This window comes from Chenopodium album, chromosome 1 (assembly GCF_948465745.1).
Source record: "Chenopodium album chromosome 1, dcCheAlbu1.1, whole genome shotgun sequence".
NCBI lineage: Eukaryota > Viridiplantae > Streptophyta > Magnoliopsida > Caryophyllales > Amaranthaceae > Chenopodium > Chenopodium album.
Window position 1 is genome coordinate 58,590,377 of NC_137834.1, and position 72,089 is coordinate 58,662,465.

The window sequence follows — 72,089 nt, forward strand, 5'->3', positions numbered from 1 at the left end:
AAGTTAGTATTGCTGTAAATTTGATTGATTGGGTATTGATTGAGACGTTATTGTTTGGTTTAGGAGAGGAGTTTATTGAAGGTGATTTCTAGATAGTAAAGTGGCATACCAATTCGTTTGCTCAAGGTACGTACAAGTTACGAAACCTTTCTTTTAGGTGCATGTTTAAGGACGGATCGAGAACTTAGTATCATGTGTGGGAATGACTGAATTAAATTGTTTGGTTATACATTGTGAATTTCATATGACGTGCACTATTTTATATTGCAAGTATTATTTGTGCTCTAATTATGCAAGGTGCGCTTAGAGGCAAAGGTATATGATTGGTGTAATGATTAATTTATTACTCATTCATGATTATGCAAGCAGAATGAGTAAAGGAAGAATTTAAGTCTTATAAGATGAGGTTAAGGTTTTGGGGTGCCTTATGCACTCAAGGTGTTTATACACCGAGGTAGTTAAAGGAATTAATAATAAATGTTGCTTGTCACTAATAAATTAAGAATTGAAATTGGAAAGTTGTTTTACTTGATTGAATTGATGTTGGATTGATTGTATTGTTTGCATATGAGTCATCAACAAGTCTAAACCTGTAAATCATGTAAAGTGCAAGATGGATGAGCAATAAAACTCTGGATTGGTGCACTTCTGGAGTAATGACAATCAGGGGTTGGGGTACACGGGGTATTAGCCGTGTACTTTTATCAAGGTCGTCTGATATACGAGTCTCCTATTTCAAATATTTTTCAAAACTAGGAGTTAGGTGAGATCTCATACTAACTACGGTCACGGAGTCGCGCCCGTGGTCATTGGATGTTTATTGATGTTTCCGAAAGGAGGCATGGGGTTTTTCTTTTATTGATGTTCCAAATGGAGCATGGGTTGGACAACCTTGTCTATTGCGTAATCCAATGAATAAAAATAATTATTTACCTATTATTAATTAATGGAGTCTTAGTAAAATAAATAGTTGAGTCATGTTTCGAGTCTATAAACTAATGATGCGTAATGGTTGATTATTAGTAGCATGTTAGGGATTTCTTTTATGTTTTGCAGCTTGTATGTACTCAGCTTTGCAGATTGCGTGCTTTTGTGTGTGTCTTTCTTTGGTCATGGCCTTCGCCTTTCAATGACTCTATGACGATCCAATTTTTACACTTGTAATATTGGGGAGCAGATTAACCACAGGTTCTTACATATATACGCAGCATTCGCATCAGGGTTGTGGGATTTTGAGTAGAGAGTTGGTTATTATTCGCAGTTTATTTCTTTTCATAAGTTTGAATTTATTTAAAATCTGGTTTTATTTATTTACTACTTTTGTGGGGTTTTGAATAAGGGCCTTAATGGTTCCAAGTTGTATGATTTAATTTGGTTTTGGTTATTGGTTTTGAAACTTATTTATAACTGAATTAGTTTTTCCGCTGCTAATTTTTGATATAGCCTTAACGTTTGAACACGTGGCGGTAGCACGCCAGTAATTCTCTTGGATTTTGTTCAGGGTATTTACAGGTTTTAAGAGAGAATTATTGGGGTGTTACAATAGGTCCAATGGGAGTAATGAGTTCGTCCCTTAGTATGGAGTCGATCGAAGGCAGCATTGTAGCTCATCCCAATGGGGGTGAAGTATTTCCTTAGTTGCTTCTTAGATCCTTGGTTATCCATGGCCAATACTTCACTGAGATAAAAGGTACTAACACTGTTACTAGAGTGCGCGTTTTCAGAAGAAGAAGGATTGTCGTTCTTCTTTCCTTTCTAGCCACCGTTGTTGCTATTGTTAGTAGATTTTTGCTTTGCGAGGTCATCTTCAATCTCGATGTCTATGTCATAGACGACCTTGAAAGTATTCAAATTATGTTGATATTTTAAATTCTTCGAATACTTTTCTTTTAAGTTTTTGATGAACATCCTCACGGATTCTTTTTCAGTAGGGACTTCGATCATGTTAGCAGAAGTTTCCCTCCATTTGTTGAAGAAGGAGGTGAACCCTTCGTTTTCTTTTTGTTTTAGCATCTCAAGTTGCCTATGATCGGTTTCAATTTGAAAATTACACTTATATCTATCAATGAAAGCATTTTTTATTCCATCCCAAGTAGAGGTCTTTTCTTTATCAAGAGAAAAGAACCAATGTTGACAAATGGTTTCAAGAGATAGTGAGAATAAAGAGTGAAAAATATTCTTATCAATCCCTTTAATGTTCATTACAGTTTCAAAGGACCTTAAATGAAAGTAAGGATTGTCAGTTGGCTTAAACTTAGGGATGTCATTGGCATTGAACTTATGCGGAAGAAGTTCCTTGTCCACTGAGACCCCTTGTGAGCTAATGCCCTGGAATCTATAGTCATTGGATATTTTGCTCAAGCTCTCTTGCATGAGCTCCATTTGTTGTTGCTTCACAGGGTCATTAATTTGGAGGGTTAAATTCTTCAACACCTCAGTCACGTCAGCCATTTGCTTCTTAAGCTCATTGACTTCTTCTTGACTTGCCATTATCTTCTTAGCTTTTCTCTTTTGACAAATCGGTTCATCAAAAAGTTGAACTTGAACGAAGGTGTTGTCCTTGATTAATAGCCCTTTTCTCCTTGACCAAGTACTATAGAAAGGGAAATTAAGGATATTCACTGTTAATCATTTAACTCAAACTCTATTCAACCTGCAATAGATGGAAGGAGGTTGGAAGAATGAATATTGTGATATGGGGAAAGCATGTAGAGAAGGGAAAGATGATGTAGATGGAGACATATGAAAAAATTAGGAATAGAATGTACCCCCAACTCAAATGATGGAAAAAACCGACTCATGCATGAACCTAAGACATGGTCTTGGTGACATATATATAACGTGTGTACTAAGAATAGTGAGTGTCTGTTTCATGTTAAGACTCGTGTCATGACCATGTGGCTAGACTATGTGACTAGACTCAAGCAAAGACTAAGTTAAGACTTCATGTCTATGCATTAAACTGGACAGGCTGTGGTATTCTAGTCATAACTTTCGGTCTGTGACTCTGATTGGGATGAAACCAACGCCAAATTAAAGATAAAACTCGGGGCTACAGATCTATAGGTGTACAACTCGTAACTCTTTCTAGAACTTTGGCTATGACCAAAACAAGTTGACTTTTGTGCAGTATGCGAAAATAAAAATCCGGGTTGACTCAAAGGAACTATGACTCGATTTTAAGTTTATTTTTTTAGCTCAAATTAATTAATCAATTAATTAAACAATGTCCTTTAGTCATTGGTTAGTTTATTAAGATTTATCTACAAACACAAGTAAAACCAAACAGTTAGTTTAAAACACATAGAGTATGCACGGAAAATAATGCACAAGTAGTCAAAGAGTCACAACATGATGCAATGAGTTTGCAACCTAACCATGGCTCTAGTTCTCTAAAGTTCGGGATATGGGTTAGTCAAAGAGGGTCCATGGTTATGAGTCCGGATGCACCGCGGGGAAGCCTTACCTTCGGAAGGGTTGGCGCGTGTGGATGGGACCCCGCGAGTTAAACTCGCTTCCATGGTTTGGTGAATTCAACATTCTCGGATGTATCCTTTGTTGCTCAGAGCGTTCAATCAGGTAGATGGAGCATGAATTCCCAAAGGGTTATGTCCATATGTAGAACACATATGGGTTTCAGAAAAGTGAGAAAAACTCAATCAGGAAGTAGAATCGAGCCAATAGTGCTAGAACTGGTCAAAATTAGAACTCATATTTCTGGCTCGGTATTGGAAGAACGCAGCGCCAGCCAACAGAGACCGTTGCCGCAATATAGCCCTGTCGCCTGGCGACAGAATTGTCGCTCGGCGACAGAGCCATAACATCGGCGACAGGCTCTGTTTGCTAGACACCAGTTCCTACATGCCTCAGCAGCTTTCTGTGTTCGATAAAATTTTCCAGTTTTTCGCAGCATTATTTCAGTTCTAGTTGTGAAAGATATTCCTCAAATTTCCTACGTGTAAAAAATCCTATGTTTTTAACTCATTACAGATGGTCTTTCCAATGAGATCTTTTTTATGCACATGACAATAATGTTAATCAAAATTACGCACATGAATTACTTAGAACTTTTTGAGTCTCATCCACTCATTCTAAATCATTGCAGAAAAAAATTCCAGGAATTAAAATAGAAATCCTCCCCAATGGAGTCGCCAAAAACTGTAGGGAATATTTCAAGCATTACCCCAAACTTGAACCCCACTGTGATCATACACTTAAGCATGGTGGCATCCAAAGGGAAAGAAGCTAGAGCAAAAGAGTCACCAACAAGTTTTAGGAACTTGTAAACCGTTGACAGGGTGAAGGTTACACCCCTTAACGATCCATGAGATCGTTAACTCCATTAGGTCTGGAACCATGACTGGAAGTTCGTGGATAAAGGTACAAATCCAACCTAAAAGAGACTGAACTAATAATAGGCCTCTACTTTATTCTTCTCATATTCATGTGTGCTTTCTGACTAACATGCAATCATTAGGTTTACCCTAAACCTGTTTATCTATGTTGGTTGAATATTAATGCATAAATAAATCTATTATTGGTGATCACTTGAATTATAATTAAATTATCCCTAAACAATATTATTAATATCTTATTAAGCGTGATTACAAGTACAAATTCCCTTTAAACATGCATAAAAGGTGATCAAGCAATAGCAATAAATATAATATAATATAATATAATATAATATAATATAATAATAATAATAATAATAATAATAATAATAATAATAATAATAATAATAATAATAATGATAATAATAATAATAATAATAATAATAATAATAATAATAATCACGATGCAAGACATTGGGGCTCGTGTTGCAGCTCATATCTTCACTGGGGTAGGATTTGCAATAGCTAGAGGAGTGGGGGCCCAGATTGTATCTCGGCTTCCCACTAATTTATTGTAGGTTGTATGACTTTTGTTTTTGAGATAATAATAATAATCATAATAATCATTGTAATCAAAATAACAATCACAATAAAAATAATCATATCAACGCTAAAGCATAATAATAGCAAGATCCTAGGCATGATACTAACAAGATTAATAACAAAACCTAGCATGTCACTAAACATTAAAGATCAAATATATAGCCCTAACATGATACCAACATGAATATTAGGAAAGAAAATAGGAAGCATCACAAAAATCATAATTGACATTATATTCTTTACCCTAAACACGATACTAGGAACTTATTGTTGTCATTCTAAACATCAAATTAAGAAAAGCATCCTAACATGATACTAGGAATCAAAATAACAACCTAGACATGATTTCTATATCATAATATCAATTAAACAAATCAAGCACTTACTTGGATGTCTCGTATCTCTTTCTAATAACAAAATACACACGTTAGTAACTTCAAGAAAAATAATAAAATCAAACAATCAAATTACATAATAGGGATTTAAGAAAGTTTAGACTAGATTTGGGACCAAACCTTCAGAAATATCAAACCTTTCACATCTAGGGCGAAGGCAACTTCGAATTTGGCTAGGTGTGTCTTGATCTTGTGAATGCGGAATTTTGTATTTGAGAGGGCTAGTTTAGAAAAAGAGAGAGAGTATCAAGTATTTCTTGATGAGAGTTGGTCATTATAATTGATGAGAAGAATTGATAAAATTGATTAAAAACGGAGGTTTTAGGAGGCTATTTATAACGAAAATCAGCTGGATTATGATAAAAAAGAATCAGAGTTTCGAAAAGAATAAAACACGACTGCAACGTCAAACACGCCCCTGTCGCCAAACGAAAGACCCTGTCGCCAGGCGACAGTCTGTGTTGCGGCGCTGCAGATAGTTTTTTCCACGCGTTTTCTTATTTTGATAAAATTTAAACGTAAAAAGCGGTAAAACTGTAATTTCCTTAAAACACTTCTTTTATTCTAAATAAAACTCTTCAAACTCATTTATCAATGCTAATCAAATTAGGATTCATTAGAACCTTCTAGAAGATTCTAGAAGACTATAATCAATCCTAATTGCATTAAAAATGATAAATCATAACAGGCCCTCCTCTAGATCATTGGGCCGTATATCAAACCGGGCCCAGTTTAGTAATTTGGCCATAACTTCCTCATTATTCATCGTAATTGGGCTTATAGTATATCGTTGGAAAGCTCGTTTCGAGACCGATCTAACTACACTATTATTGGACCCATTCCATGGACCAAACTAAACTAGATTGGATATTATCATAAAATAGGTTTTCAAAAACAAAGAGAAAGAAGAGAATTAAAAACTAACCGCAACACTAGACCTTCCACACTTCCACTTCATTCGATTATGATTTTACGTAAAAGGTATTCATCACTGGGTTTGGTTTTTGGGAGACACATTTGGGTGTCTACAGTAACTCTTTCTAATAACAAAATACACACGTTAGTAACTTCAAGGAAAATATAAAATCAAACAATTAGATTAAATAATTAAAATAGAGATTAGGGACCAAACCCTCAGAAATATCAAACCTTTCACGTCTAGGGAGAAAGCAACTTCAAAATTGGCTAGGTGTGTCTAGATCTTGTGAATGCGGAATTTTGTTTGTAAAAAGGGTTGGTTTAGAAAGAGAGAGAGAAAGAATCAAGAAATTCTTGATGAGAGTTGGTGAGAATTAGATGGAGAATTGATGATTAAAAACGAAGGTCTAAGTACGCTATTTATAATGAAAACAGTCCTGATATGATAAAAAGAATCAGAGTTTGAAAACGAATAAAACACGACGTTGTCACCGCAATTGCCCTTGTCACAGCGCGACAGGGCTTGTCGTCGCGCGACAAGCCTGTCGTCTGACTCTGTAGGACATTTTTGCGGATTTTGTTTTTATCTTATCTTTTGATACAGAAGTCCAAATAAGGCATATAATATGTCGTTGGAAAGCTTTTTAAGTCTTCTTTCCATCCAAATTTAAATCAGATTAAAATATTTTGTAGATAAAAATATATGACCGAAATAGTGGAAGGGTGTCAGTTTTGGATAGAGTTTTGTATCTCATTCATATCTTTTTCGTTATAGCTTAGATTTAATATTATATTCTATCATTGGAAATATAATATAAATATCTATCCAACCATATAAGATTTGGATAAAGATTATGAATCACGAAAATAATATCTGAATATATTCCATTTCGCACAGAACAAGGATTCTCAAAAGGAGTAGTTTTATTCAATTTCAAACTCTTTGAAACATAATTATCAATCCCAACTCCATTAGGATTCAAAAGAACCTTATAGAGTATTCTAGAAAACTATAATCAATCCTAATAGCTTTAGGAATGATAATTAATAATAGGCCCTCATCTAGATCAGTGAGCCGTATGTAAGAACCAAACCGGGCCCAGTTTAGTATTTTGGCCATAACTTCCTCATTATTAATCGGAATTGGGCTTATAATATATCGTTGGAAAGGTCTTTTCAAGCCCCATCCAACTACACCATTATTGGACCCTTGTCATGGACCAAACTAAACTGTATTTGCTATTTTCATAAAATAGGTTTTCGAAAACAGAAAGAAAAGATTTTTTTATAAAACTAACCGCAACACTAGACTTTCCACACTTTCACTTCATTCGATTATGATTCAACGCGAAAGGTATTCATCACTGGGTTTGGTTTTGGGGAGACACATTTGGGTGTCTACAGAAGCCCCCACTTTGACTAAGTTAGGAGAAACGCAAGTTTCGAAAAACAAAAGTCAAAGTAGCGATAGGGACGGAGAATGATTTAGAACGTTCTGCGATCCTAAATCATTCTTGTAACATTGATACCTGCAAACTAGCGTTAGTTAAAACAGATAAGAGAGTTAAGAAACGCGTATCTTGCACTGTCGAGCACACGTCTCTAGGGGTAACCGATTTGTGTTACATTTGCTGTTGTGACAACCTTCCACAAGCTAGGGAACGTTATCTTGCTGTTTTGATGTTCACTCGTCTTTAAACAATGGAGCTTTTTTGGATATGTTCACGCGTCTCTAAAAAAAAGAGCTTTTTAATGATATGTCCACGCTTCTTTGAGCAAAGAGCTTCTTTTTTTGTTTGACGATCCTCCTCAAGCTAGGGGATACCGCCTGAAGACTGCTACACCTGTAACCGCCTCCAATTTCCGCTATGATAGTCTTCTGCAAGCCAGAGAACACTATCGAAGACTGTTTCGCCTGAAACCATCTTCAGTTGTTGCGATAATATTCCGAAGAAAATTTCCGAAGATCAACGCCTGTCGATCCTTAATACTGCTTGAACTTTGCTATCGATGCTTTGGGTGATGACAATCCTCTTTTCTTCAGGAACAGTTGCTAACACAACTCTTGTATGACGTATGACAATCCGATTTAGGGAAAGTTGTCAATGCCACGTAACAATCCATCCTTGGAAATGTTGCTATAATGAAGCGACAATCTGTATCTCGAAAAATTTGCCAAAATCCATTTTTGGGAAAAGTTGCCAACGTTTCGTAACAATATGTTATAAGAACCTTGCACGATCGACAATCCACATCTTGGAATATAACTCTTGAAAGCAATCCACCTTGGAAATTTGCCAATGCTATGCAACAAGCCTTTTAGGAAAATATTGCCACAATTGACAATCCACGTCTTGGAACATTTGCAAAAAAGAGTCGACCAACAATACACTTCGGAAAAATTTGCCACTTACTGAAATGAATGACAATCCACGTTTGAGGAACCTTTGCCAAATTTTATGGTGAATAGAAACCTACGACAATCCTTTGGGAAATTTTTCCATAGGGAACTATGTGTATGACAATCCAATCTTGGAAAACTTGCCAGCGATGATAATCCGAACTTGGAAAAAATTGCCAAACAGAGAAGGAGCACGACAATCCACGCTTGGAAACTTTGCCAGAGATGACAATCCAATCTTGGAAAAATTGTCGTTTAAGAAGAATGCGCGACAATCCATATTTTGGAAATATTGTCAGTTGGGGATGATATTGTCAGTTGGGGATGACAATCCAATCTTGGAAAAATTGTCGTATAAGTGCTTGCTTTTGAACCGATGGTTTGGTGCTTGTAATGAGCCAATGCTTAGGCGCTTAAGCTAAGTGAGACGATCGTCGTCAGGTCAATCACTTACTGCGATTGTAATCGAGCCGAATACTAATCATGTCAATTTGCTTATAGGGGCTAACTGGCGTGCCAAGGAACCCAAAATTGTCGTATGAGGTCCGCATAATCCAATATGGGACCACGCATCTCGTCAATGCACCGACGCTTGCCAGAACATATTGTCACCGCGTTCTCGCTCTGTCGCCAGGCGACAGCCTTGCCGTCTGACGTTGGAGTCAGATTTTCATTCACGGTTTTTCGAAAAAATCCGGGAATGTTCTTGCTTGCTGGAATGTACCTGAATTTATATTTTGGACTATAGGACTTTACTTATCTTTCTTTAGGGTTGACCTAAGACTTAGTGTTTCTTGACTCATTGACTTGAGGTTAGCTCAACGTGACTGACTGACTGACTTGAGGTTGACCCAAGGTGAGTTGACACGTGTGACTCATGACTCGTGTGTGAAATGTATTGTGATGTGCTTGACTCAAAATGCAAAAAAGAAAAATTTCCGTCATTTTTTTTTTGTGGAGGGTACCGACTTTCTCCCGAAAAAGAAAGACGCAAAAAGGAAGAAGTTTTTTATAGTGCATGTTGAATGAGCTTAGTCAAATGTTGTTTGATACTATCTCTCAAGGTTCAAGGATTAATTCATCCTAGGCTATCTCAATTGTTGACTCAATGATGAAAGTATTTGGGTAACTTAGGCACGGAGACTAAGCACTTCATACTTTGTTATGCAATGATGATTGATGATGATATGACAAGGCATGCTTCAGTGTTGTGTTTAAGATTTCATGACAAAGGGTTCCTAAGAGAAGTATATTTGGTCATGTATCTGTGCAGTGTGTGAAAGTGACACTAAGGTTAGGCCTCAAAGGCTAAGTGTGTAGAAAAGTATATTGAAAAAGAGTCAAATGGTGGTGACTCTTAGGCTGGGTAGGCTAATGATGTACGGATCAAGCCCCTAAGTCTAGCTCTAAGTGAATAAGGATGAGCATAGGAAATTCCTTGATATGATCAATTATGAATGCATTTTTTATTACGGTTGCACCTCTATGTGAGGTTGCCTACGTATCCGTTAGGAATCAGGCCGAACGTAGCTCTAGCCGAACCTCGCACAATTATGTGTATACCTCAAAGAAGTCATTTAAGGGTTATAACGTGGTTAGGCTAAAGGTTATAGAAGAAAGGGATAAAGGCTCAAGACCCTAGATAAGCCCCCCAAGGTGTGCAACCTTGCTTTTGAATCTTTATATTTTTATGCTTGAGACTTTCTACTCTTTTTTAGCTCTCTCTTAGCTTTTGCTTTAGCATTTATTTTATTTTTATAAGTGTGGGCAATCCCGATCATGCAGTCTATCACTCACTTGGCATTCATGTTTCTCAGGCACGATACCGAGCACTCGATAAAAGACGCAATCTGAGACGTGTTCATATCAAAGACATGTTCATGTCAAAGACATTGGAACACTTGCCCTTTTGTACACTTTTATTTATTTTATTTATTGCTTTTTTATTTTTAAAATCACTCAACCTTTTGTATATTTGAAGGGTGAAAGGTAATATAATGTGGCTAGAAGGGGTGCCTCAAATCATTGGTATACATTGTGCTTAGTTTGACATATTTTTTTTTAGCGATGTAATGAAAGGATCATATGCAAGAAAATAAATGCTCATTTTATTAAAAGGGAAAAAGAAAAAATCTACAAAGTAAATCTAAGGGAAAAAAAGGGGCCTATGCTAGACTCATTGAGGAAAGGAAGAATGAAAAAGAAATAGAAAAAGAGGTCATGAAATCTTATTGTCAAGCTCGCCTTGTGTCTTGTTCTCATCATCACCCGGTCTTCTTGCTAGCCAGAGGCAATGGGATCTTGTTTGCTTCTATGAGATCTTGAATGAGATTTTTGAATCTGTAACATTCATTGGTAGTATGACCATTTCCTTGATGGTACTTGCAATAAGATCGAATTGGGATCCCATCTTGAATATCGTTTTTCTGGTGTTGGGTCCTCGGTAGGGCCAATAGGTTTGATTAATCCTCGATCATAGAGACGATCGAAAGCAACATCATAGATCATTCCAATGGGTGTGAACTCTCTTTTGGGCTTCTTTTTAGATCCTTGATTATCCTTGGCTAAGACACCGTTATGATCAAAGGTACTAACATTGTTACTAGAGTGGGCGATTTTAGAAGAAGAAGGATTTTCGTTCTTCTTTCCTTTCCAGCCACTGTGGTTACTATTGTTAGTATCTTTTTGCTTTGCGAGGTCATCTTCGATCTCGATGCCTGTGTAATAGAAGGCCTTGAAAGTATTCAAGTTGTGTTGACATTTTAAGTGCTTTGAATACTTTTCTTGTTAATTTTTTTGAACATCCTCACGGATTCTTTTTCAGTAGGGACTTCGATCATGTTAACGGAAGTTTCCCTCCACTTGTTGAAGAAGGAGGTGAACCCTTTGTTTTCTTTTTGTTTTAGATCTCAAGTTGTCTATGGTCAGTTTTGATTTGAATATTACACTTATATCTGTCAATGAAAGCGTTTTATATTCTGATATGTCTATTTTATATAGTATTTTACCCCCGTCCCTTGGTCATAATTAGTAGTGTTTTTGGCCCTTTAGGGCCACTTTTATTACTAATATGTGTTTTCTAGTGTTTTCGTAGTTTTGGTTAAGTTTTGCAGGGAATTGCACCTTTGGAGCACTTTCCCGGGATTTTTATGAAGCGACTACGAGCATTGGAGGAACACGACCACTTTTGGAGCCCAAGGCCGGCTAGAGCCATCGAGCCGGTGATTAAGGGCTCGGTTATTTGGATCACGAGGCAATTGGACCATGTATTCGAGACCCGAGAGGAAATATGGATTGGGCCGAGAAATCTAGCCCAATCGAAGTCCAAGCCTTGAAGATGAAGACCGGGCCCGATCGGGCAAGCATACGCCTGATCGGGCGGCTGCGCGCATGAAGGCTATCAAGGAAAGGCTCGCCCGATCGGGTGAGCGTAGGCTCGATCGGGCGCGGCACTTTAGATTGGGCGTAGAAAAAAAGGCGGGCCCGATTGGTTCCAATACCCCCAAGGAGGGTATTCTCACCCAGGTGCTTATGGTACTTATGTGGACTACTCTTCGGTCCACGGATATGGGGGTATAGGTGGGAATGTGGACCCTAACTACTATGCCGGTGGTTCGGGGTATGGTGGTGGTGGCTCTAGCCATGGAGGAGCCGGCTCTAGCCACGGTGGGGGGTACTCTAGGATGGATGAGGATGAATTTGTTCTTGGTCTTTATTTCTGTGAATCTGCGGTGTCTGGCGCTCAGGCCCTTAGCTGCTTTGTTCATTGAGTACCTGCATCATGAGGGTTAGAGGTGGCCGTTGGCATAGCTAACGGCCCTCCGATGCTTAAGTTAGTACGAGTTATGGAAACTAGATGGACAAAGGATTGTGAAATTACTTTTGCTTCTTGTGTCATACTGCTGCTTTTCAGATTGTCTCTGGTTATCTTCTCTTGTTCCTTTGATTCTGCAAAATAACAGGTTAGAGTTGGCCGTTGGTGTTGCCACCAACGGCCCTCCGAAGCTTAAGTTAGCACTGGCGATTTATATATATATATATATATATATATATATATATATATATATATATATATATATATATATATATATATATATATATATATATATATATATATATATATATATATATATATATATTATTTTATTTTATTTGAACGAAAACTCTAGAAGTGATAAAGTTTCAGATGTGCTGCGTTCCAGCTTCTGGGTACCAGCTTACCATTTGTTGTAGCTAACCTATAGGCCCCTTTGCCGATGACTTCTACAATCTGGTATGGGCCTTCCCAGGTTGCCCCAGCTTACCTGCGTTGAGCTCTTGGGTATTTTGGAAAACTTTCCTTATAACCCAATCTCCCACTTTGAACATCCTAGCTTTGACGTTTTTATTGAAGCTTCTAGCTACCATTTGCTGATAGGTGGCCATCCTTATGCGAGCTAGGTCTCTTCGTTCTTCTATGGTATCTAGGTCATTTGACAGCTCTTTGGTATTGCGCTCTGGTGTCATCAAGCCGTATCTAGCTGTTGGAGTGGTGACTTCTGTAGGTAGTACAGCTTCGCATCCGTAGACCAATGAGAAAGGTGTTTGACCTGTAGCGGTTCTTGGTGTGGTTCTATTGGCCCAAAGGATTCTTGGGAGTTCTTCTGCCCACTTACCTTTCTTGTCCTTTAGCTTCTTTTTTAAAGACCCAATGATAACTTTGTTGCTGGATTCGGCTTGTCCGTTTTCTTGAGGATATCTGGGTGTAGAGGTGACTAACGTGATGTTCCATTTGTCGCAGAAGTTTCTGGTTGGGGCACTTAGAGTAGGCTACTCTCCCAAGTCAATGAGGGCATTGCTTGATTTGGCTTGGGGGGTGTTCTTTCACTTGGAAATTCTCTTCCTTTTCTCTCTTTATTTGCTTTCTAGTATAGTTTTTATTGCTCTCCTAGTGTAGTTTTTATTGCTTTCTTATATTTGAAAAATACAAAAAAAAATTGAAAAAATAAAAAATTCAAAAATACGTTCCAATGAATTGTAAATCATGCTTCCCTGTGCCCCATACTTGAGAAAATTGTTTTGATTTGATCCTTGGTATTTGATGATGAATATTGTGGATTTGTTGGTCATGATTTGAAGTCTAATTGTTTGGATTCCTTTACATGCGTCAATTTTGCCCAACTACTTGTGAATATAGTGCTTGACTAGTTGATTTGGTTAGGAAATGTGTGATAGTTCCATAATTCCTGGTATGTCAATGAATTTGAGTATTGATTTGCAACTATGAGTAGTGTTTCATGACTTATTATTATGCACACGAGGAGGACGAAGGCGTTCATTCTTTAGGTAGCCTTCAGAGTATTTAGATACATTTGTTCCCTTCTTGTCACCCATGTTGTTGCTTGTGCCCTTTTATTGTTTATAGCCACATTACAAGCCTTAATTGCCCCATTGGTTACTAGTCCCAAGCTTGGCTTGGGGGAGCTATTAGTGAGTGAGGTGAGGGAGTTTGTAGTGTGCACTTTATTTGCACAATTTGGGTGGGTTTTGAGAAGTAATTTGTTTTGATCATATTTTTGTTCTTTATGAGGTTGAAAGTTGTAGATATTCGAGAAAAATAAAAGTGTGATGAAAAAAAAAGAAGTTCAAAGAAAAAAAAGTGAGAAATTTGAAAAAAAAGAAAGTGAACTTCTAAGAAAAAAAAGAGGAAAAAATGCTTGATGTTCAAATGTTCTAAGTGAAGGTTAATCAAAAGAAAGAAAAAAAGTTGAGTTTCAATGTAAATATTTCAAGTTATGAGCTCAAAGTTTGTTATTCACTCTTGTTCTACATTATCATATTTTTATGAGTGAAATTGTGAGTGTTGGGATTGTTTTATTTTTTGGAGTATATTTGGTGGATTGTTGTTTGGAGTTGGTTATGTTGGAGATGTGTATGATCATTATTTTTTATCATGGATTTATTAGGATTTGGCTCCCTTAATGCATAGCTTTTCTCTCACATAATCCCAAATTTATCCTACCTTTACCCTAGCCTTACATTACAAGCTTAAAAGACCTTCCGACCTTGTGCATAGAAGTTATGTAAATGTGAAAGTGTTGTTTTTCAATGCAAGTTATGACTTGACATATTTCAAGTCGACTAGTAGGATGAGCGGTCAATGTTTTTATACACACGAGAGTGTGAGTTGGAAGGGCATTGTTCACATTAAAGGGGTTGGGTGGAGAGCGATCGAGTACATTCTTTACTCGCCACATAAATGAGAGTCGAGTGTGTGAGCACTAGTCTTGAATTCTATATGCTCTTGTGGTTTGCTTTACTTGACAATTGTTGGGGAGGAGGGGTGATTAGATGAATAAGATTGATTGATGTTGAAGCATGTTCATTTAATTTTACCTTGAATCGTTGGCTTTTGATTTGTTTATTGGGGTGAAATATGTTTTATATGTTCATTGATGAGCTCTTTGCTTAGGGACAAGTAAAGGTTTGGCTTGGGGGAGTTTGATATGTCTATTTTATATAGTATTTTACCCCCGTCCCTTGGTCATAATTAGTAGTGTTTTTGGCCCTTTAGGGCCACTTTTATTACTAATATGTGTTTTCTAGTGTTTTCGTAGTTTTGGTTAAGTTTTGCAGGGAATTGCACCTTTGGAGCACTTTCCCGAGATTTTTATGAAGCGACTACGAGCATTGGAGGAACACGACCACTTTTGGAGCCCAAGGCCGGCTAGAGCCATCGAGCCGGTGATTAAGGGCTCGGTTATTTGGATCACGAGGCAATTGGACCATGTATTCGAGACCCGAGAGGAAATATGGATTGGGCCGAGAAATCTAGCCCAATCGAAGTCCAAGCCTTGAAGATGAAGACCGGGCCCGATCGGGCAAGCATACGCCCGATCGGGCGGCTGTGCGCATGAAGGCTATCAAGGAAAGGCGCGCCCGATCGGGTGAGCGTAGGCTCGATCGGGCGCGGCACTTTAGATTGGGCGTAGAAAAAAAGGCGGGCCCGATTGGTTCCAATACCCCCAAGGAGGGTATTCTCACCCAGGTGCTTATGGTACTTATGTGGACTACTCTTCGGTCCACGGATATGGGGGTATAGGTGGGAATGTGGACCCTAACTACTATGCCGGTGGTTCGGGGTATGGTGGTGGTGGCTCTAGCCATGGAGGAGTCGGCTCTAGCCACGGTGGGGGGTACTCTAGGATGGATGAGGATGAATTTGTTCTTGGTCTTTATTTCTGTGAATCTGCTGTGTCTGGCGCTCAGGCCCTTAGCTGCTTTGTTCATTGAGTACCTGCATCATGAGGGTTAGAGGTGGTCGTTGGCATAGCCAACAGCCCTCCGATGCTTAAGTTAGTACGAGTTATGGAAACTAGATGGACAAAGGATTGTGAAATTACTTTTGCTTCTTGTGTCATACTGCTGCTTTTCAGATCGATAGGGTGCGGCACTTTAGATTGGGCGTAGAAAAAAAGGCGGGCCCGATCGGGCGCATGTTTTTCCTAGTGTCTGATTAAGTTTAGTTAATTCTTGTTTTAGGAGAAGTTTATATACGTTTTGTACGGATTAATTACGTACCTTCTTTCTCTTAGACTTTCTCTCTCTACTTAGTATTTTTCTCTCTCTTAAATTCTCTCTAACTCTTGTTCTTAATTCCTTCATTAATTCCAGATTTAGTTTGGTACAATTTCTTCCCTTTTTAATTTCAGCTATTTAATTGTCTTCTTGTTCATGTTCTTATTTATTTATTTGTTTGGTTTAATTATGATGATTAGTGAGTAGTTTAATTCTAGGGTTTATGGGGATCCATAATCAATATGAAGGGATAGTTTGTTGATATTGATTGTTGATATTGCATGATAATTTCTTATTGAATTGTTTTAATTCTTTGCAATTAGATTATGAATCGAGCAGATGTAATTTGATTGTGAATGTTTAGCAATATTGAATTGATGAATCGAGCAGATGTTGATTTAATATTAAAGGCTATTTTTAATAGGAACTTAGGTCTAATAAATTGCGAGAGCCTGTTAGATCTATGTTGGTTAATAAATTGCGAGAGCCTGTTAATCATATTATCAATGCATTGTTAATTGTTAATTACTTCGTTCTATCCCGGAATATTAATTATTGGTGAACCTGTGACCCTAGGTTTCCTTATTATTGATTCTTTTCTCCCTAAACTCACTCTTCGTAGTATAGAATTCACATCTAAAATATTGGTTACTTAGATAATTTAGATTATTTTAATTAATTAGAATTAAAAAGACCTGTTTCCTTGTGGAGTTCGACCCTACTTCCCTATCTACCTCAGTTAGTGATTTAGGTAATTACTTTTGATTAGGGGATACGACTTTACCCTGTCATATTCCATCCCAAGTAGAGGTTTTTTCTTTATCAAGAGAAAAGAACCAATGTTTACAAATGGTTTCTAAAGACATTGAGAATAAAGAGTTAAAAATATTCTTATCAATCCCCTTAATGTTCATTATAGTTTCAAAGGCCCTTAAGTGGAAGTAAGGATTATCTGTTCCCTTAAACTTAGGGATGTCATTGGCATTAAACTTCTGCGGAAAAAGCTCCTTGTCCATTGAGACCCCTTGTGAGCTAATGCCTTGGAATCTATAGTCATTGGATATTTTTCTCAAGATTTCTTGCATGAGCTTCATTTGTTGTTGTTTCACAGGGTCATTGATTTGGAGGGTTAAGGTCTTTAGCAACTCAGTAACACCAGCCATTTGCTTCTTGAGCTCATTGACTTCTTCTTGACTTGCCATTGTCTTCTTAGCTTTCCTTTTCCGACTGACTGGTTTATAAAAAAGTTGTACTTGAATAAAGGTGTTGTCCTTGATTAGTTGTCCTTCTCTCCTTGACCAAGTACTGTGGAAAAGGAAATTAGGGATATTTAATGTTAATTATTTGACTTAAACTCTATTTAACATGCATGGATGGAAGAAGGTAGGAAGAATGAAGGTTGTGATATGGAGAAAGCATGTAATGGAAAGATGATGTAGATGGGGATATATAGAAGAATTTAGGAATAAAGTGGACCCCAACTCAAATGACGGAAAAAACCGACTTATGCATGAACCTAAGACGTGGTCATGGTGTACATACATATTAGTGTGTGCTTTTATTTGTGAGTGCAAGTGACATGTTTTGACTGTTGTGTAAGACCATGGGACTAAGTGTTTAGACTAAAATAAGGACTAAATAAGATTACTTCCATTAACAAAATAACCAAACTGATTAATAAACTGTTCAATTAGACTCGTCGTGATGACGTACTCGAGCAAAAATTTGAATTGTCGCCACACACTGCAGTGCAATGCCAGACGACAGAGTTGTCGCTCGGCGTTGCACAGCAACGTTTGGCGCTGCAGCCCAAATCTTTGCGCCATTACTGGAACATTAATCTGGGACTGCTTTCAGTATTTTTACTCTACGGGACAGGCCTAAAGTCGTACTAAGTCAATTCTGATTAATTTATTAAACTTCAATTACTCAAATTAGTTATTTAATTAATTAGGAAAAGTCGTATTAGTCATTATTAGTTTATTTAAGGGGCTTAAACAAAAGTCAAACAAATGGTTAGGAAAAACACATAGAGTATGCACAATAAATAATGCACAAATAGTCAAGTAGGCACAATATGATGCAATGAGTTTGCAACCAAACCATGGCTCTAGTTATCTAAAGTTCAGGATATGGGTTAGTCAAAGAAGGTCCATGGTTATGAGTCCGGATGCACTGCACGGAAGCCTTACCTTTGGAAGGGTTGGCGCGAGTGGATGGGACCCCGCGAGTTAAAATCGCTTCCATGGTTTGGTGAATTCAACATTCTCGGATGTACCCTTTGTTTCTTAGAGCGTTCAATCAGGTAGATGGAGCATGAATTCGCAGAGGGTTATGTCCATATGTAGAACACATATGGGTTTCAGAAAAGTGAGAAAAACTCAATCAGGAAGTAGAATTAAGCCAACAGTGCTAGAACTGGTCGAAATTAGAACTCATATTTCTGGCTCAGTATAGGAATAACGCAGCGCCAGCCAATAGGGATTGTCTCCGCGATAAGAGCCCTGTCGCCTAGCGACAGAGCCATATCCTCAGCGACAGGCTCTGTTTTCTAAACGCCAGTTCCTACATGCCTCAGCAGCTTTCTATGTTCGAAATTTTTTTCAGTTTTTTGCAGCATTATTTCGATCCTAGTTGTGAAAGATATTCCTCAAATCTCCTACATGTAAAAATCCTATGTTTTTTACTCATTACGGATGGTCTTTCCAATGAGAACATTTTTTATGCATATGACAATAATGTTAATCAAAATTACACACATGAAATACTTAGAACTTTTCGAGTCTCATCCACTCATTCTAAATTATTGCCGAAATAAATTTCAGGAATTAAAATAGAAATCCTCCCCATTGGAGTCGCCAAAAACTATATGGAATATTTCAAGCATTACCCCAAACTTGAACCCCACTGTGATCATGCACTTAAGCATTGTGGCGTCCAAAGGGAAGGAAGCTAGAGCAAAAGAGTCGTTTACAAGTTTTAGGAACTTGTAAACCGTTCACAGGGTGAAGGTTACACCCCTTAACAATCCAAGAGATCGTTAAATGCAATAGGTCTGGAACCATGACTGGAAGTTCGGGGATGAAGGTACAAATCCAATCTAAAAGAGAAAGAACCTTCCCTAATAATAGGCCTCTACTTTATTCTTCTCGTATTCATGTGCGCTTTCTGACTAACATGCAATCATTAGGTTTACCCTAAACCTGTTTATCTATGTTGGTTGAATATTAATGCACAAAAAAATCTATTATTGGCGATCACTTAAATCATAATCAAATTAACCCTAAACAAGATTATTAATTATCTTATTAAGCATGATTACAAGTAAAAATTCCCTTTAAACATGCATAAAAGGCGTGATCAAGCAATAACAATAAAAATCATCAAGCAACATAATAATCATAAAAATAATAATAATAAATAAAATAACAATTATAAATAAAATTATCATGTCAACGCTAAAGCATAATAATAGCAAGATCCTAGGCATGATACTAACAAGATTAATAACAAACCCTAGCATGTCACTAAACAATAAAAATCAAAGCTTTAGCCCTAACATGATACTAACATGCTATTAGGAATGAAATAGGAAGCATCATAGACTTTACTCTAGATATGATACTAGGAAGCAATAAAAAATCCTAACATGATACTAGGAATCAAAATAACAATCTAATCATGACTTCTACATCAAAATATCAATTAAACAATTAAAGCACTTACTTGGATGCCTCATACCTCTTTCTAATAACAAAATACACACGTTAGTAACTTAAGGAAAATATAAAATTAAACAATTAAATTAAATAATTGAAATAGAGATTAGGGACCAAACCCTCAGAAATATCAAACCTTTCACGTCTAGGGAGAAAGCAACTTCGAACTTGGCTAGGTGTGTCTAGATCTTGTGAATGCGGAATTTTGTTTGTAAAAAGGGTTGGTTTAGAAAGAGAGAGAGAAAGAATCAAGAAATTCTTGATGAGAGTTGGTGAGAATTAGATGGAGAATTGATGATTAAAAACGGAGGTCTAAGGACGATATTTATAATGAAAACAGTCCGGATATGATAAAAAAGAATCGGAGTTTGCATAGGAATAAAACACGACGTTGTCGCTGCAACTGCCCTTGTCGCCGCGCGACAAGCCTGTCGTCTGGCACTGCAGGACATTTTTTGCGGATTTAGTTTTTATCATATCTTTTGATACAGAAGTCCAAATAAGGCATATAATATGTAGTTGGAAAGCTGTTAAAGTCTTCTTTCCAACCCAATTAAATTCAGATTAAAATATTTTGTAGATAAAAAGATATGGCCGAAATAGTGGAAGGGTGTCAGTTTTGGATAGAGCTTCGTATCTCATTCATATCTTTTTCGTTATAGCTTGGATTTAATATTATAATATAATATTGGAAAGATAATTTCAAGATCTATCCAACCATATAAGATTTGGATAAATATTATGAATCCCGAAAATAATATCTGAATATATTCCATTTCGCACAAAACAAGGATTCTCAAAATGAGTAGTTTTATTCAATTTCAAACTCTTTGAAACATAATTATCAATCCCAACTCCATTAGGATTCAAAATAACCTTCTAGAGTATTCTAGAAGATTATAATAAATCCCAATAGCTTTAGGAATGATAATTAATAATAAGCCCTCCTCTAGATCATTGGGTCGTATGTAAGAACCAAACCGGGCCCAGTTTAGTACTTTGGCCATAACTTCCTCATTATTCATCGGAATTGGACTTATAATATTTCGTTGGAAAGGTCTTTTCAAACCCCATCTTACTACACCATTATTGTACCCTTGCCATGGACCAAAATAAACTAGATTGGTTATTTTCATAAAATAGGTTTTCGAAAACAAAAAGAAGAGATGTTTTTATAAAAACTAATCGCAACACTAGACTTTCCACACTTTCACTTCATTTGATTTTGATTCAATGCAAAAGGTATTCATCACTGGGTTTGGTTTTGGGGAGACACATTTGGGTGTCTACACTATGGATATTGCCCTTTGTCACACAGAACCACAACAAGGCTTGTCCCTTTAGTGTGGTAGGGAAATACTTACACCAGGTGGCCTCGCAACTTGTTTTTACACTCATTTGCGCGGCATATGCGGCTAAATGCTCATCTAGATCAATAGTTCCAGTGAAAGGATTTATGGTTGGCATCTTAACCTTGTCCACTTTTGGGGTATTCATCAACTCCTGACTCAATGGAGTTAGTGGCGCAGATAAGTGTGATGGCAACCATGGTGGCTGCTCATCTTGGTCTCGATTTGTTTCTTCACCTCGAAATCTATGGCTTTTATGGCGTGACACGAGACCTTGCTCAGACCTGTCCTTCCTTGGTTGATCTTCTGAGTCCCCTACATCTTCCCTACGAGAAGGTGATCGATGATTAGGCGACCTAGGGCTTCAACTTTGCCTACGACTTCGCGCCCCATTCTAGTCATTTTCACGGGCCTGGCGTTGCTCTATTACGCCTGTTAATGAGCTCTCGGGCATCCATCTCTCACCGGTGTAGGCGCATCTCGTCAATGAGTTGCCTAGCATCCGGGTCTCTGACATGATTAGCTAGTTCACCGTCCCTCCGACGTTGACTTTCAGTAGAGTGTTGACTAGTCTCTATGCGGACATGTGATATGACGGGGCCGATCTTGGGGTGATTGACAACGATTTCCAGACCTACCATGGACGGATCTAACCACGCCGATAAGATGTGCCCTACGGCTATGTCCTCCACTTCGTCGGGGAGCATCGTGGGGTTGTGCCCTTTGATTGTTCCGCGACGCTTGGCGTCCATGGTCTTGCAGCAACCAGTGAGAAAGACCTGCCTGGATGTTTTTCATAGCTTCGGTAAATTGTTTAAGGGTGTCTTGGAGAGTTGTGTTGAACTGTTCCGTCAGCTTTTCCAGTTCTTGTCTGGTCACAGGCTGTTGATCTTCCTAATCAATGGGTTGTTCAACCTCCATGTTGTCACCTTGATCTTCACGATTGGATAGTTGGTTATTCCGCGGCTGACGAGGTGGGCGCGATTGCTCTTGGTTTTGAATTTGCCCACTAGCGTTTTGAGAAGGATCGGTTCGACGGGTGGTAACCATGACTTTTTGTTTGACGAATCCCCACAGACGGCGCCAATTGTTTCTGCAAAAGAATTACAGGATCTGAGTTGTGGGGGAGCCTGCTCACCTGGTTAAACCGACTCTTGCAAAACAATGAAAGTCAACTGCCTCAAGGGGGTGTTCTCGAGAAAGCCCCTCCGACGGTCAAGTCAGTCAACTGTGTTTAGAGAGAAAGTTTGTAGAGAGAGTGTGTGTGGAGAAAATTAATTACCTCGCTAATATATGAAGATTAGTATTTATAGGAGAGGATTAACTAACTTGATTGGGGTTATGATTAGGGTTTCTGGTCGTCTGGGCTGTACTAGGCCCTGTTGGGTTATGTTAGGGTTTTTTGGGATGCGTGATGTGCATGATTAGTTTCCGTTTAGGGTTTCATAAGGGCATTTTTATAATTTCTGTATTTTATGAATGTGGGCTCACAAGGGGGTCCAAACAACCCATTCCCCAAAATCAATTTTACCTCTTTCCAAATAATTTTCTCTCCCTAATTTTTTTCAATCTATCATTTTAATTTCCAAAAAACTCTATATCTTCCAAAATTAATTTCACATTTAATTTGGTTTCAAAAAAAAAAAAAAAATTTACATTTAAGTATTGAGTAGAGGGCCCTATTTTTGAGAAGTTGAACAAGCTAGCTTAGGCCCCATAAATAATTTGTAATTGTAGCCCTGGCACTACTCTAATCAATTCCTAAGCGTGCTAAAAAGATGTGTTACATTTAAAAGAAAATAAAGAAAGTATACAAGAGAAATTATAGTCATGTAAGTAATTGTTGGTTTTGTCATATATGTAAATTTTTCGAATATTAATTTTTTATAATTAATAATCATGGTTGCTAAATACAACCTTCATTTACTGAGCACACCCCCCTAAAAATCCAAATATACCCTCACTCTCAAACTCCCTCTGATTTCTTATGTTCTCCTCTCTTTCAACCTAAAACGCTAACCCCAAATTTTTCTATCAAAAAATTCATTCAATACTCAAATCAATTTGAGTACTTGTGCTATCATTATTCAAATGAAATTTGTCGCTTGATCTTCCCTACAAACTGTTCTTTGTGTTGCCAAGGTAATCTTCACAATCTCTCATAATATTTGTTGCTCCATTTTACAAATTAATTTAAGCTATGTTTGGATAGCAAAAAATGGAAGGGAAGGAAAAGGGAGGGAGACAAAGTTCCTTGTTTGGATAATATGTTGGGGGAGGGAAGGGAAGGGGGAGGGAGGAATCCATTTTTCCTCCTCCTTTAATAAAGACCATCCCTTCAAAATTGGAGAGATTTGGAGGGAAAATGGAGCTCATCATTTCCTCCACTTTCCCTTCCTTCCCCTTCCTCCTATTTCCCTCCCTTTCATTTCCCTTCTAATTTGTTATCCAAACATAGCATTAGGCTATGTTTGGATAACAAAAAATGGAAGGAAGGGAAGGGAAGGGAAAGGGAGGGATACAAAGTTCCTTGTTTGGATAATATGTTGGGGGAAGGAAGGGAAGGGGGAGGGAGAGATCCATTTTCCCTCCTTGTTAAGCCATAGTGTGTATATATAGCTATTGGGCCGTGTACATGTTCCGAGCCCTAACTTGATAGGTTGTATATATATGTGTCTATACACTTAATACAAAATCATACGATTCTATTCTCTCTAAAACTCTCTTAATTCTCTATTATTGACATGGTATCGGAGCTAATCTCAATCTAAACCCTAAAAACCCTATTTTTTTTTTCTCTAATCTCTATACACTAATCTCTTCTCTACTCTAATCTCTGATCTCTATACTCTACTCTTCTCTACTGCGTAATTGACAATGGGGGACGAAACAAAAATTGATCCTGCATCTCCTTTCTACCTTGGCTCGGGGGATCAACCCGGAAACCTAATTTCTCACGTTATCTTGAAGGGTGAGAACTATCTACCATGGTCTAGGGCTATGTCCTTGTCCTTGAAATCTAGGCGCAAATTTGGATTCGTTGATGGCACTATCTCCAAACCCACAGAGAAGCGGAAGTTGCTTGATTGGGAAGGGAAGAGGGAGGGAGGGATCCATTTTCCCTCCTCCTTTAATAAAGACCATCCCTTCAAAATTGGAGATATTTGGAGGGAAAATGAAGCTCATCATTTCCTCCACTTTCCCTTCCTTCCCCTTCCTCCTATTTCCCTCCCTTCCATTTCCCTCCCTTCCATTTCCCTTCTAATTTCTTATCCAAACATAGCATTAGGGTTTAATTTCGATTTGTTTAACGCTTGAGTATGATGAATTTTGGGGTTTTTGTATACTCTTTATTCTATTAGTGGTTTTTTAATCTTTGTTTGGATCAAATTTTCATTCAATTGACAATAATCGAATTGGGATTGGGTAGTATTATCGTATTAGAGAAATTGGCTAATGCAATTTATCCTATTTTGGGTAACTGGTATGAAATGGATTTCGACTGTTTTGTATAGTTGGGCTAAAACAGAGGAATTTGTTTTGTATAATTGGGATGTAATAGTAGTAGTTGCTTTGTATAACTGGGATATAACAATTCTAGCTGCTTTGTATAACTGGGTTGTAACAGACTATTTCTTAACAAGTATTGTTAGTTCATATGGGTCATTCGAAATTTTTATACTATTGCATTGAGTTCCCAATTTTAGTTGTTTTGAATCCCTTGAAATTCTTTAATGCATGGTATATAATTATATATTATGCACCTATGTTCCTATTATGCATGGTATCTAACTTTTATTTATTTGAATAATCCCTTGCTTATTGTTCCTATTTCTAACAAAGTCATGTAGCCTACACTTATATCATGAAATTGAGGTTGATTGGTTGCTCCACTTGGGAGGGAAGGGGAGAAACAGCTCACATCGCAAGCTGCCCGCGACTAGGCGAGTGTTGTTGCAGCCTGCCTGCGGCCTGCTACCGCTCACTTGGTCATGGAGCAGAGTGCCCCGCAACCACCCTGCGGCTGTCCTCCAGAGGCCGCAACCCTCCCCCCCTCCCGACCATGTAATGATGTAAAGATTGATTATTATATTAGCATATATATATATACATATATACTAGTAAATCAGCTGCTCCAATTAATAGGACTTGAAGAACCATACAACTTGATACTATACATTTGTATGAAATAGTGCTTATTGTTTTGTTCAATATGTATGAAATTTAGTGTACTATTTTGTTCAAGATATACAAAATAGAGTATACTATTATGTTCAATATGCACAAAATAGAGTATACTATGTTGTTTCAATGTGTACCAAATAGAGCATCGATTTTGTTCAATTTAGCCGAAATAGATCAGCCTGCTTCACTCGTTCAGCGGGATGAGTACTCAAAAATAATAACAAAAAAACGAAAAACTTACATCAATTATGAGATCTTTTAGGTCAAAATTGTCATCCATTGCAATCTCAATTAGTATTTTAAATCGAATTTGGTACTCTTGTGAGAAAAATTTTAAATGTATTAATATGTTTTACCAAGTTGAGAGAGGAGGAGAAAAAAAATAAACTTTATATTTCTATTCGGGTTATAATATAAGGGAAAAAGGGTTGCGTTAAGTAAACTTAGGTTGCGTTTATTAAATACTCCCTCCGTTTTTAAATACTTGCTCCATTTATCCATGCGCGGAGTTTTAGGAGAAATTGAAAAAAGTAATAAAATATGGAGGTAGTGGGGTAGTTGAGAAAATAAAAAATTGTAAAAAGTAAAAGTAGTGGAAGAATAGAAAGAGAAAGAGTATTATGTTTGGTTTTAAATGTGAAAAATGAATTAAATATTGTAAAAGCTTTTCAAAAAAGAAAATGGAGCAAGTATTTAAAAACGGCCGAAAAAGAAAAGTGGAGCAAGTATTTAAAAACGGAGTATATTATTGTCTAAAATCTATATTGACATACGGGCCCAATTATATATATAGGGAATGACAACAACTGAAAGCAGATGTTATATTTTTCACTAGTAACTTTTACACGTACGAAAATGAATACATTTTACCGTCAACCACATCAAATAACGAATTACCGGATCAAAACACCCTACTTTTCAAATTAAATACCAAATCAATTTATTAGAGAATTTAATTAACCTTTATGGACCAACGGTAAAAACACTAAAAAGTCAATTAAAACAATTTTTAAGAACGCGTGTACGCAGTCCTAAAATTGCGGGCATAAGCAGGCAAGTAGCCAACCCGTCAACCTGGGTGGATGGGGTCTACTCTGGCATTGTCATAATTACATCATTTGACATAAAAGAAGACACTTCCAAAAGGCTTCCTCAAAGTCAACTCTTTTTCACTAAAAGCCCACCACCACTACCTATTATTTTATCCCTTTTTTAATCCTCAGCATTACCTTTCTCTGAATTTCAGCAAAATTTTATCAGTCTTTCAGATACCAAAACGTCCATATCATGTACACATGCGCAGGATAAGGACCTTCTTTCTACATTTTAATTTTTATTTTACTCCTTTTTTTTTTTTCAGCATCTACTTTTCATTTTATTACTCCACTTAATAGAAAACTTACTCAAACATCATGGATCGCATTGTCTAAACCTCTCATAACAACCACCCGCTTATATTATAACCATGAACCCATTACAATAATATATGCGATTATAAATTCCGAACAAAGTGACACATAAGTGAGAGTACTGAAAGGTTGTTTACCCTGGCAGTTGTCTCTCTGAATTCTATAATACTTCCAATACTGTTAAGACTTTTTTTTTTAAGTAAGAGCTGCTTTTGTCATCCCATCATCATATCTCTCACTTCTCTCTGACTCTCTCTCCTCTCTATTTTTCTTCTTCAAAAATGGAGGGTCTTCCCTCAGGCTACCGTCCGAACGTCGGAATATGTCTTATAAACGATGATAATCAGGTACTTTTCAGATAAACTAGGATTGCTTATGCATCACCTTGATGTAAATTGCAAAAATTATGCAATCTAATTTTGGTAAAATTTATATATGCTAGCCATATTTTTACGAGATTAATTTGCAATTATATAACTAATTAGGTAGGATTGTTATATATATATATGTTTTTTTATGTTGGTTGTTCACTGTTATTTTTTATGGTGTTGCTAAAACTGTTCTCTTGAAAGATCAGTTTGTCTATAAATAAAATTTTGGATTATATTGTGGATAACCGCTACGGTAGTTTGTCAAAGTTGGGCGGTGGTACCAAGACATGAGATCAAATCCCGTCTATATTTGTTCTTTGTGGCGTTTTATACGGCACCTATATATTTTCTTGGATCATAAAAAGAATGATAAAATCATGTTTCAATTTTTTTTGTAGCTTCTAAAATGGAAAATCAAGATTTGATTTAAATCTCATTGGTATAATCTATATGACCCTGTTTCTTTTTTGTTTGTTTTAATATTTTTATTTTTTTTTTTATTCGTCGTTTTTAACCATGGATTCTGATTTGGTCTTATCGTTACATGTTTATCAGAAATTATCATTTAAAGCCAAAAATAGAAAGCCATTGCTTTTATCTTTAGTTTCAAAAGTCTAGCATATGGTTCTTTAATGAATGTGGCCATATGGTGGGGTTTCCAACATAATTTGAAAGCAATGGCGACCTAGGATTTTAATTCATAGAGTCACAATTATACATAATTAAAAAACAAGTGTAAAAGAATTAATTTTAAAAAAAAAAATTTAATATGAACCCATTTTGGTTCTTGTTAAATAAAGTGGAAGTTGTTGGACATAGTTTTATTATGTATAATATCATGTTGACCAAACATTAAATACTTAACAAACTTTCCTTACATAAAATTGATTTCCAAAATGACTTAAATGCATGTCTATCTTTGTAGATTGCTATCAAAACAAGTTCTGATTGTGATAGACAATTAGACAGTGAGTTCTGAAATCTGAATTCAGATAAGTTGATAATAAAGAGAACATATTTCTTTGCTCTGTAAGGCTATGTTTGGATAGCAAAAAATGGAAGGAAAGGAAGGGAAGGGAAGGGAAAGGGAGGGAGACAAAGTTCCTTGTTTGGATAATATTTCTTTGCTCTGTAAGGCTATGTTTGGATAGCATAAGTGTTTGTACATGGTGTTCCCTCTGTTCGGAACCAATAGTGACATTGTCTAAGTCATTTACAGTTCCTCCCTTGTTATTCAGGGTTATCCATGAGTGGTGAATATGCATATACAATCACTTGATTGGAGAATGTCGTCGATCACTCCCACATACTTCATGCATTGACTATGTCACTTTCCTCACTTTCATTTGTTCCTATCTTTCACATCATTGATCAAGTGTCTGTACTGCACTCTCCTCGGGGTTAAAAAGATTAGTACCTTAAGCTTTATTTTGTGATGATGTGATCCAAGTATTAGTAATGGATATAATGATTATTTTATCAGTCTCCTAGAGAAAATCATAACTGCATTTATGCTACGGCTATTTTATGTTTAACTTTCATATGTAGATTTAGTTTTTTTACTAATGATAATTGACAAGGACAAAGAAAAGAGGGAAAAAGAGAAGATTCGAAGTTTGTGGCAATCAACATATTATTGGAGATTGGAGAATATATATATTTATCAAATTTGTTTCGAAGTATTTTTGCCCTGCTCAGTTGCTGCTCTTTAGTTTAGTGTGTTCGAGTTTAACTTTAACATCGTGGTTAATATGTGATGCAGATTTTTGTGGCATCAAGGTTAAACGTCCCTGGAGCATGGCAGATGCCTCAGGTAAATATACCCTTTACACATTTCTTTTAAGTTTTGTGGTAGATCGTTAATTGTATTGAATACGGCACATCAATGTTGTATTGGCACTGCATATCTGTTTTTTCACGAACTATCCTAGAAGCTCCTTTTAGACAGTATTAATACCATGTCTTTGAGGCTGCAACCAGTTTCAATTCTAACAATGTTCAAATGAGGTAATATGCTTTAGCTTTTGGCTAACGAATGTTTTTAATGTGATTGTAAGTGCTGTTATAACTTACTAATTGAGTCAGTGACTTATGTTCCATTGAATGAATATTCAAACCGCTATTTAGCACACCTCTTCACAGACACCAAAACATTATACCAAGTTTTATAGCTTCTATTAGAGTAACCACAATAATCTCTTTACTTTTGATTCTTTCTCTTCCTTTTGGCATAAGTAGCCTGCAATACTGAAATATATCTAGAAAGTTTAGTATTGATCTTTAATCTTTTAATAACTTCTTGTTTTACTATAGGGAGGTATTGAAGATGGTGAAGATCCTAAGTCTGCAGCCATCAGAGAATTACGCGAGGAAACTGGGATAACATCTGTTGATATAATTGCTGAGGTTAATTTCATGAATATTTTTTCATTCTATCATGTTCGAATCATCTTATTAAATATAGTGCAGATAGGCTTGCTCTTTTTTCATTCTGTTCTTATTCTATATGAAGTTACAAAGTAGATATTTCTTAACTTTTGCTTATCTATTTGCAGGCCCCAACATGGCTGACTTATGACTTCCCTCCTCCTGTGAAGGCAAAAGTGAATCGCTTGTGGGGTGGAGAATGGCATGGCCAGGCACAGAAGTGGTAAACTATATCTTTTTTGTTGTTATTTGTCTTACCTCTCTTTTAGTAGTTGTAATTAGTGCTGTCAAATTTCAAACCGAAACCGTTTAACTGTCCGAAACCGACCGACCCAAATGAGAACCGAACCGATTAAAAACCGTTTTTTTTAAACCGAAAACCGACTCGAACCGTATTTTAGTAAACCTGAAACCAAATCGACCCGAATAATGTTAAATCGTATAAGAACCGAACCCGTTAACAAACCGAACCGAATATAAACCGAACTGAAAGAAAACCGAACCGAAAAAGAACCGAACCGTATCTAACCCGAAACCGGTTCCAACCCGAAACCATTTAAACTGGCAAAAAAAACCGCTTACACCGAACCGTTCGCAAACTGCTACCCGTTTGCACCGAACCATTTAAAAACCGAACTGATTGTAAACCGAACTGGTTATAAACCGAACCGTTTCTAAATCGAACCGTTTACAAACTTTTTTATATAATTAAATGGATTTTTTTTTTTTTTTTTTTTTTTTTACGGGGATATAATTAAATGGATTAAATATTAGAAATCTTAGAATATTTTTTTTTAAATAGCAAGGCAAATCATTCATTAAGGTCTTAAGGATAATCAGTGTTCACAAACAAGAGCAAAACAAGCAGGCTTAGGCCCTGCCCCAAACTATTAGCAACACTACTGCCTTTAGTCATGTATACATTTGAGGTGATGAAACCAAATGAACAAAAAGCTTGTAATATTAAGTACCAAAGCTTGGCTGAAGGCGTAATAAATAAAATTAATTCACAGAGACTATTAAGCATATGATTACATTGATTCTGTGAGTAATAATGAAATAAAGATGGGAGTGTGCTAGTGACAATAATATACTATTAGGCTATGTTTTAATTCAGATTCAACAACTATAATTTAGTAAATTGAAATGGAACCGATATGAATAACGTTAAAGTGGTTAAACAATCGAAGAACCGAACCAGTTAAAAACTTAACCAAAAAAGAACCGAACCAGTTAAAAACTGAACCGAAAAAGAACCGAACCAGTTATAAACTGAACCAAAAAAGAACCGAACTGTTTCTAATCCGAAACCGTTTCCAACCCGAAACTGTTTTAACCGGGATAAAAACCGTTTACACCGCACCGTTAACAAACCGCAACCCGTCTGCACCGAACCGTTTACTACCCGAACCGAATTAAAACCGCTTAAGAATAAACCGAAACCGAATCGAACCGATAACTATTTAAACCGAACCACAACCGACCCGTGAGACAATTAAACCGATCCAAACCGACCCGATTAAATACCGAACCGATTTCAAACCGAACCGAAACCGAACTGTCAAACCGTTTTGACAGTGCTAGTTGTAATATAAGGAGTCTCAAGGAAACATATTATCACAGAATTTATTGAGTCTTACGGGCCTACCCAATGACTTTGTGACTACATCCTTAGACTGCAAGCCTGTAGATACGCTTTTCTGGCTACATTATTGTACTAAAATGTTCGTAGGACTATGAAAATTGAAAACACATTTTTCAAGTCACTTTAGATAAAAGAATATATTCCTGTGCCCTGTCTTTATTACTCTTGAAGCTTTTGCAAGAGAAAATATATTCTGTGCACGCTCACAGTCTATGGGACTTTATGGTGGTGAATCACTTTTAACCTTTATTACCATTTATTTTAGAGAAAGAGGAGGAAAATGCACAAATACATGAAAAGTAAGATGCTTAGTTACAATAATAAATTGTCTGTGAATGAATGAAAGGGGAAATGAAAGAATGATTATTGAAGAATTTGCTCATAAGTAAACCTGTATAACTGTATTCATGATTAAATTACCTGCTGTTAAATGGAACAGATGAATAACAACAGACTGATATTATATTATAAATTTATAATATTCTTCATTCTTATGTTTCTAATAGTCGCATACTTTTATAAGAGGTCTCATACTTGGACTATTAATTATATTACGTACCAACTAGTAAAGTAATTCTATAGCATAGTTTGTCTAGCATCACTTCTATCGGTTTTAGAACATGCTGTCACTGTTGTCTGTACTTCTGTACATTCTTTCTAGTAGTTAGTTTAGGCTTACGTCAATTGGTTAGTATTGATCAGAATTGATGACACGCGAATTTCAACATGGACAGGTTCCTTATGAAGTTTACAGCAGATGAACGTGAGATCAATTTAGCAACTGGAGAAGCAGAAACAGAATTTTCAGAGTGGAAATGGGCGACCCTTGATGAGGTCATTGATCAGGTATAATAAAACAATGATCTTCAAGTTGCTTCAATTTCGCCGTATTTGTTGAACTTCTAGTAGGATATTGACTTTACATTTCAACAGGCTGTAGACTATAAGAGGCCAGTATATGAGGAAATTATGAACAACTTCAGGTCATATATTGACATCAACCCGAAATCTGCTAAATGCAAGTCAGCTAAGTGGTAAACTATACAGCCTAAAAGTCTGTAATTCACCAAGCCTTCTTAATTTACCTTACTAAATCTTTATGTAAATCTTATGTCAGTCTTCTGTAAATTAATATAGAAGCTCTTTTTTATTTTTTCATTTGAGAATTGACATTGTGTAAAACTTAATGTTTGAGGGATTCCTAGACTGCTAATGTTAGCGCAGCTCGAAAGTATTTTTTCATTTGAGAATTGACATTGTGTAAAACTTAATGTTTGAGGGATTCCTAGACTGCTAATGTTAGCGCAGCTCGAAAGTGTAATTGAGGATCTGTTCTCAGTTTTCAGTCATTTGATTCTGCTAGTAATATTACCAGAAATGAAAGGAGTAAGAATTGAACAAAATTTCTATCCACTGTATTAGTTTCAATATGTAAGAGAGAACACCAAACAAGTGTTCATTTAGGCATTACAGATTGAGTTGCAACTGCTGAAAATTTTAGCTTGATTGACTTCTATTCTTATTCAGCTATATGTCACTTGTCATTTGTCGCAGACATATACATTATTGCATATATCAATGACACAACTTGTAAATAATTGCGAAGTATATTTAGTTAGTATTTTTTTTAGATATACCACATTTTGAAAAATCCGAAACCGAATTAATTCGAATTGGATTTTGTTTGGCTATAATCCAAACCGTAAATTGAACTTTCACTACTAATATTTATGGTTCGATACACAGCATATGGATCAGAACATACATCATTTCATCATTTGCCCTTGCTTTTTCAGCACTTGTCTAATTTACCAAATAGCCTTGAATATTCAAGGGATATACCAAAATACAGAATGATGAAGCTATGTTTGTCCTTATTAATTACTACCTCCACCCACGATTATCTGCACCAAATGTATTTTTTGCGGACTCTTAGGCAAAACTTTTAGTTTAGTTTAATTTTTGGGTGGGTTTAATTAAGTAAAAAGGAGGAAAATAGGAGAGAGAAGTGGTTCCATATATTAAGTGTGATGGTGGGTTAAAGTGTGTGGGAAAGAGTATAGAGAAAGTGGTTTAATTCAAAAAGGTTAAACAAAATTAAAACAAAAAAGTAAAGGTAAGATGCTCTTTTTACGCTTTAAATTTTACTAAAAGAAGAAAGAAAAAAATTTGCACATAATAAAGAGCACCCATTTATGGCAAATGTTGTAGATAATTGTGGGCGGGGTAGTATGTAATATGACTCCCTAGCCATTTGTTCTTTGTGAGACTAATGAATTTCATTTTTTTTTTTTTTTTTTTTTTGGCGAAAATGAATTTCATTTTCAATTAGATAACGTTTTCACGTTTTCCAGTCCATATGAATAACGCAAACACTTGCTGACCATCAAAGGTGCCTTGTGTTGAATCCCACTAAATAGTAAATACCTCTAGGGCTCTAGGCGGTAGTCGCTATCGTTGAAGTTTATCAGTATGTTTTCTTTTGCTAAAACTGGAAGTGATGCCCAACTGTATGAGGTTTGAATGGAATTTCGTTTACATTATTGTTATTTGTGATTTTATCTATACACAAATGATTGATTTTGAAAATAGACTGAACAATTATTGCTTCCTGTATTTTTTTTTTTTTTAATTTTTATTTTTGTATAAGGTATCCTTTCCATAATTCCATTTCATACTTTTCTTTTACCTTAAAATTTTTTGTTAAATAATATTGATCAAATTAGAAAAAATAAAATGAAACGGAGTGAGTAATATTTTAGTATTGCTGGGGTGGAGAAAGTCAACAAATCTGTAATAAAGAGCTTTGATAAAGAAATTTTGCGCAGGTTAAAAACACAAAGGGTAGTAATTTGGCAGAGCCTGTTCTCTTCCGTTGAAATTCAGTTCAGTTCAGTTCAGCTCAGCTCAGTTCAGTTCAGTTCAGTTCAGCTCTTAATTTACGTCTAATGATATTGCTAATGATATAAAGCCAAATGTCATTCTTTTAAGCTCTTATTACAACGACGACGACGGCGACGACGGCGACAACAACAACAATAATAATAATAATAATAATAATAATATTAACAATAATAATAATAATAATAATAATAATAATAATAATAATCAATAAGTAATAAATAATAATAATAATAATCATCAATAAATAATAATAATAATAATAATAATAATAATAATAATAATAATAATAATAATAATAACAATAATAATAATAATACTAATAATAATAATCAATAAATAATAATAATAATAATCATCAATAATTAATAATAATAATAATAATAATAATAATAATATGTACATTTGTATATACACATATGTATAGTAATAAATAATCAATAAATAATCAAAGATCACTAATCCGTAGTTAAAAATCACTAATTAATAAGTTCAGTTCAGTTCAGTTCAATTCAGTTCAGTTCAGTTCAGCGAGTTCAGTCAATCGGAACAGGCCCTTACTCTAGGGAACACATTCTTTTCATTTGCCAAAATTTCTGTTATAAGTCACTAATTTTCCTCTAATCTCATATTAATACAAATATACAATGTTGATGAAGTTGCTATATGTAGACAAAATTTACTCTATTTTTTTTTCATTTATTTATATATGGAGTATAATTTTTATTGCTGAGCTGTACTGGGCTTCATAAATCAAGGAAAAGTAAAAATGAGACCATACATGTAAAGAGGAAAAATACCACATAAATAAAATAAAATTTTCTTACAAAAGAAATAAAGTAAAAGTGAGTAGAACTTTAAAAAATGGATTAAACAGAAAATGAGTTAGACTTAGGAAGCGGGTGTAGTATATATTCCCTTTGTGCTTTTTTTTTTTTTTTAAATGTTACACTTTGACTTTTTTCACTATTCACATAATGGTTATGACTTGATCTTACATATAAAAATATATTATTGTATAATATATTGTTGGATTCGTCATAATGTATACTTTTATAATATGAAGTATTAATATTCTATAATTTACTACTCCGTAACATATAATTAAATAATTTAATGGTCAAAGTTATGTCTCAACATATGTATTTGGTCAAAGGTGTTTCTCAATAAGTGTATTTGGTCAAATTTGTGTCTCAACATATGTGTTTAATCAAAGTATAACACTAAATAAAAGAGACCATTCTCTAATTCTTAGCTGACGAATTATATACAAATTTTGTGCTTGTACACTTTTTCCAACCAGCTCTTGTGCAAACATGTGTTACTTCAGTGTGAAAGAAGCATTATGCCATTATGGTCCCTTTCTTATCTCCCAAAAAAGGCCCTAGTTGTAGGGCTATATCCCTTGAAGAGAGGACAGGAAGGCTTTGTATAATTGTATACGGGATAAGTAACTTCACAAATATTAGAAAAAATCCGATATCGTTATTGTAAATCGGCTCAACCTTTACCTGAACAATGAGAAAGAGTGAGCTAGAGAAACAGTAAAACCTCAACCCACTGTTCCGGTTAAACCCCCCCCCCCCCCCCCCCCGCCGCCTCCTCCACCTCCCCCTTTACCTCCGCCATCACCACCAAAAAATCCGATGTGTGTTGGAACGCGATGGTTACTGGTTTTATATGCCATGGATCATACATTGACGCCTTAAAGACCTTGTACGAAATGAAGGTTGCAAGTATGAAACCACATAAATCAGTAATGGATGAAGGCTCGCCTTTGGTCTGAAGCTAGAAATAGCATGAATGAATACTAACAGGAACAATTTTTGTAAGGACTATAATATCAAATTAACCCCCAACTAAGTAACTAACCCCTGTCCAACCAAAAAACCTTCCTCCAATCTCTCAATAACCCCCAATCGACTGATGTGCCCCCATTCCTTAACCATGGTTTATTTGGAAATTCCTGATCTTTGTATAAAAAAGGGTCACTTTTGCGGAAAAAAAGTCACTTTTGTGAAGAAGAAAAAAAAGGGTCACTTTTGTGGAAAAAAAAAGTCATTTTGTGAAAAAAAAAAAAAAAAAAGAGTCACTTTTGTTTTAAAAAAGAGGTCACTTTTGTTTTAAAAAAAAGAGGGTCACTTTTGTGAAAATATGGATTACTTTTGTAAAAAAAAAAAAAAAAAAAAAAAAAAAAAAAAAAAGCCACTTTTGTAAGAAAAAAGGGTCACTTTTCGCAAAATATTCGATGTACAATAAAATTATTGTAAACCGGGGGCATGCAACAATTTTTGAAGTAACTTAAACTAAATTATTACATTACATGCCATTCCTACCATATTGGGCATACTCTAATAATTGATGGTCTAGCAAATTAATTACTCAACTAAATGTACATAAATGATCCGATTATTAAGTCTATTAACAAATACTTCCTCCGTTCATTTTTACTTGACCTACTTTGACTTTTACACTATTTAGTATTTACCACCCCTCCTTTGACCGTCTTTTATGAATAATATATTATTGATCATTAAAGTTTTGCATTGACAAAACGTGATAAAAGAAACAAGTCAAATAAAAAAGAACAGAGGAAGTATGCATTAAGACCGTGTTTTAATTACGAACATAAGAGGTGTATTTTAATAGTAAAGTAGTTATACTTTTGGCTAGAGGCTGAAGATTTAAACCTTGATCATAGGTAAGTTTTGGTCTAAGATATAAGGGTATAACTTCCTATGTCATACCTAACAACCACTCAGTTAACGACTTCACTAGGCGTCAACGATAGCACATATAAATAAGCAATGCATTCCGGGGGGCATGTACTTCCAAAGTTCTAAGTAGAGCACCAAATAGTTTATAGTCTTTACTCATAATACAGACTTTTCAACATCATTAAGAATAGCTAAAAGTTAAAAATTCATTAAACTAAAGATGCTTTAATACGCGCATGTCACGTGAAGACTTTATATCATTGTCCTCATCTTCAATCATAAACTACAATGCTAAATAGTAACTAGTAAGCACCACTTCACAAAAATACACAAACAAACACTATGAAAACATTCATCCTCTCATTATCTATCCTTCTTCTTCTATTCCATTTTACTCCTACTATTAGTTCATCATCCACCCCATTTACACCCGAATCGCTTCCTACTAAATCCGGCTACTTAGTCGTAAACTCGACTTCTAAGTCGTCGATTTACTACACTTATTATGAAGCACAGCAACTTGTTTCAACGCTTGAAAAAACTCCACTTCTTGTATGGCTCCAAGGAGGTCCTGGTTGTTCCTCTATGGTTGGGAACTTCTATGAGCTCGGCCCGTGGCGGATTAACCATAAGATTGAGTTAGAAAGAAATAAAGGCGCATGGAATCGGATATTTGGGCTTTTGTTCTTGGATAATCCAATTGGGACAGGGTTTAGCATTGCTGCTACACCAGAGGAGATTCCAAGGGATCAACATGGTGTAGCTAAACATCTTTTTATTGCTATTAAATCATTTCTTGCATTAGATAAAGCTGTATTTGGAAATCGACCCGTTTATATTACTGGTGAAAGTTATGCAGGAAAATATGCTCCTGCAATAGGGTATTACATAGTAAGGAGAAATAGTGAGCTACCAGAAACTGAGAGGGTAAATTTTGGTGGAATTGCAATTGGAAACGGGTTAACTGACCCGATAACCCAGGTGACAACCCATGGGTTGAATGCTTATTTTAGTGGGTTAGTGAATGAAAAGCAGAGATTGCAGTTAGAGGAAGGTCAAAGGGCGGCGGTAAAGTTGGTTATGGAGAGGAAGTGGAGTGAGGCAACTGATGCAAGGAGTAGAGTGTTGAATTTGCTCCAAGAGATGACAGGGTTGGCTACTTTGTATGATATCAGAAGGAAAATACCCTATGAGTCGTACTTGGTAGAGCGGTTTTTGAGCAGTTCTGAGGTCAAGGCGGCGTTGGGGGTGAATAAATCCATGGTTTGGGAGGACTGCAGTGATATAGTAGGCGAGATTTTACATGAAGATGTAATGAAGAGCGTGAAGTACATGGTGGAAATGTTGTTGCAGAAGACCAAGGTATTGTTATATCAGGGGCAGTGTGACCTGAGAGATGGGGTGGTTTCCGTAGAGGCTTGGCTGAAGAAGTTGAAGTGGGAAGGGGTTCGGAAGTTTGAAGATGCAGAGAGGAAAATGTGGAAAGTAGAAGAGGAGGTTGCCGGGTATGTGCAGAAATGGGGGAGTTTGACTCATGCTGTAGTGTTGGGAGCAGGGCATTTTGTGCCCACTGATCAGGCTGTTCATTCGCAGGTCATGATCGAGGATTGGATCCTTGAAAAAGGAATTTTCGCAAGAGATGAAATTGAGATTGAATCACGACGTCCAAAGAATTTTCTTTGAAAATGTTGAAGGAATTATTCTGTGAATGCTAGTCCTAAAGGCTTCAACAAGCAAATAACAGTTGCATTTCTTAGCTTTGAATTGTCAAAATCGAATATAGATATACCATTGTCTTTGACAATATGATCTTGAAAGGGTAAAGCAGTGATCTGAGACAGTTCAAGAATTGGTAGTTTGGTACAGATCATTCTATGACCAATAACTCTTTATGCAAATGGTAAGATCAGTAGAGGTAGAGACATTGAGCTTTGATCGTGTAATACTAGCAGGCTGTATCGACAATCTTATATTGGTTTCAGATATGAATTAGCAGGCGTTACCATTGGTATGTTATGTCAATTTCATTTAAGTCCTTGTTTTATTCTACACGCATATTCAATTTTGAGAGAGAGGGCAGGATGGAAATCGACGAAGAGAAACAGTGCAACAGTGCTTTGGTTGATTGTTTTTAGAAAGCAGTTGCCCAAAACAAAATCCAGTTAAAGGGCTGCTTGAGAGGGACTGTAAAGAATACTCAATTGTTCCTGATTTTGGGAAGCACCATTAGGAATGAGTGAGGCTGTGAGGATGCTATTTTTGCTTTAAAATGAAAACCTGATTTGCATTCTTAAACCATACCAACGTGCAAGAAGCTCAGGAAAAAAAATAATAATAATAACTTTAAAATATACCAGAAACACAGAATAGGTAACAAAAATGAGATACACGTTGCGAAACAGATTTATCTGTATCTAATAGCATGCCAGGCCAATCAGGGGTGATCTTTCTGTAATTATTCACAATCGATATATCTGAAATCTATGGTAAAACGATTTCATGTACTAGAAAGCTTTGAAGTAACATTCAATTGATTCTGCTTTCCTTTCCCTGACCTTCACTTATGAACGAAACTTATCAGAGCTATACATGTGGGCAACAGAACACATAATACCTTGTGCCAACCCTAGACCGCTGGAGATAAATGAAGGAAAATGAATAGATATAAGATGAAGGAGCATCTGTTTCATCACCATCAATATCCATTTTATATACCTTTTCTGAGATTTGTATACAAGAAAGGAACTCGCATCCTGTCTTGGGTATAAACGACAGATGGAAATCCCTTGGAAAATTTTCACTGAAGTCTTAATAATTAGCTCAAGTAATAATATAACCACCTACCGACGGCGTCTTTGATAAAGTGAATAACCGATGAGGGCTGACATCAAGAAAGTCCATAGTACCTGCCAAAGATAGCATAAAATATTGGTTTGATATGTACAATAAAAACCAATTCGAATGAGAATTAGTGAAAGAAAAAACCATACAGTATTGATTGTTTGCCACCGTTCAAGCCTCTTGATTCTGCACTGCAGCTCTTCAATTGCATTTTCAATTGCTGCCCCTTCTCTGCCTGGAGAGGATTCTGAAGCTGAGCTACTTCCCTTCAATAAGTTTCAAGCATTTGTCAAGGCCAAAGCTAGGTGGTACAATGTTAACATTTACATTGAGACTAGGGCATTGACTATGAATTAGGAAAGCTGGCAATTACTAAATAGGGGTTTATCCACACTCCGAAACTTATTATTCCCAGAATACATAGTAATACAAACAACTTCCTCGGTTGAACATGAAAAGTGATATGGAGTATTGCCTAGGAGATTTTTTTCCCCAAGCAGTTTCAATTCATAGGAATGCTTGTTTGGTTGAGCATACGAAGTTTTACTTCATATAGTATATTTCCCTTACCTAAGGGACCCAGGCAAGTAACTTCATCCATTTTGTTTGTAAAAGGTATAATTTTCTCGTAAGTGTAACTTCTTTTGATTTTGCAAACCAAATAACTCCACCCCCAAATCCATAGAAGTTTTTATTTTTGGTGAATTTTGACATAAAACAGACAAGCATTAAAAGCTTTTATGATGTATGGAAAACTCTGGCATTTCCTTGGAAATTAATGGTTTGTAGTTGACTGTTCTAGAATACCCATATTAAGATTTGACTTTGCCAACAATTGTTCTCAGTTTCATAAAGATTTTTTTTTTCTTTTTTTTTCGGAGTAAATAAATTAATAAATTGTATCCTAAATTATGTGGGTTAGAGCAATGTGACCAATCCCAACAAAGAAAGTACCTAAGAAATTTGTTCAGAGCACAATATATCTTGCAATTGCACTCATCTCATCATCATAAGATCAAGTTCAAACTATTAGGCAGTCAGCACTGTAAATAATGTCCACAGAAATGCATTCTATCATATCACACTAATCAGTGTTCCAATGATGAATTGACCCTACAGCATATTGGCAACTACAAGCACCAAGTTGCTTCTAATAAGCACCACACACCCCAAATCTGTAAGTACAGAGACATAGAAACATGACAATACCAAATCCTTTTGTTAATCCATTAAACTAATTACTAACCCACCACGTTATCCATAGCCAATGCCAGCCAGTAGAAAGAGACTTGCAATCAGAGAAACATGCCAATCCCATTTGTTCTTCATTTAACAAGACTCATCACATAAAGCAGATTAACAAACAGTCAACAAACAAAATACCTGAGACTGAATGATTTCCACAAGCTCCTGTAGTCTTGCAGATTGTTGAGTGTGGACTCCACTGGAGTCTATTGCTAGGGCTGGTAAGCTCTCTAATATTATTTGCAAATAGCTCTGGAACAATAACTCATATTAGCTTTTATAGCAGGCCAGAAAAATATTCTGTTTATAAAGCTACAAATATTACAACTAGAAAACCATGGAGGGGTTAACAACAAGTACAAAGTCAGAACCTTAGTGGTGTATGAACCATCAAGCCCTAGCATTGAGCCTGCAGCCACTACAGCTTCTTTGTCAACTCCTTTAATTTGGATATAGGGACTTGGCACATCTTGCAGATTATCAACTTCAACAAGAATCTGAAAGAAGATATCCAAAGAGGAATTTTCTATAATGAAAACCACAAATTTTACGGATAATAAAACAGCTTGGAACTATCAAGTATACATATATAGCTATCGTGGAAAATTGAAGGCAAGAACATATACTAATCAATGGAAGTGGGTCATGCCAGCAAGTAGGCTGGCAGCCTGGCATAATCCAGCACAATTTCGCCACAGGGCCCCATGGCAATGCCTCGTAAAAGGGGCAACCAAAAAAATAGACCCAAAGACCTATGAGCCAGACATTTCTAGTGGGCCTTCATTAAAATTATTTTTCCATATCATTATTAGTTTTTGAATTGCTTTATTCAAAATGCATTTTTATTAACAAACACATTGTTTCAAGCAATTTTCAATACCATATGAACATTAATCCCTTTGTTTCTGATTAATCTCAACACTTTCCTTTCACTTCATCACTCTTTGGAACAGCAAGATACCATTTTATGCATGGTTTAAGCAACTATTATAATGGGCAAAAAAGGGCGAAAAAGTTGTAAGAATATTCCATCTAACAAGTTATATCAAGCCATAGAAAATGATCCCAACGTCTTATTTTTTTCATACATAGCATGATAGCAGTATGTCAGGAACCTAATATCTGTTAGATAAAAAAGTTCAATATATTCATTCCAGCAACAAGCTCAAATTCCAAATTCATATAATAAAAAAAATTTATGAACTCAGGTACTGTCTAACCTTTCCATCTTGGTATATGTAAGCTGAAGCTTCAATGTATGCTACAGCTTGATACCTGGCAGCAGATTATAAATAATTTAACTACAGCACCCTAGCTTAGAAAACTTAATGATCAGCCAATGGTTTGTACAACAATCTAAAATCATAATCGCTCAACGCTACAATCCCCAAAAAAAAAATAAGAAGCAGAAAGAAGCTACAACTCCACTAGTCCACTTTTCCTCCAATCTCTCCCAAAACTACTTCCCTGTTCCCCACAACTGATCTAAGACATTCCAAACATTGCCAAACAGAAAGAAGCTTTATTCAATGTCTCCATCTACTTACTGTCAAAATCAACCTTTAGAGATCTCAAAGTAAGATAGGCTGGAAGCAGCGGAATACCAGTAACTAGATGATCTTTGCAGCTACAATATTTGGTCAAGCCAGCTTATCAGGCAATCAAATTTTCAAATCCATCATAGGTGATTATAGGCCATATCAATCTATCAACAGGTAATAATGATAGACTAGTTGATAAGTTACATCAAGTCAGATTTTTATGGAGTAGATGACTAGATGTAGGTCAAACCAAGTAAATTAATAAAAACCAAAATTACTGGAAGTGCTATTACAGAATTATGGAACAGCTTACCCAAGGTTAAGCAACCCAACCACTGTGCTACTACTGATATCAAAATCGACTTTCGGTTGGATAATAAAGTTCCCTTCCCGTATTGGCTGAAACATTGTAAACAGATAAAGAAGGAAAATTACAGGCCCGAAGGAAGAACTACACTAATTAGACGTTGATAGATGGAGATGGAGATGGAGATGTAGATATCAACCTCTCGTATCAGCAATGCAAATCTTCCCTCACACATTCTGACTCGTATACAATCACTTTCCGTTAAGTGGCCATTAGAAGGTATTCCAGGAAGCCTAAAATATATGTCAGTAAAGTTCTGTACAGAGCTGCAGACCTTAATAGAGTCAAGAATCTTCAATATATCTTGATAAGCAACCTGTTATTTAAAAATTGAGATAGTCTATTACGAAAAAAAAAAAAAAATTGTATATAGATCAATTCTAGGAATAGAGTATCATATGTACGTACTTGCTTGTTACTTTTCAAGACAAATAATGAGCTTTCAGGGGATAAAACAGGATCAAAGTCATTTTGAATTTTGAGCTGCATACAGAAATGAGAAAAGTGTTATCATATCTTCTGTTTTTATCACCAAATTTGTACTCTGATAAAATTGTCATAGCAACTTATTCTAATTTTGGATATCAACAAAATTGAAAATTCTGATTAAAGTGACTTTAAATTTTGTTCACATTTCATATATTCCATTTTCCTCTCTCTTTAGTTTATCTTTTTTTAACATTTATAATATATACTTCCTCCGTTCTTTTATTATTGCACCACTTGCCTTTTTAGGAAGTTTCACAAATATTGCACCATTTCCTTTTTAGGAAAAAAATTATTTGTGTTCACACTACAAATACCCAACATACCCTTACTTTTTACACTTACTTTTTAGTTTATCTATATGTCACATGGGCAATTTTGTATTTTTACCTTCTCTCTCTTACTTTTTTCCACTACCAAAATATTTGCCCCCACCCCAACCCTTATGGTGCAATAATAAAAAAACGGAGGAAGTATATTTTTTTGTGGAATCTCCTAAATAAAGTTTAGTTTATGTTAGAAAAAACATATGCATAGTACAAGGTTGGATCCTTGCTCCCCTTGCATCCATAAACATCATAACTACACACTACCACCAAGCTACCAAGTCAACTAAATATAGGAAAGGGCTAAAGTATATATTCTATATCTTTCACTTCAAATCAAAATTTATACTAAATAGGATTACAGTTATTCTAGTCTAAACTATTAGACTATTACTCTAAGTTTCAATGGGTAAATCTTTCCCAATTTATTCATCCCTTAACTATAGCCCATAAATGATTGCTTACAATTTTAATTGCCTAAACTTTCATCACTAAAGATTATTAATACAATCAATATAAATTTTTCGTCCCTCAATTTATATTTGATTATAGTTGTTTGTTAACCGCTTTGCTCTACTCAATTCCACAATGATATTCTCATCATCTACAAAACACAGAAATTTCTAAGATGAGGATTCCCTGTTACCAAAACCCCAACCTTTACGTAATAATGGCTGGAAAATTTTTTAATTTGAAACACTCCCATTGCTGAAACTCAAGTTGTTTATGAGATACATAGCTTAGTATTAATAAATATATGACTAAATAAATAAACAGAATATTTGACTTCATTCATATGTTTATTTATGTTGATACATAAAATGTTCCCATTACTAATTTAAATTTTATACTGAGACGCTATGAGAAAATGAGATTATCACAGCTACTGATCTACCTATTATTAAAAAGAAGAAATAATCTTAATGTTACTTGTAGCTAATGTGGAAAGCTGTATCACAATTTAGCCTTATTACAGTTTGCAAATTCGATTCCACTCTATTAAGGTGAACAAAAATATCTTACCAAATTTTCATATACCAACAAATATGACAATTCAAGGCATCACTTGGGCATATAACTATATCATTTTTTCAAGAAGCTAAATAAAAGAATACCAACATGTGCATGAACAAGATGAGGTTCAATATGCTGCTGGAACATGGGGAACACTGCCATCATTACTTCATTTTGAGACATAACACAACCAACTCTGCTCTTGTCCCTTTGAACTCTAGAAATTAGGTGTGAATGGACACCTCCCACCTGTAATTATCCAATCTCATTATATACATTGAGCATTGTGCCCAACAAACAAGCAACATTCAAGAGAATGTGGAGAGTAATTCTTACAACAGCAATCCACAAGTCCAGTGACCTTCTAATATCAGGATGCAGAGCATAAACCCCTTCAAAGATAACCTACAAAAGCAACACACAAAAGATTTTTTTGAGCACACAAGGCAATATACCACTAAAACTACAAATCAAAGCAAAAAAAAAAAAAGTACTTCAACTGTGCAAATTATCATTTTTGGATATGTAACTATGGAAGGAAAGCTTAATACACCACACATTACCAGAGAGTAACCAAAAAGGACTCGCAACTCCTGAACACAGAAAAATCCTACCTGCCTCCCTAAACAAACATCCATAAAATGGCCAAAAAAAAGCAGCCTGCAACAGAACTCGTGCCACTTACACCTTTCAAACCTCATATATTAAACTCACAAATGACTCCAGATCCCAACCAAATCAAATAAACTTTGCCAAATGAAACAAAACTGAGCGAAAAAGCAAAGACAAATAATACCCAAATAACAAAATACAAAGTGCACATGTCATCCTGCATAATTGCATATTACCCCCTCTGGTGCTTAAAGATTGCCCCAATTTCATTTTAATTTACCCCTTTGAGTTTAGTTCCTTTTTTTTGTTGATGTATCCCCACAGTTTTTCTCTACTATATTTTTACCTCACATGCTACAAGACAATACTACCTACTCACTCAATACAACTCTTAATAAAGAGAAATATTGATGTAGGGGCAATCTTTAAGGGATGGAAAAAGTACTACATACTGAGCTTCCCCAAACTAGCAACCTAGACAAATACTTTCACTCGCTTTGGAATCTTAACCTTACAATCAGAACTATAGAAGCAGTAACATGGAAGGATTGAGTACTTGTTGATTTTTCAAGTGTTAGTAAAAGAAAATACAGGAAAAAGACCCCCAAAGGAACCCAGGAATCAGTCATCCATACATTCCTTACGTAGGAACCTAACAGAGCATAATCAAAGGATCACAAAATTTCAGTAAGATAAATGAAGATTAAACGATTATTGGCACCTTTACTCAACCAAAAGAAAGATATATGAGTATCATGTGTAAAGGACAATCTATAGACAGAGGGAAAAAAGGATACTAAAAGACTGCTACCAAAAATCCTTTCAATTTAAACAATGTGCTCTTTAGTCTTTATTATCCACTGAGTACTTGACCAAGGAAAAGTAGAATGAAGAGCCTAAGACCCTAACCACCTGTAAGTCAAAGGAAACCAAACTAGGGCGGAGAATGCCACAATTACTTCCCAACTGAAGATATGTTTTCGCCACCAAATTATCCAAAATCCAGACCATCATTACCCTTATACCTAAAAACAAAATTCCATCCCACAATATAAATCCTCTTCTCCTAACCAACCTCACACCACATGGAATCCTCTTCTCCTTTAAGATAATCACCAAAGGTAAGCATCATGCCGTGCCGAGCCACCGCGGGCCGTGCCTGGGGTGGCTCGTGCCGTGCCTGCTTCCCGGCGGGCCGTGTCGTGCCGTGCCAATTTTTGGCACACCCCAGGCAATTAATCACATAGAAATGTTAACTATACAGCACCAAACTCTTCCAATAATTTGTTTGAGTCCACTTAAACTTCCATCATCTTCTCTAGTATCAGATTAGGAAAATATACAAAATTATTTTAACACATCAAAAAGAACAATTACCTGATAACTCCCTTTATATCTAACTAGTAACTACTAAGCTCACAATAATATAACACCTTAAGCACCAGACATTAATTTTAACCCCCACTAAATACCTAAACAATAATAAAGTAAACAAGTACGTTGTGATGACTCTCTTCAACTACTCAATTTAAATGCTAAATTTAAATGCTCAATTTAAAAGAAAAAGAGGGGGGGGGGGGGGTGGGGGGGGCGGAAAAAAAAAAAAGAAGCCAAATCGCGTTCATTACAGAATAAAAACAACTAAGAAAATAATTTTAGAATGTACACACTAGTCAAACTAAAAGAAAGCGACACTTGCAAGAGAGTAACCAAATCGTTTTTGCAAGTAAAATCTGCCCAGACCAGCAATACCTCCATCATGGAAGATATTCCCAGTAGGGGATTTGTAGTAGGATATGGGTTACCAGGTTTGAAGTACAAAATTGTTGAAAACCCACAAAATATAACCAAAACAATAAGATATCCTAGTCAACCACTAATGTCCTTAACTCTAAAATAAATTCACAATAATAGTCCACCGTCATTTGAAATAAACACAAGGAACTTGGAGATCAGTTTCCAATTTGAAGCTTTTATTGTTTAACCAGCTCATTTTAAAAAAGAAAAAACAAGTGCACCTTAAAAAAAAAAAGTGCACCTTACCACTCCACAGTCTTCAGAAACTTCTAGGTCCCTAGAGCCACTCCGAAAACCACTCTCCAAATCAAATATGGGTATTTTTGTTCTCCTACTCTTCCGTATGTCATCAATGTTCTACAACAATAACAAAGATGTAAGAAAACAATGAACAATATACTATATATGAGAAAAAACATCAAACTGCATTAATAATTTGAAAAGCTCCAAATTCCTTAGTCCATAGAAGAAAGATGCTAGTTACAAAATAGCGAGGTAAATAGTATAAATGAGCCACCATCAAAAACAATTTTGTTACAAAAAAGTTATATATTCTCACCTTTGACAGCAAAGAATGATCAAGTGAGCTGAAGTCATCATACTTATAGTCCTTTACATGCTCAAACTTGTAGTAACTCTCAAGGGAAACAACCTCACAGCCTATTATGTTGGCCATTTTGTGAGCCAGACTTGTTTTTCCAGAGCCACTAGGACCACCTACAGAAGAAAAAGCAGAGCAAACAGAATAAGAGAAAACTTATGGATAAAATAGAATTGAAAAAAAAAATAAAATATCTTATAATTGAGGCCATCAGAGCACCAGCTGACAGCCTGACACAAATGTGTACATCATCAAGGTTGCTCTCTCCACATGCCTCACCGAGGCCCCTTCCACTGCTTCTCAAAACTCTTAGTCTGCTGATTGAACAAAGCAGAATCATGCTCCAACTTTGTCACAAGTCCCTCTCCCCCAATACACATGCATGCCCGAAACCCTCAAAAAAGGCAGTGCCTCCTGTAAGCTTATATAGTATCCTAAAAGATCAAACTCTGTTTTATATTAAAATGTTGGAGCATGATTGACCTCTGTAATTCAAACACTGCTTAGTATTGGCCTATAGGGCAACTTTACAAAGACAATTTGCAGTCTTAGCCACACTCAAATTGTTAAAAGGGTTGCAGGCTGGCTAGCATTGGAGAAGTATCTTAGTGGTGCATAACCAGGAAACTTGGGTGTAATATTCAAACATTTAAGAGTGGATACAGATTCAATTTATGGGTTATGACAGGGAAAACAGGAAGTTGCTATGGCAAGATGCATTGCTGGCAATCTTTTGGTACATTTGGCTGGAAAGAAATGGTTGAATTGCAATTACCATCCCACAAAATATAATGTGAAATATAGGGAATGTTGGCTTTATTATGGGCAATGTAGCTGGGGCTTTCCCCAATAATTTCTAGGAGAGATACAGAGGAATTGGGATAATCTGTAGATAATTTAAAGTTTCTTTTGTTAGATTTATATGATTTAATAAAACAAATTAATTTCTCATCAAAAAAAGTGGAGCAGCCATATTTGTTTGGGGTTGATATTAGAGCATGAATAAAGGCAGGTGAGGAAAGATATAGGGGACAGGGTAAAATAAAGAAAGAGAGATCACATATATACCTATCCCAACTATGATTGGAAGTCCTTTATTCTCTAACAGAGCCTGAATCACAGCGAAGGCAAAACCATTACTTATTTGAGTCAAAATAGGTAATAAAACTTCATGAATAAGAACAGCAAAAACTTTCCCTCGATTCTAACCTGTATAGCTTGAACAGCAAGTAGCAACCCTCGATCAAAGTCATATGAATCAGGCATTGGAGCAAGCTGCATACTGTCCCTGCAAGAAGAGGTGTCTGCAGTTGTTTCATGAGAAAGCTATAGATAGACAAATAAGGACCTAGTCTAAACAATGTAAAACAAAAAAAAGAAAAAATCGCTTGATAAAAAAAAAATCCATTTCCAGGTAGAGATTACAAACCTAGAACAGAAGCATCAGCACTTGATGGAACTGTTGAGATAAAATGCCATGTTGCTAAGACAGGTTCCATCTTGGATTTGGTAGGTGATCGAGTCCATGGTTGAGACAGATCTTCAAGCTGACTAACAAAATTAGGAGTAACACAAATAGGCCGTGGTGTAGACATTGCTCTTTCCAGAGTAGGTGTCGTCGAGGTACTAGTTAAGGGTGGTGGTGTATTAAGACGTGGTACTCCTGTAAGTTAAATGTTAAAATAAAACACATGTATGGACCTAGCACAGAAATTAATTTCTTTTGAAAATATAAACAACTTGATGCTAACCATTTTGCTCAAGGATTAGCTCTAAATATGATTTAATTATCCAAGGCCCGCAAACAGCCAGTCTCAAAGCTTCAGATCCAACAGTCTGGAGAAAGGAAATCAAGCAAGATCAGTTAGGTAATCTCCTGGCCCTTTTATCTGGAGAACAATTCTGTTGAGGCACAAAAAAATGTATGCCACATATGCAATAACCTAGTATATTAACGTGTGCATAAAAATAGTAGAACACTGGGAATATAAAGGTGCGGACATGGGGTATGGGTCCAAATCACATGGAGTAAAACATTCTTCACATTTCTAAGAAAGAGGATGCAACTTACCTTCTTTCCCAATGTGTTTAATTTTAGTTATCTTTTCACAGTTTACGTCATTATCCCATCTAGTTGTAGCCTAGAGCAGTAATTCAGTTGAGCTTTCATAGCCTATTTGACTTCTTGAACAAATGGTCTCTTTTTCAATAACATGTTTATGAAACAAAATTAGTTGGCCTTTAAAATTCTCCAATTCAGTCCAATCAAAAGAGCTAAACATTCAACAACATTTATTTTAAGCCAATTTTTCAAAATAAATATAGAAAAATTGATAAGATTTTGAAAGTTACTGCAAAAAATTATCTTATATCCAAAAAAAAGTATAAACAAAAAAAATAAAAAAATAAACAAGGCCAAGTCCTAATCCAAATTTGGGATTCTACTAACATAAGTTCCCAGGTCTTTAATTTTGATATTGGAAGATTTAAAATAATAGCATTTAAAATGCTTCAATAGGTAAAAGAGATGAGCAAACTTCTAATAATTTTAGCAATAGGGCATCTTCTTATAAACAGCTCGTGATAATATGTTGACAAAATTTCATCAAGGGAAAAAATTAGGTTTGGCTGGGAACCATCAAGCATATCAGATAAAGATCAACTAACAAACAAAAAAAGATGATAACATATATAGATATGGGTTAAAATGGGAATCCATGGCTACCTTTCGATTACTACCCCTCACCACCATGAATGTTTCACCAAGAGAGTCGATAGTTTCAAAAGCCAGTGAAACCTCTCCAAAGTTGAAAGTCATTGATGCCCTTTTATAGCTGACGACAACATTATATCCTAGTTGAAGCAAACCACCAAGTGTCATCTTCCCGACCTGCTTTCACATGATACAGGGGATTACAATCAGAAATAAGCATGATTCTTTATGATTTAATTTCTATAAACAATAGTCACATTTTTAGGGACCAATTGCTGAAAGGTAAGAACATACTTGACGTAGATCACATGGGGTTATTTTACACAATAAGTAATAACTGGATTACAAAGAAATTCCAAGTTACAATTCTTGTAATAGCATGAAAATGAACCCTCACAGGATTACAAAGAAACACCACTTTGATACATGTTAGTAGGTGTCATATAGGACAATTTTTCATAATCCTAATATAGCCTTGAGTTCAACCAAATTGGCCACTCAATTTTTACAATATTAAGATAAAAATTGGAAACATAAATACAATTACTCCTGAAGTAAACAGTATTCGCATGATATCATAAGGAAATATGAGAAAGGCAGGCCCTCAAAGCATAATATTTGTAGGGATATCACCTGTGATAACAAAAGTTGTTAACCTTAATTATTAAGGACATAATTCATGTAGATCACATGTGCTAGTAGGCATCTAAATTAGTCTGAAATTGCTCATGTATTTATAATGCTATGCTTGATACGTTCATTGATAAGAGCCCCATAACTTACCTCAAATTCTGCCTTAGGCCGGATGATAAAATGTTTATCAACAATCCTCTGATCACCAAGTGAAAGGTAATAACGGATTCCAGATTGACGCACTTTGATCCAATCATTTATCCGAGCTTCTTCGTTTGCTGAAGGGGGCCGAAGGTACATCTCAATAAAACTAAAAGAAAACAAAACAGTCACAGGTTGACTAAATCAAATCAAGGTATATGTATACAGTGACTTGAATTCTAAGACATGATGCAGTTCTGCACAAAAATTAGCCATGTATAGACAATAGATGCAGTTCTGCACAAACATTAGCCATGTACCAACCCCAGAAAATGATATAGCACCGAATTTTTTCTAGTCTTGTTGCCAAACTACACAAGTGTCTAAACATGATCATTTAGTGTTCAATATATATTTTACAATGCCACATTTTTAAGGCATAAAATCATAAATAATGGCCATCACAAATAGACATGTTTATCAACTGAAAAGGGTCAATCTGAATGACCATAGAAACAAGAGCTTAGTTAACACTCCCTCCGTGATATAGAAAACTTTCGGATGTTTCAAACCTACTGAAATTATACGTGTTATAAATAGCACAACAACTAAAAACACAGCAACCTCAGCACTTACTTATCTGTTTGCGCCTCCTGCCCACTCAGCGTGTAATCAGAATGTCCATTTGGTGACTGTAAAAGGGGCACTAATATCAAAAACAATTAAATAAATAAACATATAAAATAAATATACATTTACACACGCACACACACCCACACCCACACCCACACCCACACCCACACACACACACACACATATATATATATATATAGGAAAATTTGACGATTACCACCTACAATTGTTGCTATTTTAGTAATTACCACCTGCAGTTTTTTTTTTTTTTTTTTGAATTTTACCACCAACTATTTTTTAAAACATCAAAATTTCCCACCTACTTGACTCTCAACTCAAATGTGATGTCATTTGGGGCCCACTAACTACCTTTTCCCTCCCTTTCTTTCCTTCTCACTAGATTTCTCATTCCCATGTATTGTACTCCTCTCAAAATTGGGGAAAAACTTCAATTCGTGAAATAATTAACATGAATATGTAATTTAATTTGATGTTTTTCCCCGATTTTGAGAGGAGTACAATATAGGGGAATGAGAAATTGAGAGAGAAAGAAAGAAAGGAGGGAAATAAGGTGAGAAGGTAGTTCCGATTTTGAGAGGAGTACAATATAGGGGAATGAGAAATTGAGAGAGAAAGAAAGAAAAGAGGGAAATAAGGTGAGAAGGTAGTTCGTGGGCCCTACATGACATCACATTTCACTTCAGAGCCAAGTAGGTAAGAAGTTCTGATGTTTTAAAAAATATTTGGTGGTTTTTATATAAAGGGCTGAGATTGGTTCTTATAAAGGGCTGAGATTGGTTCTTATAGAGAGAGAGAGAGAGAGAGAGAAAGAGAGGAATGTTCATGTAAGAACCCTCCTCTATATAAGAACTCATTCTTATATAAGAACCAATCTCAGCCCTTTATAAGTTTTGATCTATCCATCTAAAATGATCCTTTAGTAATGGCAATTTTGTAATTTTGAGGAGTTCATATTTAGAACAAAGAAAAAAAATTTAGAACATCGGAAAAAATTTAGAACATAAAAAGAAAAAATTTAGAACATAAATAGAAAAAATTAAAAAAAAATTGAAGATAGCAAAACTTTAGAACATAAACAAACAAAAATTTAGAACATATGAAAAATAATTTAGAACATAAGTTGAAAAAATAATTTATAGCATAGGAAATAAATTTACTTCCTTCGTTCTTTTTACTTGACCCGCTTTGACTTTTACACAATTCACCACCCCTCCTTTGACCGTGTTTTGTGAATAATATGTAAGGAAAAACATATGTTGGATCATTTTGAATTCGTCTCAATAAGTACTATCATAATATATAACTTTTATATTTTTTAATTATGGAGAATGAAAGTTATTGACTGTTAAAGTTTTGCATTGACAAGCGTGATAAAAGAAACAGGAACATAAGCTAAAAAAACAATTTAGAACATAGGAAAAAATTTAGAACATAAGTTGAAAAAATCACATAGAACATTTGAACAAATTTAGTACATAAACTAAAACAAAATTTAGAATATAGGAAATAATTTGGAATATATAAGTAGAAAAAAAATTACAGTAGGATATTGAAAAAACTTTAGAACATAGGTAGAAAAAAATTTAGAACATAGGAAATAGTTTAGAACATAAGGTGTTCCTACATAAGAAAGGATTCTTATATAAGGAGGGGTTCTTACTGGATCCCTATATATATATATACTACCTCCGTTAATTGTTATCTGCAACTTTGGAATATTTTATATCTCTCAAATAATACCCCAAAGTTGTAGATAACAATTAACGGAGGTAGTATATGTTTTGTCAGTTTTTTCCAAGGAAAGCATGAGGTTAAGATGGTCTAAAATGCAAGTCAAGAATGGGCACATCTTCATAACAAAAGCAAAAAAAACCTATACCAGGTACATCTTCCTATGGAAAAGTTAAAAAATCAAAGCAGAAACGGGTATCAACATGTGGACTAATTAGCTGTCTTCAACGTATTACATGATATGAAAAGGAAATACAATCCCGAACGAGGAAATTATAACATGAAAACCAAGTTTATGAAAAAAGCTCCCTTCAAAACAGCCTGGAAGTTGTTAACTTTGAATAAGAAGCCTTAGAAATAGTCCTTTCCAGGTGCTCACAAATTCTGGCCTTCAGTGTCATCATTCATCCAAAAACACCACCTGCCTGCAGAAAGAAAACATGCTATCCAGTCCACCAAAAAACCTATCCTCCACTTCATGACCAAAACCTATGGAACAAACCCAGTATATATCCACCCCACAAACACCAGGCAAAAGTTTAATGTTCTTCCAACAAATTACACTGCGCATGCAGAACTTAGCGGCAAAGAACATCGGTATGAGTCTTACAAGAACACAAGAATACTAAAAGGCACAAAAGGATCAAACATTTGTTGTTCCCATGAGTCCTTAGCTATAATCATATACTAAATTAAACCCCGTGCTATGCACGGTTTTTAAATAATTATAATGACAATAAATTTCACTAAAAAAAAAATAAATAAATAAATAAATTGATATGAATATTATGTATAGACTTAGTATTAGAAAGTATGAAATATATGTGAAAGAAAATAATTGAACATCTAATAGTTATAATAATGGACAGTTTGACATTTAAGGAAGTTTACTTTAGATTTTGTACAAAGTAATAGTCATAATTTAAATACAAAGCTTATTTTTATGTGAAAATAAGTTTTATTTAGTAAGTAATTTTGGAGGGAAAACTTTTTTTTATTATGTTGCCAAGTGTCCCTCCAAGTTTCGCCTTTAGTATAATGTAATTGATTGTGATAGTGTGGTACCAGAAAATCATTCATGACTTGTGGACAAGCCAAATCCAAAACCTGTATTTCTTCTATCGTCTTGAACTTCCTCTTTCAATTGCTGTCTCTTGCTTTATTACTTGTGCAATGTTGTATGCTTTATATTTGTTTCAATCAATCAATCAAAGCCTTAATCTCATTAGTGGGTCAGCTACATGAACCAAAAGTGATTATTTTGTATATTCATCCACAAAAAATCTTCCTCCTTCATCCCTTACGATCAAATATCTCATTCTTATGCAAATCCATATGCTTCATATCCCTCCTAACTCCTTCCAACCAAGTCATTTTCTATTTCCCTCTACTTCGTTTAACCTCTCCATGATCCTACTCTTCGTACCGGTACACCTTGGGGACTTCGTCTTACATGACCGAACCAACGAAAATGATTCTCTTAATTTGTCTACAATGCCTGCGACACCCACTTTCTTGTGAAAAACTTACGCATTTCCGTAACTTCCATCTTTTAAATGTGCTCCTTCTTAAAAGCCCAACTTTCTGTACCATAGAGTCTTATGGCAGTCCTACATAATTCCCCTTCAACTATAAAGGAATGTTGTGGTCACATAACACTACCGTGCCCGCTCTCCATTTAAAAATCATTCAACTATAAATCCTACAAGTCCCCAAATACATAATAGTTGTCATATTGTTGACTTCACTCGTGTTGCCAATAGGCAAGAGTGCTTCTAACTCAACATTCGCTTTTGTTGATTGGTGCTCATAAGACCTTTTCACATCCGACTTGTGCCCTTGTCGGTACTATAGGAATCCGATGCCAAAAGACACAAAGAATGATGCGAAACACACGGGCCAAGAAACAAAGACACACTCTATGTTACTTGGACTCGGATGAAGTGTCAAATTAGACACAGGTGTCCAAGTATCAGACTCGCCCATTTTCTTGAAAAAGGTTTGGTTTTTAGTTAAAAATGAAGTGTCCAAGTGTCGGACACGGACACGTGAGGTAAATGAAAGTGTCCGAGTAACATAGGACACACTACAAGTCTTCCTATTCACATAAATAGAGCTTGGCATAAATAGAAGATGCATTTGCCTAGTAGCTTTTATTTATGTATCAATATATTATACTATTAACATAGATAAATTTGGGGTTAATCTAATGTCACAATAATGGTAGTATGGTATCATCTGTATCATCTATATAGGTCCACCCTTGGCTATTTAATCATCTTTAAACAGTAAAAGAAGCTCATTTTGACAACTTCAGTCATATAATATTATGATATATAGTATGTAGCATAACACAAGATATCTCAGATGGCCACCAAAAACAAACCTTGCTTTTACATTTCAACTTGTAGATTGCCTCTCTAAAAGATGAAACAAAGCTGTTGTTAATTCTGATCTGCATAAAGCATCTCGTACAATAAAGATTATATAAGAATATATGTGGCAACACTTAAAAGCCAAATTAATACATCATTCATAGGGAACCTGTGCGTGATGAAGGTCTGGCTCAATGTGCTTTCTAAACAATGGAAATATGCTGTCAATGAGATTATCCAGGGAGCAAGAATCTCCAATATCATATCGAACCTTAGACAGAAGACTAAAATGAACACCACCAACCTGCTTCAAAAAAAAAGTGCAATGGCCAGGCATGTAATTTTATACAAAACTGTTGAAACAAAAATAAAACAGAGAAGATGTAAGAGATGCAATTTCAAATTCTCACAAACATCAACACCAACAATTAGAACAGTAACAAAAAATTTACAAAAAATTAGATAAAAGAACCTTAAGGTCTTGGTAAGAAAAAATTTCTAAAAGGAAAAAAAAAAAAAAAAAAAAAACATAGAATACAAATGAAAGGAAGACTAATTACCACTGCAACCCGAATGTCCAGCAATGACCGCAATTTTGCATGCAAGGCATATGTACCATCAACAATTACCTGCAAACATGAAACATAAAATGTTGGGCAAAATATTTTGACAATTTTCATTGTAAAATAAATTATCTCTCTCTCTCTTTTTTTTTTCTTTTTGGTTCTACCAACTTTTTGTTTTGAGGTTTCTCTTTCGTTCTATGAATTCTACCCACTTCTATTTTATTCTATATTTGACAAACACCTTTTATCAGCTGACCCCTCTTACACCATCAAATAAAAACCTTTTACAACCTCACTTTTACTTTATCCACTTTTTTAAAACACAAACTAACTCCTCTAGAAACAAGAGCCTAATGCAAGTGGCTCAAGAATGAAAATAGGAGTAGAAAATATAAACCCACCACTCCAGATGAAGTCCCCCTTATGATTGTTGACCCAACACGTCTCTTTTCTTGGAAATCAAATACTGGTACTGCAGTATCTTTACCTTTCATTAAGTCCTATTCCAAAAAGAGAAGCAGGCTTCAATATACAAATTTACATGATTAGCTTCAATATAAGCTACTTCAACAAATGATATGTCCATATCAAGCAAAGCACAGTGAATGTATCAGAAGCTGAAAGTATAGGCAATCAAGAGCCCTAAATAATTACAACTAGATAAAAGGCATATGAAGGCTTCTCGGCTAAGAGGGGAAAAACTAATGTCAAATGGATAAACTAAAGAGAAAATCATTCACATAATAACGTACAACAAATCAATAATTATAATTCTTTATCCTATGTCGATACCAATGACCCACACTAACAAGAACTCTAAATGAAAAAAACTTTTGCTTAACAAAAATACCAAAGTTGTGGAAGTATCAAGTCAACAAACCTACAAAGGACATACCACAGCTTCATTTCTTCCTCATTTAAAAAAAAAAAAAAAAAAAAAAAACAAAACAAAACAAAACAAAAAAACAAACAAACAAGCAAACAAAAACAAAAACAAAAAACTAACCTAATATAGTGGTTCTTTTTGAGGACCTAAGGATTAATCAATCATTGCTTCATACAAAAACCCTACAAAAATATTGATTTAAGCCCTATTTGGTAATTTGCCAGCCGATTGATACAACTGGTTATATTAATTTGTTCGACTAGCTATTTATATATAGTTGGTTGTGTAAAAGTGTTTGATATATAATTATTAATAGTAAGCTAATTTAATGTATGTAATAACAAAAAAACTAAATGTACAACACAAGCTAATGAAAAAGCTCATATGCTCTTTCATTTTACCAACCACACAAATTAGCTTTTTCATAATGGTCAAACCTCTATTGGCCTCAACAAGCTTAAAGCTCACCAAAAAGCTCTTAACCAAATAAGGGTTTGATGACCTTAGAACTAACTTCAATTTCCTCAATACAATTAATTTAAAGTGTATAAAACCCTAAAGTAGTGAAATCCCTAGCAAAGGAACCTTATTTGTAAGAAAATTAGTGAAGAAGATCAGAAGATTATCAAACATCAAAAAGAAAGGACATTTATGACAGATCAGATTCATACCAAAGCCAAACCATACTACATGAACAACATTATTATTCTATTACATATAAGGTCCTTCGAAAGAGGTTCTGACACTTCATGATTAATTGAGAGATTCAAATTCAAAGAAATGTGCATAATCAAGCTTCCTCCCCAGCAAATAATAACAAGCTAAATACAAACCTCCATATTACTAACTAAAGCTTCAAAGTCTATAGAATCCAAATCATTTGATTCTTCAGCTCCCTTCCGATAGTTCTCCATCAATATAACAGTACAACCAATCACAGATGTCACCTTTTCTGCCAAGCTTCATAAACCAGCACACGTTACAACACTATTAATTTAGAAAAAATAATCATAAAAACTGACATTTAGTTGATGAAACATCTTAGTAAACATCCTATGTCCCCTAAAACCTATAATCAAAGACTTAATTAATCAAGGATTCAATCTCCATGAAATAATTGCAGTCACGAGACTCACGACTCACGAGGGTACACAAGACATAGTGATGAGCACATCTCAAATTCTCAATCAAAAGTTCTAAATTAAAAAATGTCCATAAACATAGTGATGAAGATGAACACACCTAGTTTTGCCCGAGCCATTAGGACCGCCAATTCCCACAGTCACAAGACCTTTTCGCTTCTCGCGAAGTTCTTGAATTGATTTTATTAGCAAATAACATCCATGATCAAAAGACTGTCATTATTCAAAGACCAACAAATTAAACTAACAGCAGATGATCATACATTAAGTATGGGAAACCAGTTATAACCACAATAATCATCCAAATTGAAAATTAAATCTAACTACTCCGTAACAAGTTCTAAGAATTCGAATATGGCTAAAAACAAACAAATTTCATATAATAATAAATTAAAAACTACTCATTAAATATAAAATATACTACGTAATACCTAGAATTCTAAACTTCTTAGATAAACAATTCCACAGTATATAATCGAAGAGAAACTATTTATTCACCCTAAGTAGTTAATATCCATAATCCCACATTTAATTATACCCAGAAATTAGGAAAATCCACAAATTAATACCCAAAATTCTATATTTAATGCACAAAACAGAAATACAAATAATCAAAGGAGAACAATTAAACCCATCCTGAAAATATTGATCAACATTGAAATAAACCAAAAAAAAATGATCAAACTAAATAAAAATATGATTTTTATACAATCGAAGAAAAGAGTCGTACCACATGAAGAGGAAGAGATTGAAGAATGGAAGAAAAGGAAGAAGTAGAAGGTTGCTGAATATAATCTCTGCCTCCTTCTTCAAAAACTCGCTGCACCATTGTATCATCCATCAACTTTCTCTCTCTTCTTCAAAACAAAAACAAACACCCAATTCAAGAGAAATGAAGATTCTGCAAATAAAACTAGTCCTTTATTACAATTTATATGAGATTTTTGCTTTTGATGAAACTTGAGATTGAAAAAAGTAAATGGGTGTTGTATTTGAGTTGTGTTGCCCCCAGCCCCCACTAATAGAATCGGTTTTCCGTTGAGTTATCGGAAGTTCTACAATTCACTACTATGAGAAATGGAATTGAAAATCAATTTTATTTGTACTCCCAATCAATTGGGAAATTACAAGGTTATCACGTCCAGGTAGGGGTGTTCAAAAAAACCCGACCCATTTGTCCCAACCCGACTACCCACTACCCGGTTGATACCCGATGGGTATTTACATAAAATCTTCCCAATATTTCGGGTCGGGTACCCGACCCGGTTAATTCCTCGGGTCACCATTCGGGACATGGGCCGGAATTCCAGTTATACGGGTACCCGCCTGACCCGCATCTATTTTTTTTTATACTTTCTGAAATTCAATACTAGTACTATACATAGTGAATATAACCTTTTTCTAAAACTAAAATAGGGTTTACTGATTGCATTTGCAGCCACCTACCATCTCCTCTTCCTTTCTTTGGTTCAACTTTCTCTCTCTTTCATTTTTCCTCACTCCTCAGTTCTCACTATCTCACGGCAGCCTCACCCTTAGCTTCTTCTCAAACCATCAGTATCTCACGGCTCGACGACGGCAACAACTACTCTGCAAGGTGCGACCACCATCTTCTCCACGATGAGGCGCATGAATCGTTTCCTTTGAACGAAGGAGGAAAAATTATCATGCTTGAAATAGAGATCAGAGAAAGTAAATCACGAGTAAGTTAGATATAAATTTCCGGCAGCCACTCGCTTGATGTTCAACAGATCTGATCTGTACCTCTACAGCCCAAAAAATATTTCAATTATTTATTTTGGGTTCAGTTGGACAATTATTATTATAATTATCAATTTGAGTTGATTTTATTAGTTTTTTATATATTAATTAATTGTGGTTTTGTAATTCATGAAGGTGTAAAAGTTTGAGATTCATACTTGATTTTGATTGTGGTTGATTTTTTGGCTTTTTATGTGATTATAATTACTGGAGTAATTTATAATTAGCTTGTGATTTTTAGAAAATGGAAGAAAAGGGTACTTTTTTTATTAAACAATATAATCGGGTACCCTGTGACCCGACCCGAGAAAATCGGGTACCCGAAACCCGGGTACCCGATCTTTTCGGGTCGGGACATGGGCCGAGTTTTTAACTACCCGAAGATCCGGGTACCCGGATTTGAACACCCCTACGTCCAGGTGTCTAACAATACTCGACTCGACCCAACTCAATATCGATCCAAAAAACAAGATTTCGACTCCCGTGGTTATAATAATTTAGCATGACTCAATTTTAAAAATTAATCTGATTCGACTGAACTCAATCCGATCATCCAAATTGACACCTCTAATCGTGATAAACGACAAAAAAATGCTTATTTAGCTCTTTCCACAAATAATGCTAGGAAAACGCGCAATCCCCAAATTAAGGTCATTCTTTTATTAATTCCCATTATACTGTCTACGTTAGCTGGAGAAAATAAATCGATTCTATTAAGGAAAAATTGTCAAAAATAATATAACGTTTGAGCTCGTAAAAAATAAGTCAACCTTTTGATTATTTTTAATAATACAACCTTTTGAAGGTATCCGTTTTAAACAAGATATTTTACCTGCAACCTTAATAAACCGGTCAATTTTTTTTCTAATAAATTCATTAAACAATCTAATTAACTCTTAATTAAACTTGAATTATGGATATTTAATAATTAAAAAAAAAGGATAAATGGAAACTAAAAATCCAACTTTGCTCAGTCTTCTCTTAAAAATCTAACATTCCATTAATCTCATAAAAATCCAACCTTTATACCCCACCTTCTTCAACAGATCCATTTAACCTATAATCGGTAAAACAAGTTAATTTTCTTTTTTTTAATCTCTCACTTTCCCTTCTCACTCCTCCTCTTTCTCTCTCCTCAAGGCAGCACGCACCTCCGCCGCCCGAATATTTTATGATTTTATATAATATATTTTATAAAAATATAGTTTATTTTTATTTATTATATAACTTTTCTAATCTCATATTTTTAATTTAGAGTACGGAACGTTTAAAACCCTTTTTTTTTTTTGGATATGATTCTACAATTATAAACTATTTTAAACCCTATAAATATTCTTAACCCTCAAAAGATATTTTATATTTTAAAAAACTTTTGAAGAAGTCGTTTTCCTTTTGCCGATGCTTTAGATTTGTAAAACAAAGTTAATTTGTTTCTTCCGTTAAGTTTTTGTTTCATATTCCAATATCTATCATATGTTCATTGGTTTAATTTATATGATGATTATATTGTGGGTCTAATAGGAAATTAAAGCTCCACAATATATTTGTGTAATGAAGGTTGCAATTTACACAACGTATGTAGCTCGGTTTGTTCAATGCGATTTTAATTCGTCGAAAGGTAATCACACTAAATTTTAGAGATGTTTGTATTATATTTCGTATTATTATGTGTGATATGATTTATTAATGGTACTCCTTGTATATATGTAATCCCCCATATTTTTAAATATGTTATAAATGAAATTTAATTTTATTTATAATATTGTTTTGTATTTTTCCATAATTTAATTTCAAAATATTCAAATTATTAATTTGGGTCAAAAATTATTTTGGTACAAATTATTTTATGAACCTTCATTCTATAATTTATTTCAATACAACTAAAGCTTAGTCCATTTCATTCATTTGACCCATTAATTTTATGAGGCCAATCTTTCTATTTACCCTACAACGTTCTCTCCTATAAATACCCCATTAATCCCCAAAATTTTCCCACACAAAAAGGTTAGTCTTATTTTGTCCTTTGTTTTATTAATTTGTATAATTATAATTATTGATTTATGAGTTTTGATTTTATTGTTTGAAATTAATTTAATTAGTATCAAATTGTATTTTGATGATTAAACTTTATAATTTTAGATTTTATAAATGGTCATAATTTTCAGATTTTGTAAATTTTATAACCTAGGGTTTTTAATTATTGAAAATCATGATTTTAGGGTTTTTATGAACAATTGATTTAGGGCTTTTATAGTAATGATGTTTTGAAATTTTGGTCATTATAACTACTAATTAGTTTAACTTAATTCCAGATTATTTTGAACACTTAAATTCGTGTTTTAATTTTAAGATTTCCGTTCATTAATATTAATCCCGTTTTAATCCCGATCAGGTTCTGAACTCATCCGATTTTGAAAAAAAAAAGTAGTGTTTTTCATGTGGAAACAATGTTTTAAGAAAGACTCACTACCTTTTGTAGTGAGCACCACCCTTTTGTGGCCAAATTCAGCCTTTAAATATGATTTTCGGGCAGTTTTTAATTTTAACGAAGTTTTTTTATACTTAAAATATTATCCTTGAGTTTGATTAATAAAATTAATTATGTTTAAAGTTAATTAAGCATAAATATAATATGTTTTTATTGAAGTTTTAAGTGCTGGAAATAGTTTCTAAGTACTACTTTTGATGTTTTATAAAGAGGGTTTAATCACCTATTAAAAAGGGAGATTATTAGGGGTTTTTACATAATTTTTAGATTTTTATTAAACTTTAAACTTGCTGTAATTTCATGTATAAGAGTGTATTTTAAGGTTTTTATGAAGAAAATTTAAAGAACTATATATAAACCTTTAATTTTAACTAAAGGGAAGGTTTTAAAGTGTTGTTTGATTTAGATTTTGAAGGTTTTAAAGTAAGTTAGTATTGCTGTAAATTTGATTGATTGGGTATTGATTGAGATGTTATTATTTGGTTTAGGAGAGGAGTTTATTGAAAGTGATTTCTAGATAGTAAAGTGCCATACCAATTCGTTTATTCAAGGTACGTACAAGTTACAAAAACCTTGACTTTAGGAGCATGTTTAAGGACTTGGAAAACTTAGAATCATGTTAGGAACTTGTGGATTGGTTGAAATTGTATGGTAGTAATTGTGATTAGTGTTTGATGTGACAGTTGGTTTTGATTCAAGTATGAGGATTGTTTATTAATTTAACTTGTAAGTATTTATGCATTAACTTTGCAAGATGCGCTTAGAGGCATAGGTATTACTAGTAGAAAAACTGCAAAGGGCACCCCTGTATTGCCACCGGTTCAAGGCAAACCGGTGGCTAAAAGGCTAAGGTTGAAGCAGCTTTAAACCGGGCTAGACATATGGCACTGGTTCAGTTTTGAACCGGTGGCAAAAGATGTAAAAAAAAAAAAAAAAAAAACTGGATCGTCACATACACACATAACCCTAATATCTTCTCAATCCGCCTCCTTCTATTCCATTTTTCTCCTCTCTCCTTCTCTCTCATCTCTCCTCTCTCCCTTCTCTCTCCTCTCATCTCCCTTATTCGATCCTCCTCTCATCTCCCTTATTCGATCTCCTCTCCCTAAGCTAGCTTCTTTGATCTTCTTTCGTCTCCTCTTTCTAGCTTCTTCGATCTCCTCTCTCTCTTCGATCTTCACCACCACAAATTCGACCACCGCCACAAAGCCCACCACCACCACATCACCACTGCCGCAAAGCCGCCACCACCACCACAAAGGTCGACCACCGCTACAATGCCCACCGACATCAACATTAACAACAATTTCTTGGTATAATCATTTGAGGTTAGGGTTTAAATCGATTTTGTTGGGTTTATTTAATCGATTATTGAAGATTTTGTTATATTTAAATTTGGGTTTGATTTTGGATTTAAATCGATTTTTCTGGGTTTATTTAATCAATTATTGGATTTTAATTCGAGTTTTCTCAATTTTTCTAGGTATATTATCCGAATTTAATCGGTTTTGTATTTTAATTCGATTTTTCTCGTTTTTTCTGGGTTTAATTAATCAATTTTTCTGAGTACATGCATGTGTATTTTGGGGTTTTTTTTAATTTTGAGTTTTCTGGGTTTTTTTTTTAAAAAAAAAATATCTGGGATTTTGTTTTTTTTTTCAATTTTTCTTATAATTTTGAGTTTCTAGTTTTTTTTTTTTTTAATTTTGAGTTTTCTGGGTTCGTGAATTTTTTCTGGAGCTTGATATAAAGTACTTTGATCTTGGTCTCCCAAATCGTGAGGCCACCAATGATAAAGTCACTGTCGAAAGTGCAGAAGCTACACTCAAGTATATCTCTATACTGCATCTTATATATTTATTTCCCATACAAATTACATAGTACCATGAGTATACTTCAAGGAATAGACTCTTTGGGTTCGTGAATTTTGAGTTCGTGAATTTTTTTTTTCAATTTTCTGGTTTTTTGGGTTTTTTATTTTGGGGGGGGGGGATTTCTGGGTTTATTTTCTTGCTTTTAATTTCGTGACTTCTGGGTTTATTTTCTGGGTTTAATTTTCGTAATTTTAGTTTATTGTGAGTTTTTATTAATTTCGTTGTTTTAATTGATGCAGGTAAAGAATCAAGGTGTTGATTTTGGAATTTTGATTTCAATGTTGTAATTTTTTAATTCTTCGATGTGTAATTTTTTTTTTCTTCGATGTTTCAATTTTTTTTTTTGGATTTTGATGTTGTAATTTATTTTATTTTTTTGTATTGTAAAATAACAATTTAATCATCAATATATTTCTAATTATGTTTCGTATTCAAGCTTGGTTATATGTTTCTGATTTTATTTGTTATTTAATGATCAATTTTGATCAATATATCTCTTATTGTATGTCTTAGTGGAGAAAGCAAACTAAAAAAAACATGAATTGGCACCGGTTAACCGGTGCCAATTGACTTTAATTCCCAAAAAAAAAAATAGTTATGGCACCGGTTAACCGGTGCCAAAAACCAATTATGGCACCGGTTTTGAACCGGTGCCAAAAAGGGGGGGTAATTGGCACCCCCACATTGACACCAGTTCAAACCGGTGCCTTAGGCCGGGTTTGAACCGGTGCCAATTTCATTTTTTCACGTAGTGTATATGAATATGTGTAATGATTTATTTATTACTCATTCATGATTATGCAAACAGGATGAGTAAAGGAAGAATTTAAGTCTTATAAGACGAGGTTAAGGTTTTGGGGTGCCTTATGCACTCAAGGTGTTTATACACCGAGGTAGTTAAAGGAATAAATAATAAATGTTGCTTGTCACTAATAAATCAAGAATTGAAATTGGAAAGTTGTTTTACTTGATTGAATTGATATTGGATTGATTGTATTGTTTGCATATGAGTCATCACCAAGTCTAAACCTGTAAATCACGTAAAGTGCAAGATGGATGAACAATAAAACTCTGGACTGGTGCACTTCTGGAGTAATGACAATCAGGGGTTGGGTACACGGGGTATTAGCCGTGTACTTTTATCGAGGCCGTCTGATCTACGAGTCTCCTATTTCAAATATTTTTTTAAAACTAGGAGTTAGGTGAGATCTCATACTAACTACGGTCACGGAGTCGCGCCCGTGATCGTTGGATGTTTATTGATGTTTCCAAAAGGAGGCATGGGGTTTTTCTTTTATTGATGTTCCAAATGGTGCATGGGTTGGACAACCTTGTCTATTGCGTAATCCAATGAATAAAAATAGTGATTTACCTATTATTAATTAATGGAGTCTTAGTAATATAAATAGTTGAGTCGTGTATTGAGTCTATAATTTAATGATGCATGATGATTGATTATTAGTAGCATGTTATGGATTTCTTATTTGTTTCGCAGCTTGTATGTACTCAGCTTTGCTGATTGCGTGCTTTTGTGTGTGTCTTTCTTTGGTCATGGCCTTCGCCTTTCAATGACCCTGTGACGATCCAATTTTTACACTTGTAATATTGGGGAGCAGATTAACCACATGTTCTTACATACACAACATTCGCATCAAGGTTGTGGGATTTTGAGTGGAGAGTTGGCTATTATTCGCAGTTTATTTCTTTTCATAAGTTTGAATCTTATTTAAACTCTGGTTTAATTTATTTACTACTTTTTTGGGTTTTGAATAAGGGCCTTAATGGTTCCAGCTTGTATCATTTAATTTGGTTTTGGTTATTGGTTTTGAAACTTATTTATAACTGAGTTAGTTTTTCTGCTGCTATTTTCTGATAAAGCCTTAACGTTTGAACACGTGGCGGTAGCACGTCAGTAATTATCTTGAATATTGTTCAGGGTCCTCACAGGTTTAAAGAGAGAATTATTGGGGTGTTACAATATATGATTAATTGTTATGATATTGTATGATTTGATTTGATTTGAATATCATATTACTTTAATTTTGTTGTATATAATTGATTGTACAATTATTTCTAGGGTTTTAATGTTGTTGTTATAGGGAGTATTGTTTTATCAAGGTTTTAGGGTTGTTAATGCAGAGTATTATTTTTGGGTGGAGATTTGATTAATTTTGGGTACTAGTATTAGTTCTATAAGAGTTGAGATATTTTATGAACCGAATATGTCGTCATATATGAATTGGGAACCGGTGCCAATATTGAGATATTATTTATTATCATGTGAATGGTTATTTGATCGATGTATGAGATCAAATGGTTGAGAATTATTGTTTTGTTCTTGGTTTGAGGCTCGGCGTTATATAACTTAGTCCTTGGCTTGTTGGTAAGAGGGTAATAATCATGAGTTAAGAATGAGGTACAATCTTTATTATTTATTTTTCTATGGTCCCCTACAGTGGGAATTGGCCCGTATGTGGTCTGGTTCAAGGTGTTTTCTGGTTATAGGGAGTATTCAAGTTTTTATACTTGTTGGTTTTATTCGAATTACCCATGTCCAAGGCTAGGTGTAGAACAAATAGCATGGCACACTTATGGGTTATATGAGTTAATTGAGTAAAAGTTCGTATTATTATTCGAAGTTGAGTCAGACAAAGGTTATTTTCAGAGTACAACGTGTTATGTAGTTTTGAACTACATTATTTAATTGAGCTAGTAATGTTGATTATCCTATTATACTCTGTATTCTATTATGTGGTGATTACTCAGCTTTTTGGTGACATGTGTGTGCTGTTTTGTTGTGCTACTTGCGTTTGCGGCCATGTCTTTTTCTTATGGTGGCCCTGCGACGATCTATTCTGGAATTTGTCCTTAATGGTGAGCAGTCAAGTTTGTGTAAGCAGGTTAATCAAGTGATCGTAGCTAAAGGGAGCTCAGGTGATCGATTAATATGCTAGCTATAACGAGTTTGTAAAGTTGTAAATAGCTCACCTAGATTTATTGGGTTGTAATTATTGGGATTTTTTGTAAGCCTTAACACTTGACAGGTTGTTGAGTGTGGCGGTGATACCTCCGATTTAGGTGTATGCTTCCGCAATTTTATTCAAAGGTTGTTTATTTTCCTTTAATTCTTATTTATTATCAGCTAGTAAATCAGAGGTTTTACATTTAATCTCTCACTTTCCCTTCTCACTCCTCCTCTTTCTCTCTCCTCAAGGCAGCACGCACCTCCGCCGCCACCACCACCTCTGCCACATTTAACCCCTCCCTCACTCTCACTCTCCCTCTCTATCTCTCTCTCACCTCCTCCTCCATGGATCAACCCTCAACCTCAGCTCCAGCAACATCAAGCTTGCGGTTTTCAGGAGGGGAGAGGGTGTTGAGAAGTGGTTTTCAGGTTGATGGAGGATGTTTTGGAGGGTGGCTTGGGCTGGGATCACATAATTGGTCATCAAGGGGGTGGTTTAGGGGTCATTGGTATTGTGGGTACGGTGGTGTTGGTAGAGGCAGTGGCGATGGAATCGTTGGAGGGGGTGACGGTGCTGGTGCTTGTGGTGGTGGTGGTGGGTTAATGGGTGGGTCATACATATAGCTTTGGTGGTGGTGTTTTATGGTTGTCAAGGTTGGTTATGGCAGTTGGTGGTTGTGCGTTTTTATTGGTGGCTGGGCGTGTATGTTGGTGGCAGGGGAAGGTGGTGATGGTGTGTGTTGGGTTCTGGTGGCTGTGCGATTTTGTTGGTGGCGGGTGCGTTGGTGTCCGATGGGCGGTGGGCGTGCAAGGGAGGGAGGGGGAGAGGGAATGGTGGTTGGGGAAGGTGGTGGTGGTGGAAAAGGGGTTTTTTATTTTTATTTTTTTTCTTTTTCTTTTAATTATTTTTGTTTTTTAATAATTAAAAAGATAATTGACCTATTACTAGATGACACGTGGCATATAACTCACTAAATCAGTATTCAATAGATAATGGATCTTTAGAAGAAGGTGGAGTATAAAGGTTGGATTTTTGTGAGATTAACTAAAGGTTGGATTTTTAAGAGAAGACCGAGTAAAGGTTGGATTTTTAATTTCCATTTTTCCAAAAAAAAAACCTACCTCCACCACCGGCAACCCCTCCCCCAGCGCTAGTGCTAACCCCAACCCCAACCCTTGAGCGTCACCCCCTTATCTCTTACCCACACCATCCATGAAACCCTCTCTCCCTCACAAAACCACCTAAAACCAGGGATGAGTTTTAGGTGGTTTTGTGGTGGAAGGAGGGGATGATGGTTTTGTAGGGAAGAGATAAGAGAGAAAGTGGTGACGCGTGAATTGCTGTGATTAAAACTATATGATATACTTCCTTCGTTTCTTTTTAGTTGACATGTTTCTTTAGTCACGTTTGCCAATGCACAAATTCAATCGTTAATATCTTTGATTGTCGATAAGCAAAAATTATAAAAAGTTGACATTTTGAAAATATATACCGTGGCGAATCTAACAAGACCACGCATGAATATATTTTTCATTACGTATAAATCACAGAACACGGTCAAAAGGAATTGTGTGAATAGTGCCAAAGTCAAAATGTGTCAACTAATAAAAAAAAAAACGGAGGTAGTATATTATATAACGAATAAAAAATCATACTTCTTCCGTTAATTTTTAATTGCAATAAAAGGGTTGCGCGAGGACTCCAATGCAAAACTTTTAGGAGTTCTTAATTGTGAGATGAAAATTCTAAAATGATCAAATAAGTTTTGATCACCCTAAGCTATCCTAGATGGCACACTATACACCACAAAAAAAAAATGGGGGCCTTTTGTTTGTTTGTTTGTTTTTTTTTTTTTTTTTTGCAAAAATCATTTAAATGATTTAAGAAAATGGTTTAAAATATTTTTAAAAATAGAAATTAATCAGAAAATAAATAAAAATTAGAAAAAAAATTCTGGAAAAAAAAAGAACAAAATCCCAGCCACCACCGACGCCGACAACCACCAATTAGCTTTCTCCACCCACCATCGGTGACCGATTATCTTCCCCAGCCAACCCACCACCGCCCTTTCCCTGCTTAGCTTTTTGCCATCTCCGACGATCCCCAAAACCTTCTCTAAAAGCAAAACCAGCCCCACCCTCTCCCATCGCCGGCATGGTGAACATTAGATCGGCTTTCCCCTTACCCCGACACCGCTGACGATCCGCCTAAACCCTAATTATAACCCGAAACCCACGACCATGAAACATCTGCGATGGGGAAGGTGACGTTCTTCTCTGTGACGGGCTGCGATGAATGCTCTGTCGGCAGAGGAAGGTGGGGCTGGTCACCGGTGGGAATTCGCAGTTGGTGTAGTTGGTTGTGCGGTGGTGATGATGGTGGTGGTGGTTATTTTTAATTATTAATTAAATAAATAAATTGTAAAAATCTAATCATGGTTAAAGATGTAATTAACCTTTTTGTTTTTTTTAACCTTAAATGATTAGTTTTTTTTTAATAATTAATATCTTTGATGTATATTAATATTTGAAGTTGGACAAATATGGAGTTGTTTTCAAATAGCATTATCACGTATAATATTGATAATACAAGAAACAATTATTATAAATTTATAATAAATATTATTGTTCTTGTTATTGCTTATGTTCTTGTTATTATATTGGCTGTTATTATAATTATCATTGTTGTTCTTAAGTGGCGGACCTTCAGTAGGGGCCTACTGGAGCCTGGCCCCTGGTACAACCCAAAAAAAAGTCCAAACAATTTAAAAAAAGCCCAACTCAAAAATAAACATAAAGCAACTGTATTGCTGACTTCTAACTTGCTACGTGCTAACTTATCAAAAAATAAATAAAAAAAATGTTGACCCCACTGTGACCTACATTCCCATATGTTGTACATATCTCATTTTTACTTTCTTATTCATTTGTCAGTCTCATAGATTAAACACATTTTAATCAATTTGGATTTTTTTTCAAAAAGTATAGTACTTGAAGGAAACTAAGCGTTTTATATTTTGTATCATTCGATTTCATATTGATCTGAACTTCCTATTTTAATCAATTTTGTCGCACAAAAATATTTTTAAGTACAAAAAATAATACGAAGTATGAAATATTGAAACATATAAAGTATAATATATTTCGTATGAATCACTTGAATTACTTTTCCATATATAGTACTGATTAACCGAGACCTTTTATACGACTACATTAAATATGTGTTTCATTGATTTATGTTAACTTTAATGTTGTCTGGTTGCAACAAATCATTTTAGATCTTTTAATTGTGATATTTTGTAAGAAAACTAGAAAATATAATTTATTTATTTTTTTTGTAAAAAATGATAATAGATATTTGTTTTTCCCTTCATATAATATGGAGTAAAAATAAATACCTTGAATTTAACTCGTACTCTATAATAAGTTTTAGATTATAATTTTATGTCATAAGTTTATATATATTTGGCCCCCAAAAGAAAATTTTTCAAGATCCGCCACTGTTGTTGTTGTTGTTGTTGTTGTTGTTGTTGTTGTTGTTGTTGTTGTTGTTGTTGTTATTATTATTATTATTATTATTATTATTATTATGCCAATGTCCTTTAGAACGTTTGCGGATATTAAGAACTCATGCAACTGAAAAAATAAAGGGGTGGGGATTCCTTTGGAATTTTTTAGCGTTTTGTGTTTGCGGGAAATTAAACTCTAGATTGATTGCGCATCGTAGAGTTTAAGTATCATTAGGACGATGTTTCAACCGTTTAAGTATCAATAGGACGATGTTTCGACTGTAACATATTATAAGTAAAAAAAATAGAAAATTTGTGGCTAAGGGTAGTGTCCAACCACAAACAGAATAGTCATCGTCAAAATTGGGCGTATACGTAATTTGACCTCAAGGTAAAATTTAAAAAAGCTAGATAAAAAAAAAATTACTTTAGCCTAAATAAACTTGGGCCCAAAATTATCAATTAGAGCCAATATTAAAATAATCTAAGCCTAAAAAAGGGGCCCAAGGTATTTGTGTTTTTGCAAGAGGGGCTTAATGTCCCTATTATAACCTCTCCATCTTGATATTCCTCTTGTTTTTTCCAATGTGGGATATCTTGGTAGGATGTCAGTTTGTTCTTTGGTTTTTTTTTTGAACGGTGTTTTTTGTTTTATTTTACTAGGTTGTTCTTCATTGTTGTTTTCTTTTCTTTTTCAAATGGATTTATTCCTCTTTTGGATAAAAAAAACAATTATATGATACTATCAAAAATAATATTCATAATGAATCTTGTATATACTTTCATGGACCCCCTTACATGTATTTTGGGGGTTCGTCAGCATACATATATAATAGCATAGACGAGTTTATAATATGCTTTGATGGGATACCATAACTATTGGAAAATCC

At 35.1% G+C, this 72,089-nt stretch overlaps 2 protein-coding genes and 1 pseudogene across 5 annotated transcripts; 2 read left to right on the forward strand and 1 right to left on the reverse strand.

Annotated features, from left to right (window-relative positions):
• Positions 1-26,982: 26,982 nt before the first annotated feature.
• LOC145591415 (nudix hydrolase 25-like) lies at positions 26,983-32,720 on the forward strand. The gene is made up of 6 exons (XM_081647893.1): positions 26,983-27,217; positions 29,004-29,054; positions 29,555-29,647; positions 29,797-29,891; positions 32,048-32,159; positions 32,247-32,720. Exons 1-6 carry the CDS (start codon positions 27,152-27,154, stop codon positions 32,349-32,351), a joined length of 522 nt encoding a protein of 173 aa, XP_081504019.1. The 5' UTR covers positions 26,983-27,151; the 3' UTR covers positions 32,352-32,720.
• Positions 32,721-37,228: 4,508 nt separating this feature from the next.
• On the forward strand, positions 37,229-39,023 carry LOC145556593 (serine carboxypeptidase-like 50 pseudogene; annotated as a pseudogene).
• A 224-nt stretch (positions 39,024-39,247) lies between these two features.
• LOC145556562 (uncharacterized) lies at positions 39,248-59,718 on the reverse strand. Of its 4 annotated transcripts, none has more exons than XM_081618220.1 (26): positions 59,333-59,714; positions 58,703-58,815; positions 58,294-58,420; positions 56,976-57,074; positions 56,569-56,637; positions 56,178-56,312; positions 56,020-56,088; positions 51,885-51,940; positions 51,258-51,417; positions 50,487-50,654; positions 49,513-49,597; positions 49,191-49,424; positions 48,971-49,065; positions 48,830-48,872; positions 47,720-47,877; positions 47,407-47,517; positions 45,088-45,156; positions 44,857-45,000; positions 43,334-43,408; positions 43,065-43,241; positions 42,872-42,957; positions 42,238-42,292; positions 41,389-41,514; positions 41,156-41,269; positions 39,922-40,038; positions 39,248-39,837 (listed from the first exon to the last, which is right to left on the reverse strand). In XM_081618220.1, exons 1-26 carry the CDS (start codon positions 59,441-59,443, stop codon positions 39,772-39,774), a joined length of 2,862 nt encoding a protein of 953 aa, XP_081474346.1. In that variant the 5' UTR covers positions 59,444-59,714; the 3' UTR covers positions 39,248-39,771. The 4 variants fall into 4 exon arrangements, with proteins under 4 accessions (XP_081474346.1, XP_081474357.1, XP_081474351.1 ...); XM_081618231.1 differs by having other exon boundaries at positions 58,294-58,412; positions 59,333-59,713; XM_081618225.1 differs by having other exon boundaries at positions 50,487-50,651; positions 59,333-59,713.
• Positions 59,719-72,089: the final 12,371 nt, after the last annotated feature.

Coding starts and splice junctions, on each gene's coding strand:
- LOC145591415 (XM_081647893.1), top strand. CDS start 27,152: ATGGAGGGTCTTCCCTCAGGCTACCGTCCGAACGTCGGAATATGTCTT. Junction 29,055..29,554: donor GAGCATGGCAGATGCCTCAG/GTAAATATACCC, acceptor GTTTTACTATAG/GGAGGTATTGAAGATGGTGA. Junction 32,160..32,246: donor TTGATGAGGTCATTGATCAG/GTATAATAAAAC, acceptor ACATTTCAACAG/GCTGTAGACTATAAGAGGCC.
- LOC145556562 (XM_081618220.1), bottom strand. CDS start 59,443: ATGGATGATACAATGGTGCAGCGAGTTTTTGAAGAAGGAGGCAGAGAT. Junction 49,425..49,512: donor GCTAATCCTTGAGCAAAATG/GTTAGCATCAAG, acceptor TTTAACTTACAG/GAGTACCACGTCTTAATACA. Junction 45,001..45,087: donor TGGACTTGTGGATTGCTGTT/GTAAGAATTACT, acceptor GGATAATTACAG/GTGGGAGGTGTCCATTCACA.